The 56,551-nt window shown below is 39.4% G+C and overlaps 2 protein-coding genes across 2 annotated transcripts; both read right to left on the bottom strand.

Annotated features, from left to right (window-relative positions):
• Positions 1–16,714: 16,714 nt before the first annotated feature.
• LOC131932545 (glucose dehydrogenase [FAD, quinone]) lies at positions 16,715–22,056 on the bottom strand. Its single transcript, XM_059289466.1, has 10 exons — positions 21,895–22,056; positions 21,493–21,685; positions 20,939–21,070; positions 20,321–20,442; positions 20,022–20,189; positions 19,611–19,845; positions 17,860–17,999; positions 17,598–17,775; positions 17,073–17,298; positions 16,715–16,884 (listed from the first exon to the last, which is right to left on the bottom strand). The coding sequence occupies exons 1-10, from the start codon at positions 21,913–21,915 to the stop codon at positions 16,752–16,754; spliced, it is 1,548 nt and encodes a 515-aa protein (XP_059145449.1). The 5' UTR covers positions 21,916–22,056; the 3' UTR covers positions 16,715–16,751.
• A 6,577-nt stretch (positions 22,057–28,633) lies between these two features.
• Positions 28,634–45,765, bottom strand: LOC131932544 (tachykinin-like peptides receptor 86C). Its single transcript, XM_059289465.1, has 3 exons — positions 45,612–45,765; positions 40,467–40,598; positions 28,634–29,250 (listed from the first exon to the last, which is right to left on the bottom strand). Exons 1-3 carry the CDS (start codon positions 45,763–45,765, stop codon positions 28,634–28,636), a joined length of 903 nt encoding a protein of 300 aa, XP_059145448.1.
• Between the last annotated feature and the right edge of the window lie 10,786 nt (positions 45,766–56,551).

Genomic DNA, 56,551 nt, shown 5'->3' with positions numbered 1-56,551 from the left:
GTGTCTCATGTTTCGTGTCTCATGTTTCGGTGTCTCATGTTTCGTGTCTCATGTTTCGTGTCTCATGTTTCGTGTCTCATGTTTCGTGTCCTCATGTTTCGTGTCTCATGTTTCGTGTCTCATGTTTCGTGTCTCATGTTTCGTGTCTCATGTTTCGTGTCTCATGTTTCGTGTCTCATGTTTCGTGTCTCATGTTTCGTGTCTCATGTTTCGTGTCTCATGTTTCGTGTCTCATGTTTCGTGTCTCATGTTTCGTGTCTCATGTTTCGTGTCTCATGTTTCGTGTCTCATGTTTCGTGTCTCATGTTTCGTGTCTCATGTTTCGTGTCTCATGTTTCGTGTCTCATGTTTCGTGTCTCATGTTTCGTGTCTCATGTTTCGTGTCTCATGTTTCGTGTCTCATGTTTCGTGTCTCATGTTTCGTGTCTCATGTTTCGTGTCTCATGTTTCGTGTCTCATGTTTCGTGTCTCATGTTTCGTGTCTCATGTTTCGTGTCTCATGTTTCGTGTCTCATGTTTCGTGTCTCATGTTTCGTGTCTCATGTTTCGTGTCTCATGTTTCGTGTCTCATGTTTCGTGTCTCATGTTTCGTGTCTCATGTTTCGTGTCTCATGTTTCGTGTCTCATGTTTCGTGTCTCATGTTTCGTGTCTCATGTTTCGTGTCTCATGTTTCGTGTCTCATGTTTCGTGTCTCATGTTTCGTGTCTCATGTTTCGTGTCTCATGTTTCGTGTCTCATGTTTCGTGTCTCATGTTTCGTGTCTCATGTTTCGTGTCTCATGTTTCGTGTCTCATGTTTCGTGTCTCATGTTTCGTGTCTCATGTTTCGTGTCTCATGTTTCGTGTCTCATGTTTCGTGTCTCATGTTTCGTGTCTCATGTTTCGTGTCTCATGTTTCGTGTCTCATGTTTCGTGTCTCATGTTTCGTGTCTCATGTTTCGTGTCTCATGTTTCGTGTCTCATGTTTCGTGTCTCATGTTTCGTGTCTCATGTTTCGTGTCTCATGTTTCACGTATCATGTTTCACGTATCATGTTTCACGTATCATGTTTCACGTATCATGTCTCACGTATCATGTCTCACGTATCATGTCTCACGTATCATGTCTCACGTATCATGTCTCACGTATCATGTCTCACGTATCATGTCTCACGTATCATGTCTCACGTATCATGTCTCACGTTTCATGTCTCACGTTTCATGTCTCACGTTTCATGTCTCACGTTTCATGTCTCACGTTTCATGTCTCACGTTTCATGTCTCACGTATCATGTCTCACGTTTCATGTCTCACGTTTCATGTCTCACGTATCATGTCTCACGTATCATGTCTCACGTTTCATGTCTCACGTATCATGTCTCACGTATCATGTCTCACGTATCATGTCTCACGTATCATGTCTCACGTATCATGTCTCACGTATCATGTCTCACGTATCATGTCTCACGTTTCATGTCTCACGTTTCATGTCTCACGTATCATGTCTCACGTATCATGTCTCACGTATCATGTCTCACGTATCATGTCTCACGTATCATGTCTCACGTTTCATGTCTCACGTTTCATGTCTCACGTTTCATGTCTCACGTATCATGTCTCACGTATCATGTCTCACGTATCATGTCTCACGTATCATGTCTCACGTATCATGTCTCACGTATCATGTCTCACGTATCATGTCTCACGTATCATGTCTCACGTATCATGTCTCACGTATCATGTCTCACGTATCATGTCTCACGTATCATGTCTCACGTATCATGTCTCACGTATCATGTCTCACGTATCATGTCTCACGTATCATGTCTCACGTATCATGTCTCACGTATCATGTCTCACGTATCATGTCTCACGTATCATGTCTCACGTATCATGTCTCACGTATCATGTCTCACGTATCATGTCTCACGTATCATGTCTCACGTATCATGTCTCACGTTTCATGTCTCACGTATCATGTCTCACGTATCATGTCTCACGTATCATGTCTCACGTTTCATGTCTCACGTTTCATGTCTCACGTTTCATGTCTCACGTTTCATGTCTCACGTTTCATGTCTCACGTTTCATGTCTCACGTTTCATGTCTCACGTATCATGTCTCACGTATCATGTCTCACGTATCATGTCTCACGTATCATGTCTCACGTATCATGTCTCACGTATCATGTCTCACGTATCATGTCTCACGTATCATGTCTCACGTATCATGTCTCACGTATCATGTCTCACGTATCATGTCTCACGTATCATGTCTCACGTATCATGTCTCACGTATCATGTCTCACGTATCATGTCTCACGTATCATGTCTCACGTATCATGTCTCACGTATCATGTCTCACGTATCATGTCTCACGTATCATGTCTCACGTATCATGTCTCACGTATCATGTCTCACGTATCATGTCTCACGTATCATGTCTCACGTATCATGTCTCACGTATCATGTCTCACGTATCATGTCTCACGTATCATGTCTCACGTTTCATGTCTCACGTTTCATGTCTCACGTTTCATGTCTCACGTATCATGTCTCACGTATCATGTCTCACGTTTCATGTCTCACGTTTCATGTCTCACGTATCATGTCTCACGTATCATGTCTCACGTATCATGTCTCACGTATCATGTCTCACGTATCATGTCTCACGTATCATGTCTCACGTATCATGTCTCACGTATCATGTCTCACGTATCATGTCTCACGTATCATGTCTCACGTATCATGTCTCACCTATCATGTCTCACGTATCATGTCTCACGTATCATGTCTCACGTATCATGTCTCACGTATCATGTCTCACGTATCATGTCTCACGTATCATGTCTCACGTATCATGTCTCACGTATCATGTCTCACGTATCATGTCTCACGTATCATGTCTCACGTATCATGTCTCACGTATCATGTCTCACGTATCATGTCTCACGTATCATGTCTCACGTATCATGTCTCACGTATCATGTCTCACGTATCATGTCTCACGTTTCATGTCTCACGTTTCATGTCTCACGTATCATGTCTCACGTATCATGTCTCACGTATCATGTCTCACGTATCATGTCTCACGTATCATGTCTCACGTATCATGTCTCACGTATCATGTCTCACGTATCATGTCTCACGTATCATGTCTCACGTATCATGTCTCACGTATCATGTCTCACGTATCATGTCTCACGTATCATGTCTCACGTATCATGTCTCACGTATCATGTCTCACGTATCATGTCTCACGTATCATGTCTCACGTATCATGTCTCACGTATCATGTCTCACGTATCATGTCTCACGTATCATGTCTCACGTATCATGTCTCACGTATCATGTCTCACGTATCATGTCTCACGTATCATGTCTCACGTATCATGTCTCACGTATCATGTCTCACGTATCATGTCTCACGTATCATGTCTCACGTATCATGTCTCACGTATCATGTCTCACGTATCATGTCTCACGTATCATGTCTCACGTATCATGTCTCACGTTTCATGTCTCACGTATCATGTCTCACGTATCATGTCTCACGTTTCATGTCTCACGTTTCATGTCTCACGTATCATGTCTCACGTATCATGTCTCACGTATCATGTCTCACGTATCATGTCTCACGTATCATGTCTCACGTATCATGTCTCACGTATCATGTCTCACGTTTCATGTCTCACGTATCATGTCTCACGTATCATGTCTCACGTATCATGTCTCACGTTTCATGTCTCACGTTTCATGTCTCACGTTTCATGTCTCACGTTTCATGTCTCACGTTTCATGTCTCACGTTTCATGTCTCACGTTTCATGTCTCACGTATCATGTCTCACGTATCATGTCTCACGTATCATGTCTCACGTATCATGTCTCACGTATCATGTCTCACGTATCATGTCTCACGTATCATGTCTCACGTATCATGTCTCACGTATCATGTCTCACGTATCATGTCTCACGTATCATGTCTCACGTATCATGTCTCACGTATCATGTCTCACGTATCATGTCTCACGTATCATGTCTCACGTATCATGTCTCACGTATCATGTCTCACGTATCATGTCTCACGTATCATGTCTCACGTATCATGTCTCACGTATCATGTCTCACGTATCATGTCTCACGTATCATGTCTCACGTATCATGTCTCACGTATCATGTCTCACGTATCATGTCTCACGTATCATGTCTCACGTATCATGTCTCACGTTTCATGTCTCACGTTTCATGTCTCACGTTTCATGTCTCACGTATCATGTCTCACGTATCATGTCTCACGTTTCATGTCTCACGTTTCATGTCTCACGTATCATGTCTCACGTATCATGTCTCACGTATCATGTCTCACGTATCATGTCTCACGTATCATGTCTCACGTATCATGTCTCACGTATCATGTCTCACGTATCATGTCTCACGTATCATGTCTCACGTATCATGTCTCACGTATCATGTCTCACCTATCATGTCTCACGTATCATGTCTCACGTATCATGTCTCACGTATCATGTCTCACGTATCATGTCTCACGTATCATGTCTCACGTATCATGTCTCACGTATCATGTCTCACGTATCATGTCTCACGTATCATGTCTCACGTATCATGTCTCACGTATCATGTCTCACGTATCATGTCTCACGTATCATGTCTCACGTATCATGTCTCACGTATCATGTCTCACGTATCATGTCTCACGTATCATGTCTCACGTATCATGTCTCACGTATCATGTCTCACGTTTCATGTCTCACGTTTCATGTCTCACGTTTCATGTCTCACGTATCATGTCTCACGTATCATGTCTCACGTATCATGTCTCACGTATCATGTCTCACGTATCATGTCTCACGTATCATGTCTCACGTATCATGTCTCACGTATCATGTCTCACGTATCATGTCTCACGTATCATGTCTCACGTATCATGTCTCACGTATCATGTCTCACGTATCATGTCTCACGTATCATGTCTCACGTATCATGTCTCACGTATCATGTCTCACGTATCATGTCTCACGTATCATGTCTCACGTATCATGTCTCACGTATCATGTCTCACGTATCATGTCTCACGTATCATGTCTCACGTATCATGTCTCACGTATCATGTCTCACGTATCATGTCTCACGTATCATGTCTCACGTATCATGTCTCACGTATCATGTCTCACGTATCATGTCTCACGTATCATGTCTCACGTATCATGTCTCACGTATCATGTCTCACGTATCATGTCTCACGTATCATGTCTCACGTATCATGTCTCACGTATCATGTCTCACGTATCATGTCTCACGTATCATGTCTCACGTATCATGTCTCACGTATCATGTCTCACGTTTCATGTCTCACGTATCATGTCTCACGTATCATGTCTCACGTATCATGTCTCACGTTTCATGTCTCACGTTTCATGTCTCACGTTTCATGTCTCACGTTTCATGTCTCACGTTTCATGTCTCACGTTTCATGTCTCACGTTTCATGTCTCACGTATCATGTCTCACGTATCATGTCTCACGTATCATGTCTCACGTATCATGTCTCACGTATCATGTCTCACGTATCATGTCTCACGTATCATGTCTCACGTATCATGTCTCACGTATCATGTCTCACGTATCATGTCTCACGTATCATGTCTCACGTATCATGTCTCACGTATCATGTCTCACGTATCATGTCTCACGTATCATGTCTCACGTATCATGTCTCACGTATCATGTCTCACGTATCATGTCTCACGTATCATGTCTCACGTATCATGTCTCACGTATCATGTCTCACGTATCATGTCTCACGTATCATGTCTCACGTATCATGTCTCACGTATCATGTCTCACGTATCATGTCTCACGTATCATGTCTCACGTATCATGTCTCACGTATCATGTCTCACGTATCATGTCTCACGTATCATGTCTCACGTATCATGTCTCACGTATCATGTCTCACGTATCATGTCTCACGTATCATGTCTCACGTATCATGTCTCACGTATCATGTCTCACGTATCATGTCTCACGTATCATGTCTCACGTTTCATGTCTCACGTATCATGTCTCACGTATCATGTCTCACGTATCATGTCTCACGTTTCATGTCTCACGTTTCATGTCTCACGTTTCATGTCTCACGTTTCATGTCTCACGTTTCATGTCTCACGTTTCATGTCTCACGTTTCATGTCTCACGTATCATGTCTCACGTATCATGTCTCACGTATCATGTCTCACGTATCATGTCTCACGTATCATGTCTCACGTATCATGTCTCACGTATCATGTCTCACGTATCATGTCTCACGTATCATGTCTCACGTATCATGTCTCACGTATCATGTCTCACGTATCATGTCTCACGTATCATGTCTCACGTATCATGTCTCACGTATCATGTCTCACGTATCATGTCTCACGTATCATGTCTCACGTATCATGTCTCACGTATCATGTCTCACGTATCATGTCTCACGTATCATGTCTCACGTATCATGTCTCACGTATCATGTCTCACGTATCATGTCTCACGTATCATGTCTCACGTATCATGTCTCACGTATCATGTCTCACGTATCATGTCTCACGTTTCATGTCTCACGTTTCATGTCTCACGTTTCATGTCTCACGTATCATGTCTCACGTATCATGTCTCACGTTTCATGTCTCACGTTTCATGTCTCACGTATCATGTCTCACGTATCATGTCTCACGTATCATGTCTCACGTATCATGTCTCACGTATCATGTCTCACGTATCATGTCTCACGTATCATGTCTCACGTATCATGTCTCACGTTTCATGTCTCACGTTTCATGTCTCACGTTTCATGTCTCACGTATCATGTCTCACGTATCATGTCTCACGTTTCATGTCTCACGTTTCATGTCTCACGTATCATGTCTCACGTATCATGTCTCACGTATCATGTCTCACGTATCATGTCTCACGTATCATGTCTCACGTTTCATGTCTCACGTTTCATGTCTCACGTTTCATGTCTCACGTATCATGTCTCACGTATCATGTCTCACGTATCATGTCTCACGTATCATGTCTCACGTATCATGTCTCACGTATCATGTCTCACGTATCATGTCTCACGTATCATGTCTCACGTATCATGTCTCACGTATCATGTCTCACGTATCATGTCTCACGTATCATGTCTCACGTATCATGTCTCACGTATCATGTCTCACCTATCATGTCTCACGTATCATGTCTCACGTATCATGTCTCACGTATCATGTCTCACGTATCATGTCTCACGTATCATGTCTCACGTATCATGTCTCACGTATCATGTCTCACGTATCATGTCTCACGTATCATGTCTCACGTATCATGTCTCACGTATCATGTCTCACGTATCATGTCTCACGTATCATGTCTCACGTATCATGTCTCACGTATCATGTCTCACGTATCATGTCTCACGTATCATGTCTCACGTATCATGTCTCACGTATCATGTCTCACGTATCATGTCTCACGTTTCATGTCTCACGTTTCATGTCTCACGTTTCATGTCTCACGTATCATGTCTCACGTATCATGTCTCACGTATCATGTCTCACGTATCATGTCTCACGTATCATGTCTCACGTATCATGTCTCACGTATCATGTCTCACGTATCATGTCTCACGTATCATGTCTCACGTATCATGTCTCACGTATCATGTCTCACGTATCATGTCTCACGTATCATGTCTCACGTATCATGTCTCACGTATCATGTCTCACGTATCATGTCTCACGTATCATGTCTCACGTATCATGTCTCACGTATCATGTCTCACGTATCATGTCTCACGTATCATGTCTCACGTATCATGTCTCACGTATCATGTCTCACGTATCATGTCTCACGTATCATGTCTCACGTATCATGTCTCACGTATCATGTCTCACGTATCATGTCTCACGTATCATGTCTCACGTATCATGTCTCACGTATCATGTCTCACGTATCATGTCTCACGTATCATGTCTCACGTATCATGTCTCACGTTTCATGTCTCATGTATCATGTCCTAAACGCACAACCAGACGAACACACATCAAACAGACCTTAAAGTCCTTAAGCCGAGTACTCTTGCAGGAGATCTGCCCATGATGGGTCCACTCGATGGGTCCACTCGATGATGGGTCCACTTGATGGTGGGTCCACTCGATGATGGGTCCACTTGATGATGGGTCCACTTGATGATGGGTCCACTTGCTGGGTCCACTTGATGATGGGTCCACTTGATGATGGGTCCACTATATGAAGGGTCCACTTGATGATGGGCCCGCTCGATGATCGGTCGACTTGATGCTGGGTCCACTCGATGATGGGTCCACTCGATTATGGGTGGACTTGATGATGGGTCCACTCGATGATAGCGTGTAAAGTAGCTGTCGACAGCATCACATAAATGTTCTCCCCAACTTCCGGTGAAAGTTCCGGTATCCAAATCACCCTGTGATGAAATAAGTAATAACATAATGAAGAATTTTGTAATGTTGTCATCTTATCAACGATTTAATAAACTTGCTGTTTTGTTATACGGTAATTTATTTTTATCTTACAGTTTATTACTTTATTTCCATCATTCAGAACAAAGAGGAGAATACTTTGTATTGACTTCAGTGTTTTATTATTTACAGCAGACAACTCTGACTATACGTTAACAGACTGAACATTCAAGGGAAGTAACTATGATATGTATAATACAAGGGACGTAACAATAACTAACAAGATATAATTTAAATCTTACTAAAATAATTTTATATTCTATATATATTGTATTGTCTTTTGTGTCTATGTTTGAATCGTTTAGGAAATGGTCCTGTATAACATAATTTTGAAAAAAAAAGACTTATGCTATAAATGTAGACCTTTATAATTTTCTCGGGCAAGAAAATACTTTAAAAAAAATTCATAAAAAACGTTTTAATAACAAGCTTTTATGTAATGATGCACTAAAAAGTAGAAAATAAATTATAGACTACTATTTAAATAACTATAAAGAAAAGCGTGGGTCACTTTAGTATCTATTGGATACCTTTACTAATGTTAAGGAAGACACCCACGCTTTTCTTTATAGTTATTTAAATAGTAGTCTATAATTTATTTTCTACTTTTTAGTGCATCATTACATAAAAGCTTGTTATTAAAACGTTTTTTATGAATTTTTTTTTCAGTACTTCACATGTTTTATTTACAATAGAGTTACATGACTAAAAACCATTGCGCGCCTACTGAACATGACGTTCAGTAGGCGCGCAATGGTTTTTGAACGCAGCCATTACGTGATGGCGCAGCTATTGAAGGTGATGACGCGTGTGGTGTGGTTGGCTAGACATGCCTACTAATTCGGTCCAAATTTTAATTAATTCATAAAAAATTAATTAGGCATCCAATTAAGTCAAATTTAGTTTCAGATTGCATTGTCTTCATGTCTTGACCCACGTGCCAAGTGTGAATCGTATCGGTCAAGTAGAAGTTTCCGAATTTTCACTCCTGCGTTTCCATCTAGACAGACAGACTGTCGACAGAGGAAGTGAGTTAAATAAAAGCTTGTAAAAACAACGCGAATAACAGCCGGGCTTTTAACGGAATCATTTTTTAAGTCTGTTAATCAGTTTGTGCATTTAATATGGTTTTGCGTTGACTAATAATGTAAATAATTTGGTTTTTCTAATAGGTATTGGTAGCCTATGTTATTTTAAAGGTGTCGGATTTTTAGCTATTTAGTTATTTCTTTATTGTGTCACTAATATCGTTCAACGTGTAGTAAAGAACATTGCGTGTTTACCAATAACTATTTTATAAATTATTTTTCTCAAACAAGAATAACAAAAATGAGGGATATAATGACGGGTACCGATGGCTAGTAGTTTACCATAGGTATTCGAGGCTATGCAAAGTAAATATCTCATGCTACTAACTACTTTATATACTTTGTATATTTCGTTTAGACCTATATGAGTAAGTGAAAAGTAAAAAGTAAAAAATGTTAGCCCTTATCAATTTTAAATATTCTGTACAATGATAGTATACAAAACTTACCTCAACCCTCGTCATCAATGTGATGCTGTTATGTAAATCAGCGTTGTTTCATGGCAGTAATAAAGATAAGTTATCCAGACACATGAAATATGAGCACCTCGTCGTTAATGGGATGCTGTTATGTAGGTCGGTGCTGTTTCAAGGCCTTGAGAAAGATAAGTTATCCAAACATATGAAACATTTTATTGAAATTCCTAAATTCAAGATGGAGGTCTCAGTCCAAAGGATCAGCGCCTGTTCCCAAAGACACATGACTAGATTCTGCACTAACAGATAGCCTACACTGCGCATGTCATCTCACAATATCCTGTCACACAATGAACTTTTACTATCCTAGGCACTTGTCAAAACAAACACGGGTACTGGATGACATTCTATTTGCCACTGTGCTACACACATCCATTGGCGGAACTAGAAAAAAGCCCACCCGCAATTTTTTTTTTTGGGGCCCCTATATATATATATATATATATATATATATATATATATATATATATATATATATATATATATATATATATATATATATATAATATAAAACAATGTATGTATGTGTGTGTGTGTGTTTTGTATGCATTACTACACCTCTTATCACATCGCCGTGAAACTTTGGGATGTTTTTGAGAATATTTCTGCGGAGGTCACTGCGAAAAAACATATTTCAAATTCGTGGGGTGGCGCCCTGGCAGGGCACGATTTGTTTTTTTCTCTATATACGGTATATAAAAATAAAAGTCGATTTTGGTTTGACACCATTCATCCTATCGCCATCAAACTTTGGTGAGTTCCTTAGAACACTCTGGGGAAGGTTTCTGTAAAAAATCATTTTTATTTTCGCAAGGGCGGCGCCACGGGAGGGTGCGATTTTTCTCTATATACAGTATATAAAAATAAAAGTCGATTTTTATTTGAAACCGTTCATACGATAGGCATGAAACTTTGGGGACTTCATTATAACACTCTATGAGAAGGTTCTGTAAAAAATTATTTTTAATTTCGCAAGGGCGGCGCCACGGGAGGGTGCGATTTTTCTCTATGTACGGTCTATTAAAAACAGTCGATTTTAATTTGACACCCTTCATACGATAGTAGGGGGTCGGCTCATGGTTGCTAAACCGAAAAGTCTCGAGTTCGAACCCTCGGGCAGACGAGGCTCGTTAGCTGGGGACAGGAGAGACAACTCCAAAAATCAAACAACTGCTGCCTTGTAGTTTGTTCTTGGTTGGGCAAAGGCTATGGAAGCAAATCCAAAAAGAAAAGCAGGCTGAAATCAGAGTTAATGGCCTCAATGGCGCATAACAAGTTGACACATAACGCTTAATTGTGTTGGAGGCGTGGTCGAGTCGGCAAAAAGCTCATGGTTGATGAATTCGAACTAAGTCTCGAGTTCAAACCCACTGGCAGATAAATCTCGATCCCCTTCAACACTAAAATTAAGAACGAAGAAGAAGATACGATATTCATTAAACTTTAGGGAATTCATTATAACACTCTAGGAAAGGGTTCTGTAAGAAATCATTTTTAGTTTCGCAAGGGCGGCGCCACGGGAGGGTTCGATTTTTCTCTATGTACGGTAAATAAAAATAATAAAAGTGAATTGCAGTGACACCGTTCACACGATCGCCATGAAACTTCGGGAAGATGTTGAGAATATTTATGGGGAGGATTTTGGGTAAAAAACATTTTCAAATTCGCAGGGGTGGCGCCCCGGCAGGGCGCGATTTGTTTTCTCTCTATATAAGGTATATAAAAATATAAGTCGATTGTGGTTTCACACCGTTCATAGATAGCCATCAAACTTTTGGGAGTTGATTAGAACACTCCAGGGAAGGGTTCTGTAAAAAAATCATTTTAAATTTCGCATGGGCGGCGCCACGGGATGGTGGGATTTTTCTCTATATACGGTAAATAAAAATAAAAGACGATTGCGTTCGACACATTTTATCCGGGTGCCATAAAACTTTAGGGAGCGGGAGTGGGGGTGGGTGGTGGGGGGAGAGTGATTTGATTTTGCATGGGTGGCCGCCCGGCAGGATGCGATTTGGCGCCCTTGTCTTTCCCGTGAGCGCTATGGTGACTACGATCAGTCTAAACAGTGTGATAGACAATGGATAGGATGGAGCGTTACAAATGCTCACTAAATTGAATCAGGCGTGTCCACTGGCGCCTTGGTAGGGTGCGATTTGGCTGCAAATAAAATTTCTGTTTCGGCCCCCAAAATTTCACATGGGCCGCTGAGGGCCATATAATACGTTTTATTTTAATAATCAGAAAAATTAACTAAGGTTAGATTATTCACTGAGATTTTTTAAAGTGCGCGTAACTAACAATCGATTAATTAAAAGTAAGAATGACAAAACCGATCAAACCATTGTGAAAAAAGGGATGACAGGACTTCATTCTTGAGTGTTTTAGAAAAACAGCTCACAAATTTGAAACCGACTACACCGTTACATAACACTTTATGAAGACATAACTGATGTTACAAAACCTGTGTCCTTCTTATGTCATCCACCACTCCGATGTTTAGCTGTTGGGCTTTTTAACACGTTTTTATTAACTCAGCTTCGCGTGGATGTGTTTGTTGTTAAAATTGACATCGAAAATTAGCCCACTTCTGATTGCTCTATAGATCTGAAATTTGGCATGCAGGTTACTTTCGCCTAACAATTTCAGATGCAATCATAAAAACTAGCAATTAGAGACCGTAATTAGCTTAATTTAATTACGCCCAAAGGACCATAACATTGAGGACATGATTTCTAAAGATACCGACAAGACTGGAGGCTTGTTGACACAGTTACTTCGGCCCCAATCGATGTGAGCGCGCTGGCCGTGATCGTATAGTGGTTAGTACTTCGCGTTGTGGCCGCGACAACCCAGGTTCGAATCCTGGTCGCTCAAGATTTTTTTAGTCCGTGTATTTATAAACACTTAGTCAATTCATACTTAATCAAGTCATTAGATAAAGTAGAAAATAAACTATATAAAAAACTTTTTTAAAAACCACGTTTTTCATGTGTAGCAACGGACTAAAAAGGAGAAAATAAAATACTTAAAAAAAACTTTTTAAAAAACCACGTTTTTCTTGTGGACTAAAAAGTAGAAAATAACTATTTACATACATTTGATGACAAAAAACGTCGGTCGGGCAGATGGGTCGGGAAATTTGATGGTGAACGTACCCACGTTTTTTGTCATCAAATTTATGTAAATAGTTATTTTTTACTTTTTAGTCCACAAGAAAAACGTGGTTTTTTAAAAAGTTTTTTTTAAGTATTTTATTAAAAGTGTGAACACTTTTCATGAACGAGATGGAAGGGCGGAGGGCGGGGGGAAGGGTGTTGATTGTGTTGTGATTGGCACAATTTTTAAAGAAATATGGAATCTTCTGAAAAGGGGTGTTAGGCTACGGAAAGTAGTAGACATAAACTATTAGGTTGTTTATTAAACATCCATCGGTAATTGGAAGCCAACCATAATATATTATTAATCAAACACAAACCCTAATTCTTGCCCAAATTACTGTAGGTAATAATGCTATGATTCCTTCATTATAGCACAACTCTTATAGGAAGAGTCTATTAGTTTGATACCAATATTAAGACATTGTTTTTACATGCGCGTGCAGAAAATTAAGTAAAGAAGTAGGGGTGTCAGAACAGATCAAACAATTGTGAAAAAAAGGGATGACAGGACATAATTATGAGTTTTTTAGAAACACAACCCACAAAGTCGAGACCAGCTTATGCCTGGTTACATAACATTTTTGAATGAAGTAACTGATGTTACATAACCTGTGACATTGTTACGTCATTTACGACATGGCATGGTCAGGCTAAAAAAAGTCAACAGTATATTTTGATGCGACAAGGGAGGGGTTGAGGGAGGGGTGGGAAGGGGAGTTTAATTTTATCATCACTGTTCAATAATGCAGTATTAAAGAAATCTTCTGAAATATGAGTTTCAACTGCGGAAAAGGAAACAATTTATTGTTTATTACATTATTGAGAGAAATAGGGGTGTCAGAACAGATCAAACCATCGTGAAAAAAGGGATACCAGATTAGTTTTGAGGGTTTTAGAAACACGTGAAGTCAAGCAACGTCTGGCGTGGTTAGTAGTTAGATGGGTGACCGCTTGGGAACACCCCGTGCTGTAGATTGAATTTTTTAACTTTTTTTTTCATCTTTTTAAATATTTTTTTAATTGTATTTTTATTTTATTTTTAAATAAAAAAAAGGCGAAGTTGGAAGTATTTTTCTTGAGTTATTTTTAATGAACGAATATTAGGTTTTATTAGTGTGTGTTGCTTATATCAAAAGTTTCCTGTACACATCAGTATAAAATGCTATTTTTTGTAATTGTATATATACGGCCATACAATGTTGATGACACCTTTTCCGGTCCGATCACCGAAGTCAAGCGACTTGGAAATAATGTGTGAACATGTGATAAGGCTTTCAAATTATATGTGAACATGTGTTAAGTCATTAAAATAGTGTGTTAACATGTGTTAAGACTTTCAAATAATGTGTTAACATGTAATCAGGCTTACAAATAATGTGTTAACATTACAAAATAATGTGTTAACATGTGTTTAGGCTTTCCAATAATGTGTTAACATGTGTTAAGGCTTTCAAATAATGTGTTAACATGTGTTAAGGCTTTCATTTGATATGTTAACATGCGTTAGGGCATTCAAATAATGTGTGAACACGTGTTAAGGCTTTGAAATAATGTGTTTACATGTGTTAGGTCTTTCAAATAATGTGTTTACATGTGTTAGGTCTTTCAAATAATGTGTTAACACGTGTGAAGGCTTTCAAATAATGTGTTAACATGTGTTAAGGCTTTTAAATAATGTGTTAACATGTTTTAAAGCTTTTAAATAATGTGTTAACATCTGTTAAGACTTTTGAATAATGTGTTAACATGTGTTAAGTCTTTGAAATAATGTGTTAACATGTTATCATATGTTACGACTGGTATATAAAATGTTGTGATATGTGTTATGTGTTACGGCTTTCATAAAATGTGTTAACATGTGTTAGGGTTTTTATACAATCATGTTCCAGTGTGTGCGTGCGCGCTGGTGAGTGTTTTTCTTCCCACGTTTTCTTTAACTTGCTTTCGTCTCTGTCTTTCCAATCAAATCTTGCGATCGAAATTTCTGGCACTTCCCAGTTAGCTAGCGCGCTGAAATTTTCAGGAAAGCTTTGTTTTGGATGACAATAGAATATTCAATTGTTATTATTATTAAATTGATCCATTAGACCGCTATATAATCTATATATATAATTCTCCTCTGCGAGCCGTTAGAAAACAAGCTGCAAGCGCCTCCTTACAGTCCCCTCTCTTTCTCTCTATCACTATCGCTACCACCCTACCCCACCCCCACATGGTCTGCTGAGCTGTGGTCACGTTAATCGCTTGCATTATTGTGATGTATAGCATTTATTTTCTACTTTTTAGTTCAATCAGAAAACGTGGGTTTTTAAAAACTTTTTTAATGATTATTATATACCCGCGGCGTATAACACGCCGTTATTTAGTTGTCTTATTTTCTACTTTTCAGTAATTCATAATTTGTGAAATCTACAGTACCACTGCTGCCACTGAAAATATTTTCTTCAAAACACTATCAGTAGCTCGTTAAGGACGATAACCCTCTCCCTCCTTTCCCCAACCCCAACCCCTACCCCCCTCCCTTCCCCCCTCCCCGTGAAAGAAAACTCCTCTTAGTTACCTCCCCTAAAATTAAAATCGTTTCCAACTAAATTATCTGCCCCTAATAGCCGTCACTAACCCCGGCTCTACGATTGTAAACATTTAGCGTGAACCTCAGCTCACCAGACCATGTAAGGGGGGGGGGTGGTAGGGAGCGCGCTTACAGCTTGGTGTTTTCTATGGTCTCCAAGAAGAGAATTATATATATATATAGATTTTATTGTATTTCGGGACACCCTTCCGACTTGTGCGTTTGTGCTGGTTATTTTTTTTAATCGTGCTTTTATTCCTGTTTGCGGACGTGCCTGTTTTTCGCTTACGTGTATTTACTTTTATTGTTAAAAAGTTTTGCGGCCGTGATGGTGAGTGTTTTTCGCGTTTTCCCGCACTTTTTTTCGTCTATATGCGTGAGTGATTGTGCCTGTTTTTCGTGTGCTTGTAATTCCGGACATCGTTCCGACCTACTGCGTGTTTATTTATGCGTGCATTTCCGGAAATTGGAGCGCGTGTAAGAAGACGTGCTTGTGCGTTTTTGTGTGGTTGTGTATTTACGCAGATAGTTTGTGTGCGGATGTGTGTGTGCGTGCATTTCCGAAAATGAGTGCGAGTTTTTCCGAGCGTGCTTGTGCGAATTTCTTTTTACGCGTACATCCACAAAATGATGCTTTTGCATTTGCGAAAAATACATGCACACACAAATACGCACAAGCACGTTCGCACACTGGTTCACTCAATTTAGGAAATACACGCGTACACACGCCCGCTCAACTTTTTTTTTGTCTAAAAATTTTAATGATAAACAACAATCTGCGAAAACTCTTTGGTAAAGATTGCTAAAACTTTTAAATATTAAATCACTTTAAATTAATGCATTTTTTATGCCTATGTGTGAGTTATACGTTTATGTAAAATAACAGGATACACCAAGTTAAAAGCCAAATATTTTAATGCATATCTTCAGTGTTTTAGTTTAGGGTCTTGATAATTAGGTCGACAACCTTCTCAGCAATCATGATAACAGAGGCCTGTAGATTCCCGGAGACAATGTCTGGCATTATAGAGGCGTCCACCACGCGCAGACCACGTACTCCGTGTACTCTAGGATTAGAAATAAATAAATATTATATATATATATATATATATATATATATATATATATATATATATATATATATATATATATATATATATATATATATATATATATATATATATATATATATTCTTAACACAAGTTAGCCAATTCAGACACAGAATGATAGAAAAATGAGATTCAATTGAATTACCTCAACTGAGAGTCCACCACGGCCGTAGGGTCATCTCTAGGTCCCATCTTGCAGGTCCCCACGGGGTGATAGTCACTACATGGCCTCAGCTTGACCAGACACTCCATGTACTCGCGAGATCTGAACGTGAACCGGGAACACTGGGACACGGGCGTGTCGTCAGTTAATTCAGCCCCGATAACCTGCATGGTGCTGGTATTGACAATCTTTTCACACTCTCTGATACCTGAGGGGAGGGATTTCGGAAGGTCAATGTCCGATAGAAATCCGACTATAATGTTTTTGCTCGAACCTCACATCAAACAATCAGGGATCTCTTCGAAGAATGTCTACCCCCCCCCCCCCACCTTGTCGAACGAAATAGAATTTTAGAATTTATATACAAAATATATACTTTTACCAGTCTGCTCCCCGCACCCCTCTGAAAAGTTCAGGTGCCCCCCCCCCCTCCTCTGGAGAAACAAGTCTGAAGAAACACTGCAAACAACACAACACACACCTTGTCCTAATTTCAGTTTCGCTTACCTTGAATCAAAACATCGATATCGTCCTTGTCACTGAGATAATTAGCATAAATTATCGGCTTATCGAAAGGATCGTCCGAGCGAAGTGTTATCCTGCCTCTACTTTTTGGCCGTATCAAAGTTGGGTTACACATCAGCCCGTACTGTGCTGAGTCTCTCTTCTTCATCTCAGCTAGTACCTGTCAGGATATTAAAAACAAACGTACGTAGTCACGTGATTAGAATCAGGGTTGGAAAAATCTGAGCTAATGTTGGTGACTCACTTCCGGTGTGTAGCCCAGGGTGCCGTCTGATGTTCCTGGAAGAAGGACAGGGAACTCGAGCTGCAGTTCCGGCGGGGAACTTGAGTTATTGGACAATGATTTGAACGCGAGAGCCTGGTACGGAGGCGAGGCGAGAGGACCTGTTAGAATACGTTGTACTGTGTTTAACTCTACTCGTGAGCAATGTCTCCTGCAGAATACGTTGTACAGTGTTTAACTCTACTCGTGAGCAATGTCTCCTGCAGAATACGTTGTACAGTGTTTAACTCTACTCGTGAGCAATGTCTCCTGCAGAATACGTTGTACAGTGTTTAACTCTACTCGTGAGCAATGTCTCCTGCAGAATACGTTGTACAGTGTTTAACTCTACTCGTGAGCAATGTCTCCTGCAGAATACGTTGTACAGTGTTTAACTCTACTCGTGAGCAATGTCTCCTGCAGAATACGTTGTACAGTGTTTAACTCTACTCGTGAGCAATGTCTCCTGCAGAATACGTTGTACAGTGTTTAACTCTACTCGTGAGCAATGTCTCCTGCAGAATACGTTGTACAGTGTTTAACTCTACTCGTGAGCAATGTCTCCTGCAGAATACGTTGTACAGTGTTTAACTCTACTCGTGAGCAATGTCTCCTGCAGAATACGTTGTACAGTGTTTAACTCTACTCGTGAGCAATGTCTCCTGCAGAATACGTTGTACAGTGTTTAACTCTACTCGTGAGCAATGTCTCCTGCAGAATACGTTGTACAGTGTTTAACTCTACTCGTGAGCAATGTCTCCTGCAGAATACGTTGTACAGTGTTTAACTCTACTCGTGAGCAATGTCTCCTGCAGAATACGTTGTACAGTGTTTAACTCTACTCGTGAGCAATGTCTCCTGCAGAATACGTTGTACAGTGTTTAACTCTACTCGTGAGCAATGTCTCCTGCAGAATACGTTGTACAGTGTTTAACTCTACTCGTGAGCAATGTCTCCTGCAGAATACGTTGTACAGTGTTTAACTCTACTCGTGAGCAATGTCTCCTGCAGAATACGTTGTACAGTGTTTAACTCTACTCGTGAGCAATGTCTCCTGCAGAATACGTTGTACAGTGTTTAACTCTACTCGTGAGCAATGTCTCCTGCAGAATACGTTGTACAGTGTTTAACTCTACTCGTGAGCAATGTCTCCTGCAGAATACGTTGTACAGTGTTTAACTCTACTCGTGAGCAATGTCTCCTGCAAGATCATTCGAACTAAGTCTCTGTTCTACATGGCCTAAAAACTGTGCATGATGTATGCCTAAGAGGATGCTGTACACATGCCACAACTTACAAATGGTCTAAAAAATGGCTTTGTACAAGGTACGATTCTGTACACATGTAAAAGCTCACAAAGTGATCTAAAAACTGCATGTGTACAATGTACAAACGACATACAACACATTACTATGTGACCTAAAAGCTGCTTTGTGTACAATCTACATAAAGATTCTGTACACTTACAACAACTTACAAAGTGATTTAAAAACTGCTTTGTGTACAATGTACAAAGATGATAACGATTCTGTACACGTACAGCAACTTACAAGGTGATCTAAAAAAAACTGCATGGGTACAATGTAGAAAAGAAGATTCAGTGCCCATTCAACAAATAAACAATATGACCTTAAAAACTGCTTTACCGTACAATTTACAGAAGACGACTTAATACACATGTAGCAACCATTTGTCTTAAAAATTGAAGATTCTATATCCAAGCAGCCACTTACCAGTGCCATTGATAACATACTTGATGATGTTCGCTGGGTCTGTCCTGTAATGGCGGTTCAGTGTCAAGGACTGATTGATCTTGATACCAACTTCAAAGAACAAGTGGTCCTGTAGGTTGTAACCGACGGGGAGATCTCGCCTAACTTGTATCTGGAGACATGAGGTGGACTTATGTAGAACACTGCGCACAGACGTCGTAAACATAGATGGCAACAGATCAACTCCTAGAACATTCTAAATAGTTGGTTTAGTGCATGCGTGTTGATAACTTATCCAGAAAATTAAACTTTGTAATTATATTTAAATGTATGGTTTTTCTTTTCATGTTATATATATATATATATATATATATATATATATATATATATATATATATATATATATATATATATATATATATATATAATAACTTTCAAGGCTTCCAGATGTTCCTTAGGACCAACACCAGACAGCATTAGAATCTGTGGAGAGCCAACAGTTCCTGCAGACAGGATGACCTCATGTCTGGCTTTGACTTCCGTCTTTTTCCCGTTTCTGATGAAAATAATACCTGTAGTTCTGTCCCCGTCAATTTGTACCTGTAACACAGTCAAACGTTAACTCAATTTAATGCTGCTGGCGTTTGTTACAATGCTTTATGACAAATTATGCTCTGACAATGTCTTATATCAGACAGACATCTGTTACTGTAGACAGACTTATCCCGTACTTTGGTGACTGTAGAGTTGAGCGAGACGTGCAGGTTTGTCCTGTTTAACGCTGGGTGGATGTAAGCCCTGGACGTTGACCATCTCTGGCCGAATTTGACGTTGACCTGAGGCCTAGATATTCCTGTGAAAGAAAATTGACATTTCCTTGTGGTAGTTCATCGAGTTTTATTGTTTTGGATTACTGATCAGCTAATGTGTTGCGATAAAAACAAAAACAAAAACTGTAATTGTTATTTTAAAACTTGGTTTTACAAGGGGTCGAATCCTATACAAATCTGTGATTGGACATATGAAGCTCTAGGTTCCCAGAAAAATGCGCACTCTGGAAACTACGCAACGGAAAATTGGGCAAATAGAAAAATTGCGCTAATATAAACTAATTATACTATTACACTTTAATTTTGTCATATTTCGTGGAAATAAGTTTTATTATGCTACAATGAAATTGTAGTCACTCTCTGTTTTAATGTCTGTATATGCTCGATTAAAAAAAAATAATGCCCTTGCGCACTTTTTAGTGCGCATTTTTCCTCTACGCCCTTTTCCGTTGCGCATCTTTCCGGTCACCGTAGCTCTATAGCTAATGGTGGTACGTAAGAAAGCGGTTGAGCAGATACCTTCTTGTGTGGCACCGTTGTAGTCTGGGTTCACGGTGTAGCCGGTGTCTCTCCCAGCTTCAAGCAGCCGGTCAACGATGGGCAGAGGGTCCGTGATGCTGACAGGGACGGGCCCACCTTTTCCGTGATAGTCTGTGGCGTGATCATGTCAGGTGTTACATTTGACAGAAGTTAAGTGCGCACTGCGGTTATGGAACCACTAAAACATATCTCGTGTTAAATCACAGCCGTTAATGGCATAACCGCGCAATGTTACGTTTTCCAAAAGATTTTATATATAATGTTGATAACCATTTTCACTATTAGCTTTTCATAGTTTGTCAGCATCACTATAACTCAGAAGAGGCATTTTTCCATATAATGGGAACAACATCCCATTATTTCAATGTACTCTATAACGTAAATGCTTCAAAAAGTATAACATTGACAACGCCGATCAGAATATAATAGCAAAATTATTTTTTCAAACCATTGCTTCAAAGATTCTCTTTAGGCCATAATTACTTTCCAAATCAATATATTTTAGTGATAAATATTTAGACAAGCGGAATAACCTGAGTTCCTGAGTTCCAACACCAGCATATCCTCCAGCTTCTTGAAGTAAGGTAAGACATGGTTGTAGTCCCAGCTGTTATCTCTGACGTACCTGGCCCACCTGTCAAAGTCGTGTCTGGAGCCTCGAGTTATCTGCATGCCATTGATGCTGCCAGTACCGCCTAGGACTTTACCACGAGGCCAGTACGATCGCTGTTGAAATTTCACTTTATGATAAATAGTCATATTATAAGACATAATAAAAATTGTACATCTTTTAAGTGAAAGCCATTACTTTACCTACACTATCTTTGTACTCACACCATTATCGTAGTTAGGCCATTATCGTAATTACACCAATATCGTACTTACACCATTATAGTACTCACATTATTATCGTACTTACACCATTACATACTTACACCGTTAACAAAACCTTTCATTACACTCGGCTGTGGCTCCGTGAAATACTGCCAGTCGTTGTCTGTTCGATAGTTGAGGGACGCGAAGGCTGGCACGGTGATAAAAGGGTTCCCCCGTCGTCCCCACCAGCTTCTATCAACAACACGGTGACGCCCCTGTCTTCTGACAGTGTTAGTGGTGGTTCGTTTGTCGGCCATTTAGTGGTGTTAGTGGTGGATTGTTTGTCGGTCATTTAGTGGTGTTAGTGGTGGGTCGTTGGTTGGTCGATCGGTTAGTGATGTTAGTGGATCGTTGGTTGGTCGGTCGGTTAGTGGTGTTAGTGTTGGGTCGTTTTTCTGTCGGTTAGTGGTGTTAGTGGGTCATTGGTTGGTCGGTCAGTTAGTGGTGTTAGTGGGTCATTGGTTGGTCGGTCAGTTAGTGGTGTTAGTGGGTCGTTGGTTGGTTGGTCAGTTTGTGGTGTTAGTGGGTCGTTGGTTGGTCGGTCGGTTAGTGGTGTTAGTGGGTCTTTGGTTGGTCGGTCGGTTAGTGGTGTTAATAGTGGGTCGTTGGTCGATCGATTAGATTAGTGGTGTTAGTGGTGGGTCGTTGGTCGGTTAGTTAATGGTGTTAGTGGTGGACCGATAGTTGGTCAATTAGTGGTGTTAGTGGTGGTCCTTTGGTTGGTCAGTTAGTGGTGTTAGTGGTGGTCCTTTGGTCGGTCAGTTAGTGGTGTTAGTGGTGGGTTGTTGGTCGGTCAGTTAGTGGTGTTAGTGGTGGGTCGTTGGTCGGTCGGTTAGTGGTGTTAGTGGTGGGTCGTTGGTCGGTCGGTTAGTGGTGTTAGTGGTGGGTCGTTGGTTGGTCGGTTAGTGGTGTTAGTGGTGGGTCGTTGGTCGGTCGGTCTGTTAGTGGTGTTAGTGGTGGTTCGTTGGTCAGCGAGTTAGTGGTTTAAGTGGTGGTTCGTTTGTCGGCCATTTAGTGGTGTTAGTGGTGGATTGTTTGTCGGTCATTTAGTGGTGTTAGTGGTGGGTCGTTGGTTGGTCGATCGGTTAGTGATGTTAGTGGATCGTTGGTTGGTCGGTCGGTTAGTGGTGTTAGTAGGTCGTTGTTTGGTCGGTCGGTTAGTGGTTTTAGTGGGTTGTTTGTTTGGTCGGTCGGTTAGTGGTGTTAGTGGTGGGTCGTTGGTTGGTCAGTTAGTTGTGTTACTGGTGGGTCGGTGGTCAATCGGTTAGTGGTGTTAATGGTGGGTCGTTGGTTCAGTCAGTTAGTGGTGTTAGTGGTGGTCCTTTGGTATGTCAGTTAGTGGTGCTAGTTATTATACGTAGATCGGTTGTTGTTTGTTGTTCAGTTGTTATTTAGTGGTGTTAGTTTTGGTTTGTAGGTTGATTGTCATTGGTAGGTTAGGTATTTGTTAGTAGATAAGTTGTGGTTCGTTGGTCAGTGGTTGGTTAATGGTGTTATTTGTGATTCGTTGGTTATTGTTCTTTGGTAGATTTGTGGGTAGGTTTGTTGGTAATTTTTCGGTAAGTGGTGTAAGTTGTGGTTCGTAGTTTGGTGGTGGATGGTTGGTTGGTTGTCTGATAGTGGGTTAGTTATTGGTCTGTTGTCGCCTTATGATGGTAGCTAATGTTCGTTGGTTTGTGTTTGTTTGTAATATGTTGTTTATGTTTAACGAGCCGGCCCGCGGCATAACATACGCCGCTATTTAGTTGTTGTTTTTTCTACTTTTCAGTAATTCATAATTTGTGAATTCGACAGTACCAACGCTGACACTGAAAATATTTCTTTAAAACACTATAAGTAGCTCGTTAAGGACCAAACCCCCCCCCCCTTCCTTCCGATTTTTTAAACCTCAACATCCCCCCCCCCCCCCACACACACACCCACACAAACCACTCGCCCCATCCATTGACCAAAGGGCGGGCGATGATTAAATTATATATTTCATATTTCATTTTGATACTGCGTTCTAAATTGTCCGTGGAGGGGGGAGAGGGTGGAATGACATACCCCAATTCAATAGTCACATATTCATATTATCCTCTCTTAAGGGGAAATAACCAAGCTTCGATGATGCTGTCTACAGTATTAAAAGAGTTGTCGCGCTTCATAAAGAAAATAAATCGAGGGTATACACGACAATGCAGTTTGTCCACTTTTTTGTCAAATCGAAGTACATTTATACAAATACTGTCAATATTACAAGCAAAAAGAACACTCATGTACAATGTCAGAAAAGTAGAATGCTAATATTTTATGAATGTTTAAACATAATATTTAGCACTATTTTAATATTGGAATGAGATTTATAAACTCATTTTTCTCGAGATTATATTGTCCTCTATACACTCGAAATATATATTCTGCCCCTGTTAATTTTATGACAGTGCGCTCCTAGCGGGAAAAGGTGGGGGGGGGGTCGAAAGGTAATGAGTAGGGGGTGATAGGTTCATAAAGTGTGACGTCCCAATCTTGCGTTTTAAAAAATGTGGAACTGAATTTTAAAAGAAAATTATTTAGCGTATTTTATTGGAAGTTGTAATAAAAGCAGACACAACTTACTCCAGAGTTGCTTCCAGGCATCTCTTCGAACCTCCCGACACCCCCCCCCCCCGCCGAAAATAGTCTACCAACCCCCCACGTTAAATATATATATGATTATATATATATCTATATATATATATATATATATATATATATATATATATATATATATATATATATATATATATATATATATATATATATATTTGTTTATATGTGTATATGTATGTATATGTATGTTTATATGTGTATATGTATATATATGTATATATGTATATACTATGATATATTTTCGATGTGAATAAGGTGATCATGGCATTTAGACAGAATAACAACTACCAATACAGAAGGAATGGGGAGTAATGCAAATATTTACGTTTCTTTTAGTTGGGTTGTCTTACCATGTAATCTAAATAATTTGAAATTGTAATCAAAATAATTACCATATAAGAGATATAGTTTGCATCCTTTGTTATGCGTAGGCGACTATAAGCTCTAACTAAATGTATTTACTCTGTTTGATCGGGTGAGATAAAGACTGGATAAGGTTACATTTCGGTCTCACGATGACCTTTTGACCTTCAGGTCTGAGTGAGTAGATTAGGTTGTGATGTCTGCTCACGATATGCCAGTACAGACCATGAATTGTGTTATGTAAATGTTTTTACTCGCCAATGTAAGCCTTTAATGTAAGGGTGGATAGGGGGGGACGGACGGAGGGGTCGTCCATAAATAACATCACCCACGCTGGGAGAAGAGACGGTAGCGATGTATCTGTTACCATTGCCATTTCTCTAAAGGGAATGTCGGGGTGGGGGTGGGTATGTATTGTGGACTACGAATTGTGACTTAGATCTTATAAGTTTTAAAAATAAAAATGAAAACCATCCTTATTTCTTTAATGTTTTATTTTTTAATTTTTTAATTGGATTGGGGGGGGGGGGGGGGTTGAGGGAGTGAGGTCAATGTCGGTTGATGCGAGAATTTTTTTTTTTTTCCACAGTCCAAAGCAAGGGAAAATGTGTGAATGCTGTGTTTAGATGGGCGTGTCTTAAGTCAGTCATTGGGCATACACAGAAACCAGCCCTTACCATCCACCCCATCCCAGTGAGGCTACAAGTTCAGGTGTGGGTGGTGTGGACCACATCATCTCACGGGGTGACACCAAAATGATAAAATGTTGTTAACTTTAATGAGACGGTACGTTTAATCCCGTTACTCTAACAACAAATTAAGGTTAATGACATCTTTAAGCACACGGTGACGCCACGCTAGATGCAGGTGACACCAAAACATCTATAGACGTGGAACATCACTGGAAGATTCATGTGGTATGCTTGCAGAATGCATATTGATGTGGTTTGTTTGAGAGATTAGGGTCGGCGTGGTCGAGTCGGTAAAGCTCATGGTTGCTAAACCGAAAATTCTCGAGTTCGAACCCTCGGGGACAGCCGCTCTTCTAGGAGAGACAACTTCAAAATCAAACAACTGCTGCCTTGAAGTTTGTTCTTGGTTGGACAAAGGCTTTGGAAGCAAATCCAAAAAAGAAAAGCAGGCTGAAATCGGAGTGAATGGCCTCAATGGCGCATAACCAGTTGACACGTAATCCTTAATTGTGATGGAAGCATGGTCGAGTCGGCAAAAAGCTCATGGTTGATAAATTCGAAAAAAAAAGTCTCGATTCCAAACCCTCCGGCAGATAAGGCTCGATCCCTTCCAACACTAAAAATTAAGAACGAAGAAGAAGAAGTTTTGAGAGATTCATGCTAATGTAGTGTTGTGAAAGATTTGTGTTGATGTGCTGTCTTTAAGAGATTAATGTTGATGTGGTATATTTAAGAGATTAATGGCGTGTGACTTGTCTGAAGGATTCGTGTTGATGTGTTATGTCTGGAACATCCATGTCAAAGCTTATGTCTCAATGTCAAAAAAAAATCCGGTGTTATTAAAGCTGTCGTCTGCATGTGATATGAAACCAATTGAGAAAAAAAAAATCATTTTGGCTGACAAGGTGAGGGCTAGCATCAAGCCCCTGCCCCCTCTCCCCCACCCCTATCCCTACACCGCAACCCACTCTTCTAAAACTCTTTTGGGAATCAGAAAGAAAATTTCCAATTTGAAAATCAAGATTCGTCAGAAAATCGATATCGTTCGGGGATCAATGCGTTTAACTCGATACACACACTTGACATGTTTCAATTGATTGTGGTCGAGAGGGGGAACTGGAGATTTAAAAACAGGAAAGCTCTGGCTAGTGGGCAATAATTGTGTTATTGGATACTTGCACTTTTAAACGCGTGACGTTTTTAACCAACAACAGACAAGTTTACTTCAGACTTTTATATTGCAATTAGTTGACCCTTCACATTTGTAGTTTAAGGTCGCTCATACTAATTTTTTTTTACAATATAATAGACCGACTCTTTAAAATCTGTATTGTTGATGCTTATACTCACAGCACTCTTAAAGTATTTATCTTGATATTTAGTGCTCACGAAAATGTTGGTATTGTTGAGAGTTTTCTCCTCATCATAAAGGCAAACACACACATAAGGACATAAAGAATTACTCAAGAAAGTGTAATATGTACGTGACGACATACACACCACGATGTGTCACAGTATTTTATGTATTGTCACATGACTACAATTGATCAGACCATCACGAAATCACGTGATACAGAAGCCTACACAGTATATTATTTTAAACACGTGATACCCGTCTTTTTCACACCTGTCACCTTTACGAGCTCCATTGAAGATAGTGACACGACTCAGTGGCAAAAGATTTTAATGTTTAATTAATAAAATATTTACTTGTACAGTTTTGAAAGATCCGAATAAGGCATAAAATAGAGGGGGAAATTGAACGTTGGTCAAACAAAAACATTGTGTGTGCCACGTGACTTACGTCGTCAATCACTCACATAAATATCATACAATCATGCAATCATACAGGCATACAGTCAATCACAGAGCTCTCATGACTCACATAGCACCACACAATCACATACATCTCATGACTAAACCAGTCACATCACTCATGTTTTTTCATTCACAATCAAACAATTACTCGCAACTTTCTTATCACTCACAATCTTTCACTCCCATAACTCACCACCTAAATGTCACTCAATCACACGTTTTAGTTGACCATAGACAAGGGCAGCTCTCATTATATAGATCTATATGTTACCGACAAACCATGAAAACCAGACATTCTATAGAATGCCTAGGCATTATATAAAATCTGTGGCGTTTCAGGCAAAGTATGAAATATCGACGTTGTTATATACCTTTCCAAGGCATTAAATAAAATGACAAAGTCTTTAGCAACAGTCTACAAAGAAAAGAATAAAAAAAAGAAAATTAAAACAGGCGAATTTTACTGTGCTAACAAAGGAATCAGAAGTGTTAGTATTTACTAGTTATTGCGGCAGAGAAGGCAAGAATGGCATTTTGAATTGCCCTTAATTTTTTGTCTAACCTGACCCTTAAGCTAACTCTTACCCTAACCCTAGCCCTAAACCTAACGCTAACTCTTACCCTAAAGCTAACCCTAAATCTAACCCTTAATCTAACGCTAACTTTAACCCCAAAGCTAACCCTGAACCTAACTCTAACTTTAACCCTAAAGCTAACAAATTTGACGGGTTGATCTTGTGTGAAAGCGTATTCTACACTCTGCCTGTTTGTCAATGGCTATTCTATAGAATGACTAGGAAATGTATTTATGTATTTTATACTTTGACGGCCCATTTCAGGCATAATACACACTGCCTAGATGTATAAAATGCCATATTTTACACTTTGTAGTTATATATACAAAAAATTCAAATACATTGTCTGATGAATTAAAATATGGGCGAATCTTGAGCACATGCATTTCAAGGAAATAAAATCCGTGTTTAGAATTGAAGTACCCGGGTCACGTGATGAACATAATGTAACCTAACAGCACCAATAGGATTGTCAGGCAGCCTGCGTCATCACTGCATACACAGCCGTCTGCGTGACGTCATCACAGACCATGCAGCCATTTTTACAGTAACATCACAGCTGACTAGACAGGTCGTTTTCAATGCGTCATAAATAGATCACAATTGTATTGTATATAATGACGCCACAATGAAACAACACAGGCGTGGGATTAATTAATATGGCGTCAAAATTAACCCGAACACATGTACCCCCCCCCACCTTCCCACATAGTGTGACGTCACCAGGAGACGACGCAGCTGTTTTTAAACGTGTACTGCAGCCTGTCCGGCAGGGAGTAGCGCTCACTGTGCGCGTGCTGCGCCAGGTCGGGCCTGGAGTGACACAGGATGTCGGGGTAGGAGACCAGGGTGCGCGACTTGGGCGTCACCACCACCTGGGGGCCTACCGACCCGCTGGGGGACATCCCCGACAGGTTGTTGCCCCGCCGGCTCGAGCAGTACTTGTGACGACATATCCGGTGCAGCCTGCCGTCCGAGTGCGCATGCGCGGCGCTGGTGTTGCCCTGGGTGGGGCTGGAGTTCTTGCACGTGGTCTCGTCCGTGGAGGGGTACCCGTAGGGCAGCAGGCGGTGACCTTTCCTGACCTCGTTGTCCGTGAACTTGGCCAGACGGATGGCGTTGTCCTGGTAGAGGAAGCAAGAGTTGCTGGGGTGGGGCCGCAGGGGGTGCTCGGCGCCCACGAACTTGGCCTTGAGCTTGTAGAACGCGGGGATGGAATGTGTGTCAAGGTTGAAGCAGCAGCGACACAGCGTCCGTTTGAAAGCCTGGCGGAACTTCCTGGACAGCAGGTTGTACAGGATAGGGTTGACGGTGCAGCTCAGGAAGTACAGGACGCCTGGGGAGTAGAACAAACACAGGGTTGTAAGGGACGTGTAGAACAAACACAGGGTTGTTAGGGAGGTGTAGAACAAAATATTTTAGCATAGAACAAACACAGGGTTGTAAGGGAGGTGTAGAACAAACACAGGGTTGTAAGGGAGGTGTAGAACAAACACAGGGTTGTAAGGGAGGTGTAGAACAAACACAGGGTTGTAAGGGACGTTAGAACAAACACAGGGTTGTAAGGGAGGTGTAGAACAAAATACCTCAACATAGAACATTGTCATAATTAACGCGTATAACAAAATACTTCAACGGCGTAGAACAAACACATGGTTGGAAGGGACGTTAGAACAAGTATAGGGTTGTAAGGGACGTGTAGAACAAAATACGTCAACATAGAACAAACACATTGATTTAATTGACGTGTAGAACGAAATACTTAATCGTCAAAGAAAAAGCACTTTGTAAATATTTAGGAAGAATAACCATAGGAATAAAACTAGCATAATTGACGTGTAGAAGAAAACCACGTAAGCAAAAAACAAGCACATTGTTTGACTGAAAAACTACAATACACTATGGAATGTTTTTCTTTGCATTATGACAAACGCCAAAAGCAGAAATAACATATTATTCTCATTGATATAATGAACAAAGAACACAATTAAAAATAGAGCAAACATATTCTAAATGACAAAAAAAGAGACGCACGAAATCTCACATATATTTCTTTAAGCATGTATGTAAATTGCTATTTTTGCAAAACTATGATTTAATTTACAATGTAAGATGAATCATTAGCTGGTTTTAAACTATGATGTAGTACACTATCTATTATCTAAATATAGTTTAAATAAAACAGCAACAATGGAGCTAAGAATACAATAGTTTGGAAAAGTTACAGAAACCACGTATTGCCATTACTGTAAAATTTGTTAGCATGTAGCACTCTAGATTTACACTTCTGTCTGACAGTGCCCGACGTTAATTTCTTTGGTTGAAAGTTTGCTTTTTGATCTGGCCAGTTGCCCAGTCAGGCCAATGATTCAGTTGCGGTTTGCTTAACAACATGGATGGTGTAGGGGGCTTAGAAGCGCTCCATTGAATATGTGTGTGTTGTGTGGGTATGGTTGGGTCTTTGTGATTAGGAATGTGTCATGTGGGTAGGGATGTGTCATGTAGGTAGGGGTGTGTCGTGTGGGTAGGGCTGTGTCATGTGGGTAGGAATGTGTCATGTGGGTAGGAATGTGTCACGTGGGTAGGAATGTGTCATGTGGGTAGGGATGTGTCATGTGGGTAGGGGTGTGTCAGGTAGGTAGGGGTGTGTCGTGTGGGTTGGGTCCTGTCATCGAGTGTGTGTCTTGTGGGTAGGAGTATGTCGTGTGGGGAGGTGTGATTCTTGAGGGTGGGGATGATGTAATGTGTCTGTTATAGTTTCAACATTTCCACTTACAACATGAACTTTAAATCCCTTTTTACGTTTGCTAGATAGGATAGCCCCCCCCCTCATCCCACCCCTCACATTCACAACCTTCTGTTAGTAGATAGGACTCCATGGCTGTCCCCCTCCCCCCCCCCCCCCCCCCCCACCAATTTCAACCTCTTTCCTTTCTCGGTTTGACGGTCTGATGTACCCACAATTCAAGGTTCTCAAGGATAAGTAAAAACTTAACACACAAAATTTATCTTAAAAGAAAAAAGAGCGCAGAGGAAAAACGAGTTAAAAAAACAATTACCTATTACTGTAAAACCCTGGAGACAGTGAGGCACTTTAAGTGTTTAGAATCCTTTCTTCGGCGATACAATTACAGAAATCAGATTTATAGCCACGAGTCAGAAGACAATCGCTGACGCCCATGAGGTTATATTAAGCTGATTGTCTTTAAAGGAGTTTTTGTTTTGAAGATTTAAAGGGCAGGGTTGGGTATAGAGGGACTAGAGAAAGGTGAAGGTCAGATTGACGTAATGCGTTTTCGGATGCCTCTTTGACACACGTTAAATTTAAGGTGTGTGACGGATAGCTCATTTGCAACTTGGTGTTTTTATGGTTAGTGTTATAGTGTGGGGTGGGGGTGTTTTAGTGGTTTGGTGTTATAGTGTGGTGGTGTTTTAGTGGAGTGATGTTTTTGTGGAAGGTATTTTAATGTGATGGTGTTTTATTGCGATGGTGTTTAAGTGGGGTGATGATCTATTGAGGTAGTGTTTTATTGTGGTGAAGAGTTAAAGAAGTGATGTTTTATTAGACTGGTGTTTCATTGGAATGGTGTGATCTTTTAATGGAGTGATGTTTAAATAGTGTGATGTTAAAATTTCGAATGTCATGTTTCACATGTAGCTGGATTGATCTCAAATATCACGAAGCTGCTGTTTATTGCGTTATTCAAACAAATATTTCAATTCCTCAACTTATGAAACACGACGTTACAACATAACGTAAACTTTACGAACGTAAGAAGACACATCAACATAAACTGGGCTCATATTTTCATCGAGAACCTCTAGATTTATTTAGCTGTTATCTAATTAACTATTTTCATCTCTTCCAGCCTCGTCATAAACATTGTTTACGTGATAATAAACATTTGTCATTTTAGAGCTGTCTGCATCTAGCGTTATAAAAGGGTAAAAAATGTGCACAAAAACATCTCACATATCAGTACCTGATTGGGACATGGAGAGAGTGGGAGGAGGTTATTTTTGTGTCACCGGCACCTTCATTCGGCGCATAGGGGTCAGTAGCCTTAGATTTCTGACACAAATACTAATTCGTTCACCTTGGATGGTGTCAAAAATATCCATTCGTTCTCCTTAGATTGCGTCAAAAATATCCATTCGTTCTCCTTAGATTGCGTCACAAATATCCATTTATCCACATTAGTTTCTAAACGCAAGTGATAAATGGAGTTTTATTTCTGATCACGATTTATGAGAGCGTGGACCTTGTTTGCCTCCTGTCATGTTAAAGTCACGTGAAAGTTGTTGTCTCTGTCACGTGGAACTTGTGTCTCTGTCACGTGGATTCTGTGTATCTGTCACGTGGAATTTGTGTATCTGTCATGTGGAATTTGTGTATCTGTCATGTGAAAGTTGTTGTCTCTGTCACGTTAAAGTTGTGTCTGTGTCACGTGGAACTTGTGTTTCTGTCACGTGGAAGTTGTGTTTCTGTCACGTGGAACTCTTATGCCTGTCACGGGAGAGTCATGCATATCACGTAAAAGTTGTTGCGTGTCACATCACACTTGCGTGCTGTCACATACAAGTTTCCTGCTTTCAAAATGTCGGAGTTTATTTAAAAACCAAATCAAAGCCGCCCGGATTAAAATAGTCTCACGACAACTTCATCTCTCTAAAGCAGTGGTTCCTTAATCTTTTGGGAGGTACCGAACCCCACCTGTCTCATATGCTCATTCACCCAACCCTTCTTAATAAGTAAATAATATCGTCCGCACTGACAAAATCCGATCTTGAATCATACGAGTCGGATGTGAGTCTTGATCTCCAACGAACCCCTGAGACTGACTCACCAAAGAATAACAGATGACGTAAAAAAAAAATCCCAGGAAAGTCCAGAAAGATGAAGGGTCCAAAATGACAGTCCGTGTTTTTTGAGTCAACAAGCTATTTAGTAAATTAAATTTCAGGCGGTTTTGTTTAAATTAAACCACATAACACGTGAAATCTAATAGTTCACGAGTTGGCCTTCACCTTGTTTCTAAATATACCTGGGAAGGTCTTTGAAACGAACGTCAACAAACTATTTTCACTGGATAATTATCATGTCAAGTAGAAAATTAAAATTAACAAGTTCAATTTTTTTTTAAAATAAGAGGAACAAACAATTTTTGAAAAGACAGCCACTTTTTTTTTCTCTCATTAGAACAAATTAACTTTTTTTCTATTTGGTAAACTAGTTTATTTGCAGATTATCAATACAGATTTTTTTTGTGTACGGCTAAAATGCCGTTCCTTAAGGTCCAGGTGTAACGCTTAAAATTGTCTGCAGTGGCTAAGTATAGCCACGACAGTTAATTTAATGTTTTTAATTGCACCGAACACAAAGTTGTCTCCCATCTTATAAAACATGCGCCATAGCTTGCTACAGGAAGTAAACAAAATAAAAGTGGCGAGGTCTGATAGTTTTTAGATTTTATTCTCTGATCAGGTTTATAGACAGTGTTTCTTCCAGACTTTTTTGTCCGGCAGGGGGGGGGGGGGGCTTGAAATTTTCGGGAGAGTGGTGGGCGGACTAAAATTTTCGGGGGAGGGAGGGCGGACACTGGTAAAGGTATATTCTTTATATATAAAATATATATTTCGTTCGGGTGGGCGGTAGACTCTCTTCGAGGGGTGGGGGGGGGGGGGGTTTGAGCCCCCTGATTTAAATACTGTGATTAAGGTGAAGTGTATTTAATTTATGGACACCAGCATTTAGTTATTGATCTATCGATATAGATATGTATTGATTTTTTAACTTGATACATTCACATTGTGATTGATCTATTGACATACATGTGTAGCGATAGCCAAACAGAGACAAGGGTTGAGCTATTTGTGGTTATCTTATTGGTAGAGCCAATTCGATCATTTTATCAAAGGATGACCGGCACTTGCACGGCAACAACCGGCACTCAAAGGCAACAACCGGCATTAACTGGGGACTTGATAAAGCTGATGTGGCGTCACATGATCCGTCGACCGTGTAATAGGCGCCCTACAATGGTCGAATGGCTAACAGAATCCAGGTCAGTGTGGGGACTCTGGGCAATTAGCTAATTCGTTCCAACAATAGACAATAGCCTTGAGTAAACGGACCAGGCAATACATTGTATTTAATGAAGCATAATTGGCTGTAGTTATCAGAAAGATCGTTGATTACAAATTGGCAATTATCGTAGAGTAAGATACACAGCAAAACAAAATTAAATTAAATTGAAATAAAAAGAACAAATATTTCGAAATGATAAAAAATAAAAAATAGTTAAATAATTAGTTTCGTTTTTTATTTTTCAATGGTGTGTGATAGAAAGAAAATTAGTTTTATAATTACAGCAGTAGTGAGAGATGGTGTGTGTGAACTACTTGAAGTATCCGATCTTATTTTTTTTTTCGTTCTGTATTTGTATGTTTGAATTCCTCCAACATAATGAAGAAGAATAATGTGTCAACAAGCATTGGCCCGTATAAATCTTTGACGACAACGTCTTTTTGGATTTGTTTCCATTGGCTTTGTCCACCCAAGAACACACTACTAGACAGGAGTTGTTTGATTTTTGAGTTTTCTCTCATAGACAGGTTACTGACTACTACTGCTAACGAGCCTCATCTGCCCTGGGGTTAAAAGTCGGGTCTTTTGGAGGCAGCAATCATACGCTCTCACGCTCGGCCACGCCGCTCCTTTGAAGTGTTGGAACGGTATCAACGCACCATGTATCTAGAACGCTATAAAAACCCATGTTTTTAGACTGAATATCTGAAGCAACACCACAAGTGAATTGTGTAATGAGTGTGACGTCGAATGTATTACATTTTCCTTTGTCCGACATCAAAGCTCCTCCTCCCCCGCACTAATGAGCAGTGACTGACCACACGTGCAGGCCCTAATTAGAAATGACGGCCAGTCATTAGCCAAGAACAATAAAACTGTTTTAATAGTCACCATGAGACGTATAATTGTTGCAGGGAGGAATGATGGCTGCCATGTCGGTCACGTGACTAGATTGATCAAACCTTGAGCGATGGCAAACGTCCATCTGGCAAGTTCATTTTTTATCTGAACATTCACGGCGTTTGTTTTTTAGCTGAACATTCACGGTGTTCATTTTTTATCTGACGTTCACGGTGTTTATTTTTTATCTGAACATTCACGGTGTTCATTTTTTATCTGAACATTCACGGTGTTCATTTTTTATCTGAACACTCACGGTGTTTATTTTTTATCTGAACATTCACGGTGTTCATTTTTTATCTGAACATTCACGGTGTTTATTTTTTATCTGAACATTCACGGTGTTCATTTTTTATCTGACGTTCACGGTGTTTGTTTTTAAACTAAGTTTTTTTTTTATCTGACGTTCACGGTGTTTGTTTTTTATCTGACGTTCACGGTGTTTGTTTTTAAACAAAGTTTTTTTGAGATAAATTTGGGAAACATTATTTATTCTCAAGGATACAAAAACAAATTAGACACATGTTAAACTTTTTTTAAAACATGGAGATTGATAGTAAAGTAGACGTTGGATACATTGTTTTAATTGATTGTATTGGTAATTAATTTCTATAAATAGACAACACCTCAACCTTTTGATATGGGACGGAGTGGCTTAGCGGTAGACAGCTAGACTGCTAACACGTAAGTCTCGAGTTCGAATCCGGGTTCACGTCAGTAGACCGTCCACCCAGTGAACTCTATATCCCCGGAGGCCGTCAGGTTCGAAAGGGAACTTTACTTACAAACCTTGGATTGGTATGTTAACAGAGATTCGCAATCAATTTTTAAAGTAGTTTTAATATAGCTCAATAAGTAGTTCACTTTTAAAAAGCCAGACGTATCAGGTTTAAATAGTCACATGAGTTTTTTAAAGTCAGTTGACATTTAAATAGAGAGATGATTCGTAAATAGGCGCACAAATCCCGTTTTAGAAGCTGGAGATTAGCAACCTTTTAGCTAGTTATCAGACCTCGCTGTCCGAACATTTTGGTCTCCACAATCATTTGACAGCTGAATCTCCCAGTGGCTACTGGTCACTGATTAGATCTATTTGTGGTTGATTGATAGGTCTCTAGTAATTAAGTACAGTAGGTCAGACCTCATAAGTAAGGTCATTGGAGCAGTAGTACTTTTGTTAAAATAAAAACAAATTAAATTTTAAAAAAATCCCTCGGGCCTAGAGTTTAGTAGGTCAGGGTGTTACATAGTTTCGTTTACTAAAAGTTAGCGATCATGTTTATGTATCGTTTGTTTGCGTAGGTCGGTGTTCTACTATATATTACTCTGGAGACGTGGCGTTTGTGTACTTTATTGTCAGAACAGTGCTAGTGGTTCTTTAAAGACCGTCGTTTTTTTTTTGTTTTCTTGAAAATGGCAGTAGAGTTTAGTATCTTCTAATTATAGCAGCGTCACATGATATCCACAGGAGCCCTTTACTCACAGAGACAGGAGCGGTGTCAAGTAGTTCTCCACTTCTGATTGGCTAGTTCCATGACAGTACTTTTCCCTTTGACCTACTGACCTAAAGACGGCGTACCTCTAAGCTGTACCTTTACGGGCGTCCAAAAATATGGCAACACTTTCAAATTACCCATAATCCCACTGACTGAGACCTTGTCAATAAACCATTACCAGTCCTCGATGATGGTGATTTCGCTTTGCCCTCATAAAATAAATGACATTTTCTTGGTCTCTAGGTACAATGGACGTGTTTGACATATATGGCGCAGTGATGAAAAAAATAAAGTTAATTACAGAATGTTCACAACTTTTTGTATTTAAAAAAATATAGATCTACACTACTTGATTTTGTTTTAGCGCAAGCTTTATGTTTTACACTTTAAGTAAATGAAGGTCGACATTTATTTTAATGAATATAATTTTTTGAAAGGTTTAATTATTTGTTATATAAAAATCGTTACAAAAATTAATTGGTTTGTTTGACGTTCATCAAGCCTGATTTGTTGTCATAACTGCTTGGCCTTAATTTAACAGAGTGAAAAAAAACTTTAAAATTTGAGATGAGCTGTTTAATCAATCTTGTTTGAGCAACCGGTCAAATCCTAAACAAAAAATGATACAGTTTGTCTTCATGTTAATGGCGAATCATGATGTTAATGTTCATGTAATGGTGTTAATCTTGTGATGTTAATGTTCATGTAATGGTGCTAATCTTGTGATGTTAATGTTCATGTAATGATGTTAATCTTGTGATGGTAATGTTACTATGAAATTGTTGATATTATAATGTTAACGTTTCTGTGACAATGTTGATATTGTGATGTTGATGTTTCACATATTTTGCTATGCATAGGCTACACGTATAAGTTTGACACAAACAAACTTTAGGCACATTTTGGATTTCAATCTTCCGTTTATCACACCCCCTTTCACAATCAACATCCTGACCACATTCAACCACTATACGATCCTCACCATCCCCACTACACCATCCTCACCATTCCCACTACACCAACCTCATCATCACTCTACACGCCATCACCACCTCACTACACCATCCTCATCATTCCCACGACACCAACCTCATCATCACGCTACACACCATCACCATCTCACTACACCATCCTCACCATTCCCACTACACCAACCTCATCATCACTCTACACCATCCTCACCATCCTCACCAACCCCACCACACCATCCTCACCATCCCTCTACACCATCCTCACCACCCCCTCTACACCATCCTCACCACCTCCCTACACTAACCTCACATCACCAGATCCAACAGCAACAACATTCCCTGCCAACTTTCCACCCCCCCCCCCCCCTGACTGACACAGCGACACCAGCTGTCAATGACAACACAGGCCAAAACTTCCCTCTAATTTAAAAATAACAACCCCTTTCCTCCGTACTTTTGTCGCGGTATCCGTCCTTCAAGCAAAGTGCAAGTCGAACCGAGTTTCTCACGCAGGTTTTGCAACCATCAGGTATTTAAAACCGAGAATCTTATATGGAGACGCCAGGAAAAAACAAAGCGCTGAACACTAGGTACTGAGCTAAGTATTACATCCAGCTAGACACTATGTCAGCATAGCCAAGGTCTTGTCTGACTGTTTGTTATTATCGATAGATTGATAAGTCCGTATTACAAACACTAGATGAGCCATAAATTGTATTAAATAACCCTTACCTGTGATATTATAAGTAAAATTATTTTCACCTAAAACATCAACTGTAAGAAACATTTTTTACTAATAAAATTTAAACTTAATTTAACCATCAAGAGTACCTAATTTAGCCGGATAGCCGACAAAATACAAGCGTAACACCAACTCTTATTTTTCCTATCACCATAACTATTGGTAAACTAGCAGTTAAAAATACCTCACACAGGGGCGGGCCTAGACAGTGAACCATTAATAGTAGACAATACTCTGGCACAGATTAAAAAAATCCCTAGTCCCATCGCCCTCCAATGTAAATATAGTAAGACCGTGACGTGGTTACACATTGGCTAACCTCCATCTCTTGGCCTCAGGTCTGTCAATAGATTGAAAACTAAGAGAGGCTTATGATGGTACTGTTCACATACGACGAGACAACCTCACACTTATACACACAACTTACTCCTCTGTGTGATGGGACTATGCACATTATCACAACGTCACATTACTACACTCAATCTTAACCCTCCCCCCCCACTGTGATGGAGCTATGCACAATATCACACATCGTCACACTACTTATTACACACTATTTTACTCCACTGTGATGGACCTATACACATTATGACAAAACTTCACACTACTAGACACAACTTTACCCTCCGCTGTGATGTGGCTATTCCCATTATGACACAACTTCATACTACTACACAAAACATTCCTTCTCCGGCTCTAGCGATAAGTAAAACAAAGTAGAGATAAACACAATATATCTCAGCCACTGTGTCGTTGTTTTAAACTTTCCAATTTATCTCAAGAACAAAATGGATCGACGGCCCTTGGGATTTGTCGGCCTAGTGGTGGTGGGGGGCACTGTTTTCACATACATTAGACGGCCCCAGCCTTTACACATAACACGAAGTGAAGGACATTCGCATCTTCTTGGCTACTCGATACATCTATGACAATTAAAAATTCGCCTTAATACATACCGAAAAAACAATAATAAGAATTCATAAAATCCTTCTTGGGGGCCTTCAAGAATGTTGAGTTCTAATAAAACAAAAGGGGGAGAATCCACCTGAGGTACCACGTCAAACACCGCCATCTTGCTTTATATTCACCAGCTAGTTGAACCTCCCAAGTTGTCTGCCCGGCTACACTCAGGTTATACCCAACACAATGTAATCAGCGGTGTTGTGTTTAAATTAACTCCTAATTAATCCCACGGGGTTATTTTTGCCTCTATTGATAAAACATCATGCTCGGCAGGTTGATGTGAAAAAAATCTTCTGATTTAATTAGCATCGTTTTTAAGCGAAAGATTCATTTAAATAATCGAATACTGTATTTATAAATTGATTGTAAATAATTATTTTAAAAATATTTAAAAAACGGAAATTTTCTACATTTGAACAGGTGAAAAAAAAAGCTTCCCTCATTAAAATTGTACAAATGGCTGCCTTTGTTATCTCGCCACCCCCGGGGAGGTGGTCGTGAATGGAGAACACGGACAATGATGTATTTGTGGAGAGTACACCAAGATTTAAACCGGTGCAAGCATTTTTCACGTCAAAATTTAGAGGGTAAGATTTTTAAGGAAGAAAACATGAAGGAGATTTCCAGAGACATCTTATGAAGTTTTAGCATAACATTTTTAACAAATGCTACTTGAGATAAGAGGTAGTTCTAGGACCATTTATCTGAGATATAGAATACTTGGCCAATTTATCTGAGATATAGAATATTTGGCCAATTTATCTGAGATATAGAATATTTGGCCAATATATCTGAGATATAGAATACTTGGCCAACCTGCCTGAGATATATAGAAGAGACGGCCAAATTACCTAAGACAGAGATGGCCAACCTTGCTGAGACAGAGATAGCCAAACTACCTGATATATAGAAGAGATACCCAATCTTCCCAGGGCAGAGATGGCCAACTTACCTGAGATGTAGAAGAGATGGCCAACCTACCTAGGACAGAGATGGCCAACCTACCTGAGATATAGAAGAGATGGCCAATCTACCTGATATTTAGAAGAGATGGCCAACCTACCTGAGATATAGAAGAGATAGGCCAACCTAGCTGAGATATAGAATAAATGGCCAACATACCCGAGACAGAGATGGCCAACCTACCTAGGACAGAGATGGCCAACCTACCTGAGATGTAGAAGAGATGGCCAACCTACCTGAGATGTAGAAGAGATGGCCAACCTACCTGAGATGTAGAAGAGATGGCCAACCTAGCTGAGATATAGAAGAGATGGCCAACCTACCTAGGACAGAGATGGCCAACCTACCTGAGATGTAGAAGAGATGGCCAACCTACCTGAGATGTAGAAGAGATGGCCAACCTACCTAGGACATACATGGCCAACCTACCTGAGATGTAGAAGAGATGGCTCTGGGCCAACAGCAGTTCTGGAGTCCACTCAGCCGGGTTGATGTACACCGTCATCAGGCGCTGCGCGTGGAAGGGTGCCCAGCAGACGAAGAAAGCGATGACCACAGCGACTGGAAGAAAAATAAAAGGTAGATTATTCAGGCGATGACCACAGCCACTGGAAGAAAAATAAAAGGTAGATTATTCAGGCGATGACCACAGCCACTGGAAGAAAAATAAAAGGTAGATTATTCAGGCGATGACCACAGCGACTGGAAGAAAAATAAAAGGTAGATTATTCAGGCGATGACCACAGCCACTGGAAGAAAGAAAAATAAAAGGTAGATTATTTAGGCGATGACCACAGCGACTGGAAGAAAGAAAAATAAAAGGTAGATTATTCAGGCGATGACCACAGCCACTGGAAGAAAAATAAAAGGTAGATTATTCAGGCGATGACCACAGCGACTGGAAGAAAAATAAAAGGTAGATTATTCAGGCGATGACCACAGCGACTGGAAGAAAAATAAAAGGTAGATTATTCAGGCGATGACCACAGCGACTGGAAGAAAAATAAAAGGTAGATTATTCAGGCGATGACCACGGCCACTGAAAGAAAGAAAAATAAAAGGTAGATTATTCAGGCGATGACCACAGCCACTGGAAGAAAAATAAAAGGTAGATTATTCAGGCGATGACCACAGCGACTGGAAGAAAAATAAAAGGTAGATTATTCAGGCGATGACCACAGCCACTGGAAGAAAAATAAAAGGTAGATTATTCAGGCGATGACCACAGCGACTGGAAGAAAAATAAAAGGTAGATTATTCAGGCGATGACCACAGCGACTGAAAGAAAGAAAAATAAAAGGTAGATTATTCAGGCGATGACCACGGCCACTGAAAGAAAGAAAAATAAAAGGTAGATTATTCAGGCGATGACCACAGCGACTGGAAGAAAAATAAAAGGTAGATTATTCAGGCGATGACCACAGCGACTGAAAGAAAGAAAAATAAAAGGTAGATTATTCAGGCGATGACCACGGCCACTGAAAGAAAGAAAAATAAAAGGTAGATTATTCAGACGATGACCACGGCCACTGAAAGAAAGAAAAATAAAAGGTAGATTATTCAGGCGATGACCACAGCGACTGAAAGAAATAAAAGGTAGATTATTCAGGCGATGACCACAGCCACTGAAAGAAAAATAAAAGGTAGATTATTCAGGCGATGACCACAGCGACTGAAAGAAAAATAAAAGGTAGATTATTCATGCGATGACCACGGCCACTGAAAGAAAAATAAAAGGTAGATTATTCAGGCGATGACCACAGCCACTGAAAGAAAAATAAAAGGTAGATTATTCATGCGATGACCACGGCCACTGAAAGAAAAATAAAAGGTAGATTATTCAGGCGATGACCACGGCCACTGAAAGAAACAAAAATAAGAGGTAGATTATTCAGGCGATGACAACGGCCACTGAAAGAAAGAAAAATAAAAGGTAGATTATTCAGGCGATGACCACAGCGACTGAAAGAAAGAAAAATGTTGTTGAATAGAATTACAATATTTTTATAAAATACTTGTGCTTATGTTGGTTTATACATAGATATGGTTCAATGAAAAATGATCTCAGGACAAATATCTGAAGACATGAAATGAACTTGAACAAATGCTCTCACATGTATAAAGATCACAGTGACAAAATATCTCAGGTACAATATCTCACGGCAAAATATAGACTTTATTTTGGAAGATTTTAATCGTTTGAACACTGACTTCGTTATATATATATATATATATATATATATATATATATATATATATATATATATATATATATATATATATATATATATATATATATATATATATATATATATATATATATCCTAAGCACAAATAATTATAGCATTTCTCAACAGATCCTAGGTAATGCTTTAATAATTAGAACATGCCAGGATAGCTTGCCAGTGAACGAGAAACTTATCTTCATGAGCCGGGAAATGTTTCTAAACCTGGCCACTAAAGCTACAGACATGCTCAGACAAAGCTGAGACATCTCGCAGAGGGAAGTTTACGTTCCTGCATGATGAATTACTTCCCCTTCGTTAGTTTAAAAAAAAAACAATAATAAAAGTTTGAACTAAGCCTAACACAGTTTAAGGACATAAAAATCTAGAATACGATTACTCGAAGAAGTAAAAATTTCTGTCTGTTTATCTGTGTGTACTGAGATTTGACGAGTTTTGAGGAACGCGATATCTACAATTTTAGAGGTTTTATCTGCAGATATTTTTCTTATTACCCGATTCATGATAGGTTGAGAACAGTGTTAAAAAAAAGTTTGAGACTGTTGTGCGCCTGTATGTGTATGTGCGGTGTTTCTTTCAGACTTTTTTCTGGGGGGGGGGGGGGCACTTGATATTTTCGGGGGGGGGGGGGGGGGGGGATGGAGAACATTTTTCGGGGAGGGGGCGGACACTGGTAAAAGTATAAGTTTTCTATATACATTCCATTTAGTTCGGGGTAGACTTCCTTCGAGATGCCTGGAAGAAACTCTGTGTGTGTGTGTGTGTGTGTGTGTGTGTGTGTGTTTGTGTGTGTGCGCATGATAGAGTGGCGGAGCCAAAATTATAAGCGGGTGGGGGTATAATTAGTTATGTCATAAGATTTCCAATATCATTAACTCATAGGTATCCTTCTATAAATAACTCTATTACTGTTTAAGGTGTAGCACTTTAGTGTTTCACTGAACACAAAATGATGACCACGTACTTTTAGCAGAGTGGAAATATGGCCGCTACTGTACGGGCCATCACAGCTAGTAATCATGGCGTATGTAATGAAAGCGTTGGCGGCGACCAGTCCAACACAACAGAGCGACTGTATTAAAAGATCGTCCACAGGCGCTGATGGAATTTACACTGCCGCGCTGTGGAGGGCTAGCTTTTAAAAACAACGTTTGATTTATGGTGTGGTAGCCGGTTATTTCCGGCCACCATTAATATTTGCTGATAAACAGCAATCTGCAACCGGAGTTGCTCTGCAACGTGAGACCAGGGGAAGTAAATAACGGAAATGTGAAGTAAGGGACGTAACTAGGCCACATATGTCTTACAAGATTTATCCAGCGATCGTTCTAAAGGGAAATAAGTCTGCTATAATCTCTCAGCCAATCTCAAAAGCTTATTGGGTGGGAGATGATTTTTTTTTAATGCAAAATTCTTTCTATTTATTTTGCTGAAATAGTTTTTATATATAAAATATCGATTGGGACTGGATCGTTGTAGAAGGAAAGCAAATGTAGAACAATTTTGCATTATTAAACAGATTAGAGAGTTTTTTTTACGGTGTTGGTCTCTATGTGCAAGCTAAATGTTTTTTTAATAACAAAATAAAAGAATGAAAAAATAGCGATAGCTATTACGATAAAGACGATGGTGATGATAATAATGAGGATGATGATGATAATTGATGATGGTGATGATGATGATGACGATGATGATTATGATGATAATGATGATTGATTTTGGTGATGGTGATGATGATGATGATGACGATGAAGACGACGAAAATGATGACGATGATGATGACAAAGAAGACAACTATGACGACTATGATGACGATGATGATGATGCCTATATCGACGACAACAATGATTATGATAACGATCATCGCAAAAGATAAACCGATGGTAACAGCATACATAACCCTCAACCACAACCCACTGTATCGATGTTAGTGTGGGCGTGACGACACCGTTTCACCCGTGTATTGTCGCATAGGAGTTAATCCGTTTCAAAATATTCTGGCGCTCAGGGATTTACAACTAGACGAATGGCTTGCGGCGGTAATTAGTCATGTTAATTCTCGTCTGGACAGCAGATCTCCATCTTCCACACGAGATCTTGTTGATAAAAATAAGACACTGAGGTCTAAATAGGGAATGTTTAATAGATTTTTTGTTCCGTTTGTATTTCAATCTATTTGTTGCATTGCTTGTTTGACTAGGATGGCTAGGAATATCGGTAGAGCACATGATTTGTTGTACAGAAAGTCTCGAGTTCGGTTCCATGTCTAGAGTCGGTTGATTGCAACAAAAATCTCAAGATGGCGTATGTTCGAATTGGGGAAAGTGTAAGTATCGGTTTTAGAGCTGGTCCAGTAATCTGATCACGCGGTTAGTGAAACAGATGAACTCTACTTCACCTGGTCTGTGGGCATGAAGGGGTGCAGTACACAACAATTTAATAATAAAGTAAAAATACGTGAGCTTCAGTAAATGAACTTCAAACGCAATATTACATATATTATGTAATACTGAAATAAATAATTGTATATATGTGAGTGCAGATTCCAAACGTTTTGTGGAGTGGACGCCTCGTGCACCCCCTATATCCGCCTGTAGGCGATAGAATATGTAAACATCCCGGACGCTTCATTTGACCTGACTTAGGGAATATTTCAGACCGATTATCTCATCATCTCTAACATTGTTTCAGGTCCCAGCATGCACCTCTAAGACAGCGAGACATCTCATGCCCTGAGACCCGAGACTGTCTCGGTCTGGGCCCGCCCGTCCGTCCGGAACACGAGCGCAAGGGACGCTGGATAAGATGAATGGCCGTCATCCGGGTTTAATCTTCCTTGCACGTTTTCTTAAAGTTTGTCCTGGGCTGAGTGACGTTCAATATAATTCAACAAACGAACTCATTTATTTGACGTTCAAATGTATTTTTTAAAGATGTATAGAAGACATGAAATAATGTATTTTCGCGTACTGAGAAGTTGTTAAAGCCTTAACACGCTCAAAAAAAAAAATTAAAAAAAATTTCAGCAATGTAAATTCAAATTTATATCGAAAAATTGTGTTTAGGACATAAATGAAACTTAAAATAAAATAGCTCAAACCGTTATTTGTTTTCTTATCTGTGTTTTGCTTTAAGTAAGTTTTGAAAAAAATAACAACAATGCGTTTTTTAAAAACATAGATCTATAATTTAAAAACTTTTAAACCTGATTCCGGATTTTTGTCCTGTTTTAAAAATGCCAATTCATCAAACTATTTATAGACCTTTACACAATTGACGTCATGTATTTCAGTTGGAGTGGAAGACGGGGACAGTAAAACATTCAAACAACTCAGCTTTAAAACTCTTGTAATGGCGGCTATCAGGAGAAACACGCGCACAAAAGGTGAGTGCACAGAGGCCGCGCGACTTGGATTGGGTGAGGCCAAGTGTTTGGATTTAGCCTGAAAGCTGCAGGGTGGAGGGGAGGACGGGTGGGGCATGTTTAAAGACAGACGCTCAGCCTTGGATATTGTGGAGGATCTAGTTTTAGGGAGCTGTTGTTCCCTGGCTCATTAGGGGGATTGTGGGAGTGACGCATGCTCGGGGTCAAGCTGACCTTGTCGTCTGGAGAGGCGCTGTAGTTGTTGTGAAGGAAAAGTTGCAGACGTCAGTGGATGTACACGCTGTATGTAAAGGGTGGATGTACACGATGTATGTAAAGGGTGGATGTACACACTATATGTAAAGGGTGGATGTACACACTATATGTAAAGGGTGGATGTACACACTGTATGTAAAGGGTGGATGTGCACACTGTATGTAAAGGGAGGATGTACATGATGTATGTAAAGGGTGGATGTACACACTATATGTAAAGGGTGGATGTACACGCTGTATGTAAAGGGTGGATGTACATGATGTATGTAAAGGGTGGATGTACATGATGTATGTAAAGGGTGGATGTACACACTGTATGTAAAGGGTGAATGTATAATATGCATGTAAAGGGTGAATGTACACGCTGCATGTAAAGGGTGGATGTACAACCTGCATGTAAAGGGTGGATGTACACGCTGTATGTAAAGGGTGGATGTACAACCTGCATGTAAAGGGTGAATATATAACATGCATGTAAAGGGTGAATGTACACGCTGCATGTAAAGGGTGAATGGGAATGAACATTTCAATAGCATAGATATACAGGCTAAAAACTTGAAGCATTGATTGAAATACTACACAGGCTAAAAACTTAAAGCATTGATAAACGTGTGTAGGTCTCCATCATACGAATCCTAGCACAGAAGCAGGAGCATTGACTGACGTTAGAACAGATACATTCATCGCCACGTCAGTCCCCCTTAACTGCCATACGACCTCACCAGGGGCGGAACTACCATACCGCCAGACCCCGCAATGCGGGGGGGGGGCCCAGGACGTTTAGGGGCCCAGTTCCGACCAAAAAACAATGATTTTTTTTTCAAAAATTATGTTTTTCATGCATCTTGAAAGTGGTTTTGTAAAAAAAAAAAACAGGTCTACTATAGCAGAGATTGTTGCCTAGAAAAATATTTTAAAATCTACAAGAGCTATAGTTTGAAAGGTAGGTAAACATTCACACTACTTCCAAGCCTTACTCAACTTACTGCCCTTCTTTAAAATAGGGATGCCCACGAAGCTCATTTAAATAGTTTTGTACTATGTATATTAAAAAGCAATTGATTCTCTGAATTGTTACTTAAATAAGACGTACTATGCAATAGTATGGCTATAAAAATCAATGTTTTCAAAATTGATATTATAAAAGCCAAAAATGAAAAAAATAAACATAACGCGAGAAACCATTCACGAATCAAGCTAACGTCTTTATATATTTTTGACCAGCATGATTATGATACTTTACTAACTCGAAATGAGTGTGGACTAAATTTGTCTGTTTTGGTCACTCAGAATGATTATATATTGCAATGAAGTAGACTAAATTACTCACTTAGGTCTTAGGATATAGATTTTGTATATATATATATATATATATATATATATATATATATATATATATATATATATATATATATATATATATATATATATATATATATATATATAGGGGGCCCTAGTTTTTTCTTTGCGGGGGAGCCTTTGATTTCTAGTTCCGCCACTGGACCTCACTCGCAGGAATTGATTCCATTACAGTTTGAGTATCACTTTCACATTCAGTAAGATTTTAGTATCACTTTCACATTCAGTAAGATTTTAGTATCACCTTCACAGTCATTAAGATTTTAGTATCACTTTCACAGTCAGTAAGATTTTAGTATCACTTTCACAGTCAGTAAGATTTTAGTATCACCTTCACAGTCAGTAAGATACTAAAGAATATTACCACTGTCGACGTAGGACAAAATATCATAAATAGCTAGTACCTATAGATCATTTTTACAGTTAGTTTTGTACTAAAGATCATTAATACCAACAGAAAGATCTTTATTACAGCCTTCGTGTAACTGAGGATTCTTCTAGATATTAACAAAAGAACTATACGTCATCATTACGTGTACAAATATTCCTTATTTTTTTAATTAATTTTTTTTTGTCGATGAAATTTTGCCTCAGCCTGCTGAGGGTTTGAAAACTAATCTGCTATAAATAAAAAAAAATTCATTAAATCTTAATGAACATCGCATCGACCGATTCACTTTTATTTTTATAAACTCTTGAACACAATGGTTTGTTAACTTTCATAAATTCTCACATACAGTGTTTTGTTTCAAGTCACAGACGTATCGGATTAACCCTTATATACTGAATAAAAGCGCCAGCGCTAGACTTCTACATTGATTTATGGCCCATTCTAACTCGCGATTTAATTTATAGTCTTTAGTAACGTCATAAATTTTAAAAAAAAACTATAAAAACATTATTTTTGTAGAGTAATATTTTGATTTCATAGAATATTTTTCATCGTATATTTCACACCGCAACTTTTTGCCAAATTATATCACACTACTTTTATATATATATAACCTACTTCAAATCACATTTCTACGAAACAGCTTTTTCACACCACGTTTCTCTATAGCCTACAACATTTTTTAAACAATGCATACGCAACAAATATTTCACACTACAGTTTGATATATTCTCTCTCATATGTACATACAAGAATAATTTTTGCTGATCCGCACTTTTATTGCAGAAAGTAATCTGAATAACGATTTTTCTACACGATTCATCATTGGAACCTGAGAGGAAATACGTGATAGAGTTTTAAGGCGACTTCACACACAGAACAAAGCCGATGGGAAGAAAGACTAGAAATTAAGCAGAAAAGCCGGCTGGTAACGTTGATACAATCTGAAAGTCTAAGAATTCTATTTAGAGTTTTGATAAATCTTACGCATGAAATCTGAATTCATAATGAATGATTTTATAGATTTGCTAAATCTTGCGGACGTAATCTGAAATTCTTATGAAGTTTTTTTAAATATAGTTTTGATGAATATTTAGCATGTAATCTGAAATCCAAACTAATAGTTTTAGTTTTGATAAATCTTGCTGATATAATCTGAAATCCTAGTGAATATTTTTAGTTTTGATAAATACTGTGAATGTAATCTGAAATTCTAACAAATATTTTTAGTTTTGATAAGTCCTGCACATGTAAACTGAAATTCTAATGAATGTTTTTTTTAGAGATTTACTAAGACTAAATGTTAACACATTCAAATAGTGCTCCTTTTTATTTGTTACTTCAAGAAATAAATTATAAAAATATCTCCAACGATGAAGTGAATTGTTTCGAAGTAAATGAAGAAGATAAAACATGTGTCATGGACACGTTAGTCCAAGGTAAAATGGTTACAAATTACGTATTGAATTTTTTTTTTCAATTTAAAGTTGTATATTGGCTGGTGAGAAACCAAATCAGGTGCGTGTCACTCACATGTCATGTCATTACCATCTGAAATGAAATCTTCCCCAAGCTTCTAGTCTTTTTACTTTCTCGTATATACGAAGTATAGAGAAAGTATTGTAATCGTGCAAAAAAAAAAATCGAGATTTTTACAAATCTCGACGTTTTACACCTCACTGATACGGAAAAACATAATTTTGCAATCTTGTCCGTATGTCTGTGTGTCTGTCTGTGTGTGTGTGTCTGTCTGTGTGTAAACACGATAACTTGACTACCGTTAGAGCTAGGTTGATGAAATTTCATATATAAGTATTTTATCAAAATCGTTGATAGTGATCAACTTTTGAGCGATTTCCAATAACCGGAAGTGGTACTTTTTCTACTTTGAATTTTTCAAAAGCCGTTAACTTGAGTACTGTTTCAGATAGATAAATGAAATTTCACATGTAAGTAAAATATCTAATTCTCTGCCTTCTCAAATTTTGAGTAATTTCCGTTGACCGGAAGTACTAATTTACGCTATTTCCGATATTTCTAAAAACGCATTTAAATTTATAAAGTACTAATAATATTGCGCACTATTATGCACATTTTGTTTTGGCGTTCGCTTGGTGCGCAATTCTTTTTTCTATGAGATTCTTATCTATTTTTAAAAGTTTTAGTAATTAAAAATCATGTCTATATTCCGAGTTATTAATACTAATAGTTTCGCTGTCTGTCTATGTATCTATCTGACAAGATAGATGTATCTATGTATCTATCTGACAAGAACGCTGTAGAGAAAACACAAGCAAAATAAAAACATGCACAGTAATTCGAAAAACGAAGTATGACGTCGCCACATTTAGCATCTCAAGCCGGAGAGTGCACACAGTAATATGACGTCATTGATTATCGAGTAAACATTGAATAACAAGGAAATTTTGTCTAATCTAAGTGGTTTGCGTGAAGAGTTTCTTTCATACAATTCTTCGGGTAGGGGCGAAGCCCCACCCCCGCGTAAGAACGTCTGAGCCCCCCCCCCCCCTCCCTAACTCAAAAGAAATTTCTTCATCGATACTCTATAATAAAATTACCGCCTAATTAATGTGTCTAATCTAAAAAGTGGTTTTCTTGCAATTTCTTTAATGCAATTCTTCGGGTGGTGGCTAAGCGCGACACCAGTGTTTCTTTCAGACTTTTTCCTCCCCGGAGAGGGGTGGGGGTACTTGAAATTTTCGGGGGCGGGGGTAGAATTTTCGGGGAGGGGGCGTACACTGGAAAAAGTATATAATTATATTTCGTTGAATGGGACGGTAGACATGTTTTTTTGGGGGGTGGGGGTGGGGGTGGGGGTGGGGGGGGTGTGTGTGTTTTTGGGGTGGGGGTGGGGGTGGGGGTGTGTGTTTTGGGGGGTGTGTGGGGGGGGTGGGTTGGTTTTAGTTTAGAGAAAAGAGACAGCACTATCAACCTAGCGCCCGGTGTATCCTTCCTCAACGGGCCATTTTTCTCGTTTAATACTAATAGTTTCGCTGTCTGTGTATCTATCTGACAAGAACGCTCTGTCTGTCTATCTGACAAGAACGCTCTAGAGAAAACACAAGGAAATTAAAAACTTGCACAGTGAAACGAAAACGAAGTATGACGTCGTATAGTAGAAAATAATATCAAGCCAAAGAGTGCACACAGTAATATGACGTCATTGGTTCTCGAGTAAACATTGAATAAAAAGGCAATTTTGTCTAATCTAAGTGGTTTGCGTGAAGAGTTTCTTTCATACAGTGCTTCGGGTAGGGGCGAAGCCCCACCCCCGCGTAAGAACGTCTGAGCCCCCCAAAACTCTAAAGAAATTTCCTCATCGATACTCTATAATAAAATTACCGCCTAATTAATGTGTCTAATCTAAAAAGTGGTTTTCTTGCAATGTATTTAATGCAATTCTTCGCGTAGTGGCTAAGCGCGACACCAGTGTTTCTTTCAGACTTTTTCCTCTCTTCCGGTAGGGGCGGAGCCCCGCCCAGATTCTTCCTTTAGTTTGTATGATCTACAAATGCGACCAGTGTTTCTTTCAGACTTTTTCCTCCCCGGAGAGGGGTGGGGGTACTTGAAATTTTCGGGGGCGGGGGTAGAATTTTCGGGGAGGGGGAGGACACTGGAAAAAGTATATAATTATATTTCGTTGAATGAGACGGTATACATGTTTTTTTAGTGGGTGGGGGTGGTGGGGGGTGTGGGGTGGGGTGGGGGTGGTGTGTGTGGGGGGTGGGGTGGGGGTGTGTGGGGGTGGGGGGGTTGGGGGGTGTGGGTGGTGTGTGTGGGGGGGTGGGGTGGTTTTAGTTTAGAGAAAAGAGACAGCACTATCAGCCTAGCGCCCGGTGTATCCTTCCTCAACGGGCCATTTTTCTCGTATAAGAATATTCGAGAAAGTTTAGGGGAGATCACTCCCGGTTTATTCTCCCAAAAAATCTTCCCAAGCCTCTAGTCTTTTCCTCCCATAAAATCTTCCCAAAGTCTCTAGTCTTGTTCTCCCAAAAAATCTTCCACAAGTCTCTAGTCTTGTTCTCCCATAAAATCTTCCCCAAGCCTCTAGTCTTTTTCTCCCATAAAATCTTCCCCAAGCCTCTAGTCTTTTCCTCCCATAAAATCTTCCCAAAGTCTCTAGTCTTTTTCTCCCATAAAATCTTCCCCAAGTCTCTAGTCTTGTTCTCCCATAAAATCTTCCACAAGTCTCTAGTCTTTTTCTCCCATAAAATCTTCCCCAAGTCTCTAGTCTTTTTCTCCCATAAAATCCTCAGCAAGTCTCTAGTCTTTTTCTCCCATAAAATCTTCCCCAAGTCTCTAGTCTTTTTCTCCCATAAAATCTTCCCCAAGCCTCTAGTCTTTTTCTCCCATAAAATCTTCCACAAGTCTCTAGTCTTTTTCTCCCATAAAATCTTCCACAAGTCTCTAGTCTTTTTCTCCCATAAAATCTTCCACAAGTCTCTAGTCTTTTTCTCCCATAAAATCTTCCACAAGTCTCTAGTCTTTTTCTCCCATAAAATCTTCCCCAAGTCTCTAGTCTTTTTCTCCCATAAAATCTTCCACAAGTCTCTAGTCTTTTTCTCCCATAAAATCTTCCACAAGTCTCTAGTCTTTTTCTCCCATAAAATCTTCCCCAAGTCTCTAGTCTTTTTCTTCCATAGAAATCCATTCTAGCTCTCAATAACCGAGTTCCCTACCACGGCCACCGACTGCTCTAGTACCCCCCCCCCCCACCCTCCAACCTTGACAGAAGCCATAAATAAGTCGAACAGTTTTCTTCAGGCTTGACGTGAGATAATCTCTACCAGCTTATCTCACTAAACCAGAAGCCTGGCCACCGCGAGATAATCCACTTATGGAAAGCTTCTGTCAATGAGAAGGTGCCAATTTGTTTATAATGTACACGTTTGTACTTTCGTACTTGTTTACAATATACATGTTTTTACTTTCATACTTGTTTATAGTACATACGTATGTTCTTTCATACACGTTCATAATATACACGTATGTGCTTCATACACGCAATCATTTATGTACAAGTGTTCAGTGTTTTTTTTTTTTTTACATTTTTTTTAGTAAATATGAATCTCGAAAAAGACCAAACTTTCTCCACAAAAAAAAAAAAAAAAAAAAAAAAAAAAAAAACCTCATTACGACTCCAACATTTTAATCCACTAAATTATCTCATGCTAAATATATGGCTATATCGTCCAAACATACAAACACAGAGAAATATATTTTCGTATAAATATAAATGTTCTTATAATGGCCTCACTATTTCGGCTAACAAACAAACGTATTTTCTAATGTACTTAGCGAAACAGACACCGACTGATTCCACCCAAATAATTCTCTCCCTATGTCACTACATGTCTTACCCCCAACCCCACCCCACCTCTCCAACATCTCTCAAGCTCTTGTCTTTTCTATTTTTACCATTTGAACTCCCCAGCTGAAGAATCCACCGCCCACGCCCCCTACCACCCCCACCTCCCCTATTATCTGATACCGCCACATAAGACGAGGTTACTGTATCGATTTTCGTTTCCCATTCATTTCCCAGATAGCTTTTTTCTACCGTGTCGTCCCGTGCTGGGCATAAAGAACCTTGGCCAGTTGGCTATTGAATTAAGGACAAACCACGGACATAATTTAATCACTTAGTACACTAAACGTAGTAATGATAATGTTAGGTATAATATTGTTGACGAGAACTCAAGCTAGGGACGGGTGGAACTTTATATGTATATCGCCCCCCCCCCCCCCCCTGTACCAGACGATGCTTACATTTCCATCTGATATGAATGACCGAGTTAGAAATAATCGAGTAGCTTCTCATATATGGATAACAGATAGATAATTTATTTTATAAATAGTAGTGTAGATTAACAGTTATAGCTGCTGAGATGTAATATGAAAATATAATATGAACTTAATATTGTTTTTTTTTTAAATAACTTTATGTTTTACAATTTTCAAAATTCTTTAATGCTTCATTCATATTTTAGTTTAAGCTGGGATTCTTGAAAGGTGAGAATCTAGTTCAAAAGTAGTTTTCAAAAGGTCACAATACATGTTGAATTCAGTCCTCTTGCCACACTTTCCAAATGTTGGGTTATGTCCCTTTCTCACACCACTTTTTCAATTGTTGAGTTCAGTCCCCTTGTCACAACACTTTTTCAAAAGCCGGGTTATGTCCCCTTGTCACAACACTTTTCAAACGCTGAGCTATGCCCCTGTGTCACAGGTCACTCAAGGGTCACAAGCCACCCTGATTGAAGCGAGGTTTACTGTGGATCATTTTGCTAATGAAAAAATCGACGGCTATTTTCCTGCTAACATTACTGACTCAGTTGTGTGGCCTTAAGACACAGAATCATGTAGACGCCCCCATTACTGACTCAGTTGTGTGGCCTTAAGACACAGAATCATGTAGACGCCCCCCCCCCCCATTACTGACTCAGTTGTGTGGCCTTAAGACACAGAATCATATAGACGCCCCCCCCCCCCATTACTGACTCAGTTGTGTGGCCTTAAGACACAGAATCATGTAGACGCCCCCCCCCCATTACTGACTCAGTTGTGTGGCCTTAAGACACAGAATCATGTAGACGCCCCCCCCCTCCATTACTGACTCCTGGCCTTAAGACATAGAATCATGTAGACGCCCCCCCCCCCCCCTCCATTACTGACTCCTGGCCTTAAGACATAGAATCATGTAGACACCCCCCCCCCTCCATTACTGACTCAGTTGTGTGGCCTTAAGACATAGAATCATGTAGACACCCCCCCCCCCCCCTCCATTACTGACTCCTGGCCTTAAGACATAGAATCATGTAGACGCCCCCCCCCCCTCCATTACTGACTCCTGGCCTTAAGACATAGACTCATGTAGACGCCCCCCCCCCCCCCATTACTGACTCAGTTGTGTGGCCTTAAGACACAGAATCATGTAGACACCCCCCCCCATTACTGACTCAGTTGTATGGCCTTAAGACATAGAATCATGTAGACACCCCCCCCCCCCCCATTACTGACTCAGTTGTATGGCCTTAAGACATAGAATCATGTAGACGGGCCAGCACCAGACGTCTAAACTGCCAGAAAGAAGTTAATCCTGTAAGAGCCGGAAATCTTCTAGAGCCGTGTTGTAGCCGGGCTAAAGCCGTGAGGTAGCCGTGATTAGCCCTGACCTCCACCCTTTGAACTGAAAAGTTATTTATTTACAACGCCCCGACACACGAGCCCCCCCCCCCCCCCCTAGCCAGTCCTTTACTGTATCGTGGGGGAGGAGTTTAGATAGCGTGGCCTTTACAGCAACGATTTCGTCTAGCGTTAATTGGATAAGAGTTTGTTTTTTTTAAAAATAGAATCAGAGTGCTAAGGTCACAGTTCAATATTTAAAAAAAAAATCCAGTCAACTACACAATTCACGTGAACACAGCTAGGGTAAATCTATGTGAGGTTTAAGGACATTGGGGGGGGGGGGGGGGCATTGCCGGCGCCAGGTTATTTCGCGCTCTAGGCAAAACTTATTAAAACGCCCCCTTTCACACAAATTAGTTACTAAAACATATGTATAAGAAAACAATTAATTAAAAGTGACATATTAATTTATTATCAATTGCTTACACGTTATAAGTACACATCAAAATCAAATTTTACTTGCCTCCTTCGTCGCAAAAAGTTTGTACTAATTCCAGTTTGCGAGCGTTATCACATTGTATTGAAATTAATGAAATAGCTGCTGAGTCCACGAGTCTACTTTGTACTTTACGAAACAGCCCCCCCCCCCCCCTCCCGGGAAAAAAAACCACTGGAACAAAAAACAACACAGTTTTTGTAGTGTTAGGCTCTCTGCAGACCTCCCAAGGTGAGTTCCAGAACGGAACTGACCTGTTTTCAGCTTGACTCAATGACTGTCTTTAGTTATAGTTGTAAAATATCAATAGTGTGTGATTATGTAACGATTTTTTATTTTTGAAAAATAACAAGTTATAAATGTTATAGATTCCAGACTACATTTGTTATATATGAATCCTTTAGATGAGGGTGAAAAATATGAAAAAGAGAAATAATTATTTGATTAATTTGCGACTAAGACGATTTTAGACGCATTTGTTGCATAATGTATATCTACTAACATTAAGTATTGCAATCTACAACGGCTACTGATGTATTTGGTTTTCAAACCGATAATGCTAAAAAAAAATCTACCAAATTATTTTGTTTAGAACTTCTGCTGTATATAATGTTTACAATAGCAAATAATAGCTTAAAGTTGTAATTATAAATATATGTAAGAGGTCAACCTAAGTTGCATGAATTTGAAATGAATATAAAGTTAAGCAACGAATTATCTCCCATTTTGAAATCCAAATACCAAAATTTTATTCAAGGGAAATAACGTTCACAAGAATAGCTAAATTAACCAAGTAACTACGACATTCTTGAAAAACACAATAAAACGCTCTAAATATCATTAGGTAATAATTATAAAAATCTTTTATATTAGCTATGTAATCGTGTCAAAAGAGTATAGTTTACTCCTTTAATACTTAATTGTAGGTTTTGTTTGAAAGTCTAGACATGGTAGCTTTATTATAACATACTTCTAGTCAATCTTGATGACGTTTTTAATGACTGGTTTTTTTGCATTTGTTATAAAAATTTTGGATCCCCAAAAATAAAAGGACGCTTTAAACAAATCAAATAGGGAAACTTTATTAGATATTGCTATAATTATAGATTAAATATATAAAAAATTATTTGAAAAAAGCAAAGTTTACGGTTAGTTATAAATTCCAGCCTATATAATATTATATATTAATACTTTCCTTAAAAACTAAAGATTTTTCACCTAGAGAACGCCTACC

This window comes from Physella acuta, unplaced genomic scaffold, assembly GCF_028476545.2.
Source record: "Physella acuta isolate Inbredline_101_S28 unplaced genomic scaffold, ASM2847654v3 ptg002203l, whole genome shotgun sequence".
NCBI lineage: Eukaryota > Metazoa > Mollusca > Gastropoda > Physidae > Physella > Physella acuta.
Note: the sequence above shows the minus strand (reverse complement) of the source record. Positions and strands in the feature narration are given on the sequence as shown.

Bases quoted from the DNA above. Each gene is read 5' to 3' on its own strand.
- LOC131932545 (XM_059289466.1), bottom strand. From the start codon at position 21,915: ATGAAAGGTTTTGTTAACGGT. The intron at 21,686-21,894 runs GTAAGTATGTAA...AAATTTCAACAG, and splicing joins TGAAAGGTTTTGTTAACGGT to CGATCGTACTGGCCTCGTGG. The intron at 17,299-17,597 runs GTAAGCGAAACT...CCCTCCCCTCAG, and splicing joins TATCGATGTTTTGATTCAAG to GTATCAGAGAGTGTGAAAAG.
- LOC131932544 (XM_059289465.1), bottom strand. From the start codon at position 45,765: ATGCCCCACCCGTCCTCCCCTCCACCCTGCAGCTTTCAGGCTAAATCC. The intron at 40,599-45,611 runs GTTTGAATGTTT...TTTTTCTTCCAG, and splicing joins AAGAGTTTTAAAGCTGAGTT to TCGCTGTGGTCATCGCTTTC. The intron at 29,251-40,466 runs GTAGGTTGGCCA...TCTACTCCCCAG, and splicing joins CCATCTCTTCTACATCTCAG to GCGTCCTGTACTTCCTGAGC.